The sequence below is a fragment of the Ambystoma mexicanum genome, chromosome 11 (assembly GCF_040938575.1).
Source record: "Ambystoma mexicanum isolate Mex_15411 chromosome 11, UKY_AmexF1_1, whole genome shotgun sequence".
Lineage (NCBI taxonomy): Eukaryota > Metazoa > Chordata > Amphibia > Caudata > Ambystomatidae > Ambystoma > Ambystoma mexicanum.
Window position 1 is genome coordinate 432,838,623 of NC_090934.1, and position 72,089 is coordinate 432,910,711.

Sequence of the window (72,089 nt, forward strand, 5' to 3'; positions counted from 1 at the left end):
ATAGTAACACACAACAAGTGTATTTTGACACACGCACAGCTCAGCAATATGCACCTGTTAGGCACTTGGAAACTATTCTTTTGTCTTGATTGCCCATCCATTATGGCTCCATTTTTTTTCACGTATTATCGTTTCACAAGGATGAAATTTTATTCAATATAAGCTGAGAACTGCTTCTCACACTTACATTTGTTTACACTTAATCACGCATCATGGCCCCATAATTAACTCATTTTATCTAACAGAAGCTGAGAATTACGTCTCACACTTATCTTTGCTTACATTCTCTAACAACGGGCTGCATTTCATGACGCGTTACTTACGTCACTTACGGGCCGTGCGTATGTGACGTCAGCCGCAAAAACGTGCGTGTGACATCACGCGCGCAGGCCCGTCACGTGCTTTTACGCCATTTACACTAGCTATGCCCAACGGCGCTAGTGTGGATTATTTGCTCATGAACTACCATGGGGATTTGACCCCTGAACTCTTATCAGCTACTTCAGCCTCAGGTATAGTACTTATCCTGAATCAAATATTATCTGCAACCTCTTTCAATACACAGCATCACTCATACTTGTGGTACATTATTCTATTTTTTAGATTACCAACTACTCTTTAGGATACATACCCATTGGAGGGTGAGTGAATTTAACTTTTAATTTATACTGACATTGATCTTCTTTAAACCAACCTCGAAACCATCTCCACTTATCAATTTACTTACCCAAACGGGTTATTTTATTACCATTACAGGCCAAAATTTATTGCGCAAATTATCAATCTACACACTCTGAATCACGGTATGTAGCAACTTCCCACATGCTCATTAGTGGCATTAATGTCAAATTTGACACCTTAGCAATGATGCTTAGCCCACATTAATTCAGATTATCTTTTTTTCGGATATTTTATAATTTGCTGCATTTTTACTTTCTTTTCTTGCTATTGGCTTCAACCATACACCTAATGCGGGTATGTCATTTTTCTTTTTCTTTTTTCATGGTCTTGTTGCAATTGGGATGTTCCATTCATCTTTTTGTTCATGATTCTGTATTTTATACTTGTTTCTATTATTTTCTGATTGATGTACAGCCTTGAGAACGACCTGAAAGGTTGAAACATGTGTCGGCTGTCTAGTAACCATTAAATTGGGATTTGAAGCCAGATTCACTTGTCTTATTTACTTTTTACAAGAATTTTGGGGATCTGCGCACTGTACCTATACTTCCAACATTATTTTCCTGCTGCCAGCAAGGCAATGACATGGTACAGCTCATTGTGATGATGATCAAGCAAGTCAGGACTAACCTCCCTAACATCACACATGCCTCTGGTCGACCTCGTCAGGCCCGCTAGCAGGTGTAGCATTTGTTCCGTGATGGACATATCAGCCGGTAATGGGATGCTGGTTTCGGTGTAGGAATCCCGGAAAGAGTGTAGTGCTGCATTGAATGGTCCAGGAACAGGATTTTGCACAGGCCCCTCCACCGTGGCCTGCACATCCTCATGCCCCTGAGACAGGGTTGCAGGATGCACTCCCTCCTTGACACCCCCACCTGAGCCCATGGGTTGTGCTGCCATGGCCACCTACTCTGCCTCTGCTGCCATCAACCTGGATACCTCCAGGGTGTCTTCTGCTGTGGATGGCCACTGTGGAGCCTCAACCTGTCCCACTGCTGCTGAAGAGTCCCCTACCACCTTTACTTCCATGGACTTACCCCCAGCAGCCACGCCCGATGTTGCAGGCGATACCTCAGCCACTTGGGTCCCTGAAGAGGAGCTCTCACAGGGTGTGGATGGGACCTGTACCTTTTCTGGTGGAAGGTTCCACACATCGATGCTGAAGCTGGTGTAGTAGCAACAACATTCACAGGAACATGATTTGTAAAAGGCACAATCAACAACATACCCAACCCCACACAAGGACATGCAATCAACATCCAAATAGACAAGGACAACAACCCTGGCACTATGCAAACCACAGTCATAACACATACACATCTAAAGGTCACAAAATGTGGGCATTGCAGACACAAACCAAGATGAATGACATGTACCAATAGGAATGTGAATGTGAAACAACTGCAACCTGATTCACATCCATGGGAGACTTGCCACAGGGCCACATGGGTAGGTAGGGAGTTAACTGGTAGGATGCACACACACCCAGTGCATGGAAGCACTCAGGTGCCGGCCCACTGGTGTGGACACATTGTGGACGAGAGGATGAATAGCTCAGGGGCAACATGCTTGCCTTGGAAGCAAGACGACATGGAGTGACACAGGTTAGATCCCTGGCTCCGTGCTTAGAAACCTCTGGGTATTAAGCGCGTAATACATATCATATCTTATCATATCATATCATATCAAATCATATCATATCATACTGTGAAATCCTGACCACCAATAGCAAACCATGATTGCAATGCACCCAGCATGGCCATGCAAACACCTGTATGGGCACCTCTCCACACAATCACAACAAACAACATGCTACTGTCACATTCGGTTTGGCGTGCTTGCAATGCATACATGCCTCAAGTACAGCACAGCCACACATCGGCATGCCTTAGCTCCAGGCATATGCATATGGCATGCACACACATTAACTCTGAGTGCACAAGCAACAGCATGACCAATCACATCAGATTGCCGGCAAAACCAACGATGAGACCTAACAAACCAAATGCACGTGTCACCTCCATATGTGCTGGATGCATAGTCACACATTGCCTAAGTTGGCACAGCAACATGGACATCATGCATGCACATGACATAGCCAGCACATACTCATCTGTCACACTTGGCATCCAAGCACATCTCATCCACTAGTGACATGTCATCTGCACGGTTGGCTCACTGTACAAAACACACTCCAAATAGCAGCGCTTGTCCAATCCACAGACGTCACACCTCACACATGGGGGGCATTGTCCAGGGATTGAATGCTGATGTTAAATGCTGATAAACACATGCAGCCAACACAAGGGTCTCAACACAACACACATGCCCCATCGGCCAATGCACCACATGCCTACTCAGTAGCAGACTCCAGGTGATCTTGCAACTCTCAAACCTGGGTATGCAGCTCTGGGTAGGACCTGGACAGGACCTACATGTTGTTGGTAGAGAGCTTGTACCTGCATGCACGGTGCAAATCCACGATTGTACCTAGCTTATTGGTGCGCAGGCCCTTGCTGTGGGTTCTGGAATTTAAGTCCTCCCTCACCAGCACCTCACCCGTGATCTCCCTGAACTGTGCTCGAAAAAAGGGAACACTCTCCACATGGTAAGCAAACCTGTGCCATGCCAATAAAAGCAAATTCAACAGAATTTCCCAAAAATACAAAAAGACATAATTGAAGCAAAAGCAACCTAATTTAATGCCAGGATAGACTCAGCGAATTCCAACACCAAAGAGATTTTCTCCATCTTCACAGAGCAGGAAACACCCTAATTTCCCAAAGTCATTGATGCAGGTCAAGCATGGTCAAGCATCAAATTGTAAAGATGACATTTTCCCAGCCAAACTCAGTAAAGCATGCGCACCCATCCTTGCCCCCTTTCTCACGGCCTTCATCAACGCTTCGTTCTCAACAGGCACAGTTCCAACATCTCTCAAAGAAGCATGGGTCTGCCCCCTTCTTTAGAAACCATTACTAGATCACTCTGCCTCAGGCAATTACAGGCCCATCACCACAGTCCCCTTTCTCCTTAAGCTAATAGACAAAGCAGCCTACCTGCAAGTCCAGCAGTTCATTGACACTAATAACCTTCTTGGCCTCCGGCAGTCGGATTTATGCATCCGTCACGGAACCGAGAAAGCCTTATGAGACCTAAAAAACCAAATAGACGACATCAGAGACGCTGGCAAACCAGCACTGTTACTTCTCCTTGATCTCCCGGCAGCCTTCGATCTCGGGGACCACGAGACTCTATGCAAACACTTGTCTACCGCTGCGCATTTCTCACCCATGGCCACAACATGGATCACCTCATTCCTCAAAGGCAGAGCCATGAGAATGTTCTCCGATCTAGCCTCTGCACACCCCAGCACCATTAAATGTGGAGTCCCTCAAGGCTCATGCATATCGCCTACTCTCTATAACATTTTTACAAAGCCCTTTTCACCATCCTAGATGCGCTAGGCATCAGGTATACCAATTACCCTGATGATACACAGGTCCTTATAACACTCACAGGCAACTACAAATCCGATTCCAAATCACTCAATTCCGCCTACTCTACAATCCAAACCTGGATGGCTCAAAAACTGTCTCTGTCTCAAGGGAGACAAAATGGAACTACTTATAGTTGGTTCACGAGAAACCCTAAAGAAATTTGATAATCAATACACAGCATTTACAATTGATAACATCCTAAACCCAGTCTCACAGGCTGTTAAAACATTGGGAATATACCTAGACTCCAACCTTTCCATGACAAACAAGTCAATTCCATCTCCTCATCCTGCGCCTACTACTCCAAACTCATTACTGCAGCTAGACCCTACCTGACAAAGGAAAACTGCTTTACTGTAGCCATAGCTATAATTGGCTCTCGGCTAGATTGTTGTAACACCCTCCTAGCAGGTACATCTACTAAGAACATAGACAAACTACAAACGGTCCAAAATAAAACACTCCACGCTGCCATTAACATTCCCAGAAGAGACCATATCTCAGCCTCCAGAAGACAAGTCCACTGGCTACCCACAAAATAATGCATTCTCTTCAAAACAATCTTACTCACAAGTGTTTTCGCCACACAGCACCACACTATCTATTATAGAGAATCAGTAAACCCTCCACCGACAGACCTACCAGAACCCCCTATGCCTGCCAACTTCCTCCTTGTTCCCAAGGTCTTTAGAGCTCGGGCTGGAGGCTCAAGCTTCCCATTCATTGCAGCAACTCAATGGAACGCCCTTCCCCCTAGCCTGAGAAACATATAATCTCACCTAGCATTCCGCAAGGAAATCAAAACACGTTAGTTTAATTAAAACGTCTGTCTCACACCCTCTTCATTTACACTTGTAACCCGATCATCACCACAACATCCCTATTGTAACCAATATGCAACTCCATGTCATGTAACTACATTGCTACACCCAATGTAACCAGTAAGCAATGCCATATCATACAACTAACCTACCATGTCGTAACCGTGCCTCGATGCCCCCAGGCTGTAAGTGCGCTACATAAGTTCCAATAAATAAATAAAAAATAAATACAGAGGTAGGAGAGTGGCTGTTCCATATGTCCCTACGAAGGCAGCGTAAAGGCTCTCAGTGCGTAAGTGACGTGACACACGCGGGACACAACATGACTACGTGGCTCAAGGCATTGACAGAGATACATAAGGACGAGTAAACACATCACTGGCTGTGCGTGTGATGGAATAAAGACAGAGTATTGACATTTCTGTGTATTTTGGGGGTCACGCAATCCGTTCCCTTCAGGTAGCATACTATTTTTTCTTTTGGGGGGTTATACCTCTGCACAGATATATTTTCTATTCCCATTTTACAGCCTGCAGTCTGTCACATACACAATTTTTCTGTTTGTGGTCGCCAATGCGAATCGTGTACCTCTTTTTGAATTTTCATGAGCTTTCCGGCTGTCTCTTATGCATTTATTGTGTTATTGGGTGCCGCTGCCTTTCACATACCTCTTTACTCATTTTTGGAAGCTTTCCGGGTGTCTCTTACGCATTTATTGTGTTATTGGGTGCCACTGCCTATTGCATATCTCTTTACTCATTTTCGGAAGCTTTCCTGGTGTCGTGTACACAATTTTTGTGGTTTTAGGTGCCACTGTGTATCATGTACCGCATATTTTCCCGTTTGGGGTACATCTTTCTGGACCACATAGCTGCATTGCACATCACCTAGACTGTTCCCTTACTTATTTGCCCAGGACAATAACTTGGTGTGCCTTCCATTCATCCATTACACCTGTTACATGAGTGGAAAGACCCCAAGAGGGAACAGGGTCAGATGGGGTTGCAGTGGGGGATGTGGTGGTGAAACATCTTCCCTAGCACCAGGGGGTCAGGAATGTGGTGTGGAGACACCTGCCTTAGCCATAGGTGGTCGGGTACCTGGTGTGAAGACATCTGTCCCAGCCCCAGGGTCTCGAGGACATGGTGTGGGGACATCTATCCCAGCCCCAGGGGGACATAGCAGGTTCCAGTCCCCAGCTCGTGGCAGGAAGGGATGCCCTGAACAGCAGGAAGAGGCTCAACCCCAACGCACGGCACTGGACACTGGCCCACAGAGGAAGAACTTTACTGATGAGGAGCTCCAGATCCTCATTGACTACGTGACTGAACACCATCGTGACATGTGCCTGCATGCGGGGAGCACACATACATCCACACAATGTATGGCTCATTGGCAGCATGTCATTGTTAGGCAGAATCACCTGCAGTACTCTTTGGGAACACTACAGGCAATTAAGACTACATGTGTAAGCACAATTTCACCTTTGGTACAAGCCTGTACTACACAGTAAAGTAGTAACGATGGCTGAGCAGCCAGACTTATCTCAAGAGTTTAAGTGAGCAGTTGAACAAGTTACACAAAGGACCAACTGATACAGTGATTCAAGTAAACACTTACTCAAGGTTTCTTTGTAAAAGAATATACATTTATTTACTCAGTCAGTTAGAAAACATTACACTAGCATAAGCAGCTCAACATCACACACTAATACACCACAAACATCCAAATGGTAAGTAACTGAACAAGTTTAGCTCTTTTTAAGTGGGAGCAAAATGGCACTTCAAAAATGTATTCAAGGGATAAAAAGACAAGGTTATAAGAATAGACAGCCCAAATACATTCATAGGCAGGGCAAAGGGTTTCAGTTAAATATAACCAGTAATTCTTCTCATAGGCATATGCCAAAGTCAATGGTTCAGAGTCTTTGTATAGGATAGCACAGTTCTGGTAGATAACGGTTAAGTCTGTGCCACAGAGTTTAGAAGAATTTATCTAGGCAAAAAGTTTGATGAATGTTTAGGGAAGGACATGCCTTCGAAGTTGAGGAAAGTTTCATACACTTTCTCGATGGCCGGAAATAGTTCGGACCGCGTTCGCACAGTACCTTTTTAATGAAGAAAGCTGTAGCTGAGGCAGTTGTTCTTGGCAGTTCGAGCAGATCTCGCTGTTCCTGAGCTTCATTCGTGGGGACAAGAAGGAGGACGTCGGGAGGTTTCTGCACTGCCCAGTGATGAGGCCAAAAGCAGTAGCAAGATGTCGGTTTAAGGTATGAGTGCCTTAAAGTCCATGAGCTGGTTTCCTTCCCTCTGGCTATCCTGTTTTCAACAGCACTCTGATGAAAATTCGACCAGATGGGGACAGTGTCCAGGTGGCTTACGAGTTGGTTGTTACCACCAAACGGAAGGGAAGAAGTTAACCTTGAAGGGCTTCACTGTCGATGGATTTCCAGTCAAGTCGGACCTGCAGCAGGGCTTCACCGGTCATCCAGGAGTTGCAGCAGTCCTCTTCTTTCAGCCTGTCGTTGGTTCTTTCGTTCCAGTGGTTGACTCTGTTTTCTAAGTCCCAGAGACCTGCTTTTAAAGAGTTTTCCACCATTCATTCCAGCCTGGCTGTCACTCACACAGCAGGGTGTCTCTCCTTGCCGGACAGCCAGTCGGCCAATCACTCCAGAGTGCATTCAGGTCTCCTAGGAGACTAAGCACAGGGAGTTTCGGGTACCTCCCTCACATCCTGTCCAACACTCAGGCGCCAGAGGAGGGCTTCAGCCCTGAAGCCCGCCAAAGGCCAATGAACAAAGGGACCAAACCTGGTTTGGCATGCAGAGACAAACACAAGAAGGACTTTTCCTAAAAGAAATGGCGAAAAAAGATGACCAGAGTCTGTTTTTACGGACAGGTTTGGGGCGCCATATTGAAAAACATTCAGTACAAAAAAGAAGGTGGGTGAGGCGCGCACTCCCGGTCCTGGTCAATTAAACCTGTTGCAAAAAATAGGTAGCTGGGTCACATCCCAAAATGGACAAATATTCACAGGGTTAGATCCCTTCTGCTGAAAATCAGGTACTCAGTATTAACAGGGTTAGATCCCTTGCTGCAAATCAGGTAGTCAGTATTAACAGGGTTAGATCCCTTGCTGCAAATCAGGTAGTCAGTATTAACAGGGTTAGATCCCTCAGCTGCAGTTCTGTGGTCTGTGGTTGTTCTCCTCCTAGCGCTTTCTTATCTCAAATAATCATCAGGGAGGCTGTTAAGCAGGTGTGTCTAATTAGACTCAAAGGATTCTGGTAGCTGTAGTGAAAAAAGTTTTTTTCTGTTCAGGTTGCCAGCAACCGACACCCCTCCAAAGCACAAGTCCTTCCCAAATTTGGGGGAGGGGAGAGAACCATCTTTATGATTCTCCAAAGTGGGGCACAGTCACCCCGTGGCGCTGCCTCTGGAGCCCGGGACTCCCATAGCATTCAGTACAAAAAAGAAGGTGGGTGAGGCGCGCACTCCCGGTCCTGGTCAATTAAGCCTGTTGCAAAAAATAGGTAGCTGGGTCACATTCCAAAATGGACAAATATTCACAGGGTTAGATCCCTTCTGCTGAAAATCAGGTACTCAGTATTAACAGGGTTAGATCCCTTGCTGCAAATCAGGTAGTCAGTATTAACAGGGTTAGATCCCTTGCTGCAAATCAGGTAGTCAGTATTAACAGGGTTAGATCCCTCAGCTGCAGTTCTGTGGTCTGTGGTTGTTCTCCTCCTAGCGCTTTCTTATCTCAAATAATCATCAGGGAGGCTGTTAAGCAGGTGTGTCTAATTAGACTCAAAGGATTCTGGTAGCTGTAGTGAAAAAAGTTTTTTTCTGTTCAGGTTGCCAGCAACCGACACCCCTCCAAAGCACAAGTCCTTCCCAAATTTGGGGGAGGGGAGAGAACCATCTTTATGATTCTCCAAAGTGGGGCACAGTCACCCCGTGGCGCTGCCTCTGGAGCCCGGGACTCCCATAGCATTCAGTACAAAAAAGAAGGTGGGTGAGGCGCGCACTCGCGGTCCTGGTCAATTAAACCTGTTGCAAAAAATAGGTAGCTGGGTCACATCCCAAAATGGACAAATATTCACAGGGTTAGATCCCTTCTGCTGAAAATCAGGTACTCAGTATTAACAGGGTTAGATCCCTTGCTGCAAATCAGGTAGTCAGTATTAACAGGGTTAGATCCCTTGCTGCAAATCAGGTAGTCAGTATTAACAGGGTTAGATCCCTCAGCTGCAGTTCTGTGGTCTGTGGTTGTTCTCCTCCTAGCGCTTTCTTATCTCAAATAATCATCAGGGAGGCTGTTAAGCAGGTGTGTCTAATTAGACTCAAAGGATTCTGGTAGCTGTAGTGAAAAAAGTTGTTTTCTGTTCAGGTTGCCAGCAACCGACACCCCTCCAAAGCACAAGTCCTTCCCAAATTTGGGGGAGGGGAGAGAACCATCTTTATGATTCTCCAAAGTGGGGCACAGTCACCCCGTGGCGCTGCCTCTGGAGCCCGGGACTCCCATAGCATTCAGTACAAAAAAGAAGGTGGGTGAGGCGCGCACTCACGGTCCTGGTCAATTAAACCTGTTGCAAAAAATAGGTAGCTGGGTCACATCCCAAAATGGACAAATATTCACAGGGTTAGATCCCTTCTGCTAAAAATCAGGTACTCAGTATTAACAGGGTTAGATCCCTTGCTGCAAATCAGGTAGTCAGTATTAACAGGGTTAGATCCCTTGCTGCAAATCAGGTAGTCAGTATTAACAGGGTTAGATCCCTCAGCTGCAGGTCTGTGGTCTGTGGTTGTTCTCCTCCTAGCGCTTTCTTATCTCAAATAATCATCAGGGAGGCTGTTAAGCAGGTGTGTCTAATTAGACTCAAAGGATTCTGGTAGCTGTAGTGAAAAAAGTTTTTTTCTGTTCAGGTTGCCAGCAACCGACACCCCTCCAAAGCACAAGTCCTTCCCAAATTTGGGGGAGGGGAGAGAACCATCTTTATGATTCTCCAAAGTGGGGCACAGTCACCCCGTGGCGCTGCCTCTGGAGCCCGGGACTCCCATAGCATTCAGTACAAAAAAGAAGGTGGGTGAGGCGCGCACTCCCGGTCCTGGTCAATTAAACCTGTTGCAAAAAATAGGTAGCTGGGTCACATCCCAAAATGGACAAATATTCACAGGGTTAGATCCCTTCTGCTGAAAATCAGGTACTCAGTATTAACAGGGTTAGATCCCTTGCTGCAAATCAGGTAGTCAGTATTAACAGGGTTAGATCCCTTGCTGCAAATCAGGTAGTCAGTATTAACAGGGTTAGATCCCTCAGCTGCAGTTCTGTGGTCTGTGGTTGTTCTCCTCCTAGCGCTTTCTTATCTCAAATAATCATCAGGGAGGCTGTTAAGCAGGTGTGTCTAATTAGACTAACCCTGTGAATTTTTGTCCATTTTGGGATTTGACCCAGCTACTTATATTTTTTACAACAGGTTAAATTGACCAGGCCGGGAGTGCGCGCCTCACCCACCTTCTTTTTTGTACTGAATGCTATGGGAGTCCCGGGCTCCAGAGGCAGCGCCACGGGGTGACTGTGCCCCACTTTGGAGAATCATAAAGATGGTTCTCTCCCCTCCCCCAAATTTGGTAAGGACTTGTGCTTTGGAGGGGTGTCGGTTGCTGGTCACCTGAACAGAGAAAAAAACGTGTTCACTACAGCTATCAGAATCCTTTGAGTCTAATTAGACACACCTGCTCAACAGCCTCCCTGATGATTATTTGAGATAAGAAAGCGCTAGGAGGAGAACAACTACAGACCACAGAAATGCAGCCGAGGGATCTAACCCTGTTATTACTGAGTACCTGATTTGCAGCAAGGGATCTAACCCTGTTATTACTAAGTACCTGATTTGCAGCAGAAGGGATCTAACCCTGTGAATTTTTGTCCATTTTGGGATTTGACCCAGCTACTTATATTTTTTACAACAGGTTAAATTGACCAGGCCGGGAGTGCGCGCCTCACCCACCTTCTTTTTTGTACTGAATGCTATGGGAGTCCCGGGCTCCAGAGGCAGCGCCACGGGGTGACTGTGCCCCACTTTGGAGAATCATAAAGATGGTTCTCTCCCCTCCCCCAAATTTGGGAAGGACTTGTGCTTTGGAGGGGTGTCGGTTGCTGGTCACCTGAACAGAGAAAAAAACGTTTTCACTACAGCTATCAGAATCCTTTGAGTCTAATTAGACACACCTGCTCAACAGCCTCCCTGATGATTATTTGAGATAAGAAAGCGCTAGGAGGAGAACAACTACAGACCACAGAAATGCAGCCGAGGGATCTAACCCTGTTATTACTGAGTACCTGATTTGCAGCAAGGGATCTAACCCTGTTATTACTAAGTACCTGATTTGCAGCAGAAGGGATCTAACCCTGTGAATTTTTGTCCATTTTGGGATTTGACCCAGCTACTTATATTTTTTACAACAGGTTAAATTGACCAGGCCGGGAGTGCGCGCCTCACCCACCTTCTTTTTTGTACTGAATATTGAAAAACATGGCTGACCCGATTTTTAGCTACCGTTGTTAGCGGTCAGGAAAAACCACTGTAGTTGATCTAAACCACTTTCACCAGCCATTTAAAGTAGGAAAAGGTAACATTTTACTGTTACATGAGTGCTTTGATAGTGTGTGCGGGGTCAGTAAATTTAAAAAAACTAGTAAAGCCAATTTAATTTTACATACTCTGGGAGATGGTAGTCAGTCCCAGAGAAGGTATTTAAACCTTGGGAAGTCTGAAAGACATCCCAGAGTCACTGCACTCAAGGTGCTGTGTGACACACAGAAAAAGATCATCCCACTGGAGTTGTTTTAAAACTCCATAACCAAAGAACACAAAAGTAAAACACACACAAAATACATGGAAGAGTGGGAAAAAGGCTCACACTCTTCCCAGGTAAAAAAAATCAAATCCTAGAAATCCAGCAAAGTTGCTGGGGGTCTCAAAAGGTAAGGGAGATTCACACATTTTGAGAATTCTCCCTAAAAATCATGGACGAGATAAACACCTTAGGGGTGGAGGGGTGGAGATGCACACTGCTGAACAGGTTCAGAAGCGCTGGAATGATCTCAACTGTCGCACCAAGTACAAGCTGAGTGTCAACCTGGCCTCCGCAATGGCAACTGGAGGCAGTCAAGCAGAGGAGTAGATGACAGTGTGTGAAGAGGCCACAAGCCAATTCATCCTCCTGGAGCTGGTGCAAGGCGTGGGAGGCTTGGAGAATTATGAGGATACACCCGTGTGGCTGCCATTTGTGGCACGTTTCTGTGTGACAGGACACATCAGTCACAGGGTACTCCCCCGGCACATGTACTGTTCAGTGCTACAATCTTGTTGCATTTCACTCTGCACTGTTAGACAGGTTCAGGCAGACAAAGTTAAACTTTCACTCCATGTTATGCAGTCACCTGTCCCTGATTAAAATCATGTCTTTTAGCCCACTTGTATTCATCAGTCATATCTTGCATTTACCTATATTGTGTAAGGTAGCCTGGCTTAAGCCCATTTGGATTTGTCAGCCATATCTCCAAATTAGCCTAATTGTGCAAGGTAGCCTTAACTTGTTTTAGCCCATTTGTGTTAGTCTTCCATATCTCACATTTAGCCTAATTATGTAATGTAGCCTTACCCTGCTTTTAGCCCATTTGTATTAGCCATATCTCACATTGAGCCTGATTGTGCAAGGTATTAGGCATTAATCTAGCACTGAGATCACCTGTGAAACGTAGCACTGCTCCATCTACATAATTGGAACCCAGGAAGTAGACTGTCATTTTTACAACTAACCCTTTTCTACTCTTGCACACCACACCTTCCCAAATTAGTGGAAGGCACAGACTCACTTACACACACCATGCACTCACATATATCACACACACTATTGCACATCACCTCTACCAGAAGAATGATGCTACTTTTAACGACACAAACTTGAACTGTATCTTCCCATATAAATCTCTAGCTCCTTAAACAAACCCCCTATCCCTCTTTACTCCATAGTATACCTCTGCTGGGCCCATACATATTCCATATAATCATGGGTGACTAGTAGGGTCTTGGCCACTCTCGCATTACTTTAATGGCTGAAATGCACACATGCATAATAGAACCTCTCAAATTCTCCCAAATGTTTAGACACTGGTCTCTCCGAGGGCGAACAACCAAAAGTCGGCATAATTATGCTGAAAGTTTCTATAACAAATGACAAATCGAATGAAGGCATGAATGAATGAATAGCCTTCCCCCAAAGCCTAAAGGAACTCCACGGTTCTTTCTAAGAGAGACACATCATCAGCCTAGCTGAAAACTGAGATTCTTCTACCTAGACATGTATGTACATCTACATCAACAGTTTCTAAATAAGATGGGAGGGAGTTAGTATAATGGTTAAGCAGGATGAGTGAGCATGCACCGCTGCCTGATGCTCTTCGGTACATTAATGTATCTGCTCAGCTCCCCCACTTGTCCATTACATAACAGACACAAATATTAGAACTGGTATGGAGGTCTTGGAACACACATCTCGTCAAGAGTTGTCTAGAAGAAACTCCAGTACACATGGTCAAAGCATAACTGAGGTCCATAAAGGGCACATAGACACGGGTTCTCAAGAGATACATACTTAGACAAAAACAAATATAGGTTGACACATTGGTTGACAGTGCCCAAGCCCGGCCTACAATCTAGCTGGGTGTCAGGCAGGATATTCCTGTCCATCACCCATTCCTCCAATCTATGCATTCGAACTCTCGAAAAGAGATTGGACGCCAAATCTAACAAAGTGATGGGACGATAAGAAGAAGTCAAGACTTTGTGCATTTTTTTGTAAATTGGCACTACTAATCTTCCAGCTCTCAGGAATATCACTTTCAAACAGAAAGACATTGAGCACATTCGCTAGGAGAGGACCCCATAAATCAAAACAAGAATGGAATAAGTCATTCAGTATACCACCCACCACCGGGTGACTTTAAAGGCCTCTGTCATCCAAGGAGCAGCTCTAAATTTAAAGGGCACCAAGGGTCCAGAGTCAGGGAATGTCTGAATTGCATTTGTTCTACTTGCCTCCAAATTTAGTTATACCTCAGGGCTATATAAAGTGCAAAAGTGATTAACCCACTCTTTCTCATCCAAATGAAATTCTTGAACATCGGAGAGGCGCAATCTAACCGATTTGCATGTCTTGCAATAATATTGCAGGAAGATTGAAAATTGCAGCCATGGATAACAGTTCTAAGTTTTTATCAGCTATATCTACCTTTCCTTTAGCTAACTCTTCTTTAGAATCCTTTTTGCCTCTGACTGATATCTGTAGAGAGTCAGGAGGATAGTTCAGGGACAACACATTGCGGAGCAACACAAGTTCAATCCCCGGGTCCGCGCTTAGAAACCTCTGGGTATTAAGCGCGTTATAAATAACCAATTAAAATTACAATTAGCATGGGGGTGGAAGCTGCCTTAAAAGTGGTAAGAAGAGCTCTTTTTTTTCTCTTTGCAACTAGCTGATAACCACATTTTTGTTTTTGTGGGATGAGTAGATTTATTTCTACTGATAAACTCTGCCATTTTTAACACATTTATTAAAGGCCTCAATGATATTCAATGGGGTTGTTTCTATACTGCAAATCAATCAGGTGTCTTTATTTATTACTACCGCTCTATTTAAAGTTTCTAATTCCCTGGCAGCCTTACACGGAAGCACCCACTTTCCTGCTCCTTTTACCAGAGGTTGTAGCTAAGAGCTGCTAAGGACGTGTCCTCTTGCCTTGAACAAGTAAGTAAAAAGCGACATGATCTCTCTCATGTTGGTCAATAATTGCAAATCTATGGATATTCGACCCACCAGTGCAATGGCATTAAAATAAAATCAATGATGCTATGAAAGCGACCATTATACTTAGACTAAAATCTCCCATTTGCAGCTCTGAATCATGTTTCAATCAATAGATCCCAAAAACCAACACCACCATTTGAGGTGGCAGGATCCACCAAGTAAGGGCTTGATATAGACAATCTGAGGTTACAATCTTCTCCAAAAACCAAGCGAATATTCAAGAATTTAATCAGCTTGAAGGACTTTTTCCCATTTTTATTATTGCAAAAAAGAACGAAACCAAGTGGTTTGGAACCTGAAATACATGCCATAATCTACATTATATTGGCATCTAAGAGTGCTGAGTGTTCTATTTCCAAGCCCAGTGTCATAGCTTTGTAGATTGCCAGGAACCCAGCTGGTCTGCCGTTGGTGCCCATTTTAAGCGCTGTTATATAAAACAGGCGGAAACCTTGCAGATTGATGAGGTCAGTGGTCCATGTTTCCTGCAACATAACCTGATGTTTATTTACAAAATCAGGCCCTATCTGGTCATGTAGCTTGCTACGCCGGCCAGCAAGATTCCACATCAGAATATGAATACACACATTACTGACTGGGGAATATTCAAGGGTGGCTTCACCCCTGCTTTTAAAAGCCTATGCAATAGTATACCTGCTCCTCTGTTTTTTTACACTTTAACAGATAGCCCCTGGGCACTAGTAAGTAAACACGCCTGGATCACGAACAATATAGCAGCATCTGATTGTTGGGCGACCGCTTTGAGCCGGCTCAGGCAATCACATCTATTGTTCATTGATATTTCAGCCTTTGAGCTTCGGCCCTGGTCTTGAGCATGGTGTCCCGTGCATAGCAAGACTGTTCTTGGTGCAACGGGTATTTACAAAGCCCCAGTTTGCACGCTGCTTGCTGCCCTTGTTCTGTAGAACAACCCAAGAGGTAAAAAACGAATATCATACCTGACTAAACTGTAATTTGTGCCCCTCCAGAGTAAGTCAGATATCTTTGACGGATAATTTAATGTTATCATTTCACAGTCTCCTTGGATTGTTTTAATGCATTTGCCAACCCAAGTTGAACGTTTTACCATCAAAAGGTGTTTCCCTCTAGTCAAGGCTGTACCACATACATTCTTTACACAACATGTCACCTTGTTCAAGAGCAAAGTAGTATCATCAACAATAGTTGGTTTAAGGTTTAGGGAATTTGAAAATAGAACCACTAGATTGGCAGCCTGGGGGTCTGGCATCCAGAGAGAAAGAAAACGCCCTTCCCCTCTCGGTGCAAACCTAGAACTATCAGTTTGGTATCAAGGTCCCTCAGCCTGAAACATTCCCAAATATCCTGAGTAGTTGAGGTTTAGTTAAAAGTAGTACCTCTTTATTTGTTGCTGTAAAACCAGAAGTAGGTGTGTACCGAGTTTTACAGTCAATCTCGGTTGAGTTATTATTTTCACAGAGGCCAATTGATCCTTATACATAGCTTGCCCTCCTCTTGCAGCAAGGCTCTTACTGAGTTTGCAATGCTCGTTTTTATTGCTCGAGCCATTGTTATTATTACATTTGGGCATATTAGGAGCTTTTGTTACAGAAAAGTGAGTTGACCTATTTATCCAGGAGGGTAACACAGACCCTACCTTTGCTAAAACTCCCCCAATAAGATTAATGTTAGATGAGTTCACCTCTAGTATACTTGAGGTCTCTTCAAATGTAGCTTCTAGAAGCACCAGAACTTTGTGTATGTTTAATACTTGATTCTCCATTATTGCCAAACGTTTGCGCCAGGCGTTTCCTTCACAGCTGAAAATGTAACCTGATTATTGATGCAGCTTTTAGTTGTTTGTTGGGTAGTGCTTATATTTTACGTGACCCCTAACCCACAAACTGTGGGGCCAGCAGATTTACTTATCTCATCTAATTTGCAAAGAAGGGCCATCAAGTCTTTAGGCATAATATTAACAATTTCCATAGAAACAATTAGCTGTTCACCTTGTATCATTTTGGCCTCCAAAACACCCATTGCCTTTTTGAGGAAACACTCCAATGTATCAGGCCTTTCTGATAATTTCACTGCGTCTTCTGTATAATTTATAATTGTAACTGTTCTTTTATAAGGTGCTTACTATCAGCAAGTGTTTTGTAAGCACAGGATCAGGATTCAAACCTGTGTTGCACTGTGTTGGTTTGCTTCCAAGAAAAATGTGTTGCCCCCAGCTATCCTTCCTCAACTTCCTCCTTATAACATTATTTATCGATGGTCCCCCCTCAACCACATTTGGTGCTTTTTAACCTCACATCACTCTTAGTTATTATTATTTTTTTTTCTTAGCTGATAGCCCGTTGGTCACAGGCCTTACATGTACCCTTTCTTAATTGCAGGGGCTGGGTCCTAGCCACACTAGGCGGAAAACTGTATAATTAGCACAAACAGCACAAGGTGTACATTGCTAAAGTGCAAAATGCAAAAAATCAATGAAAAGAGCAGAGAAAAGGCCACTGTGCTTTGCTAGGCAATTGTGTGCTATTATATTCCACCATGCCAATGATGCAAGTGCTAAATGCTAAAGTGCCTGTGCAGTGTATGGAAAGTGCAGAAAGAGTGCAGGAGAGTGCTCATAGAACTGAAATAGAACTCATATAAAATCTTGTATCAGTCCAGAATTTCAGCAGACATAAAATAAATTAAAATAATAATAACATTGGATTAAATAGAATTGAATAAAAATATAAATGCACAGTGAAGGAGAACACGTGATTGGTTTAAGTTGGTCACAGGTCTTACTTTTAGCCATTCTTACTTACAGGGGCTAGGATCCTAGCCACACTAGGTGGAATACTAAATCAATAGCACAACTAGCACAAGGTCTAAAAGTGCAAAATGTAAAAGTGCAGTCCAGGATTTCCACAGACATAATATCAATAAAAATAATAATAACAATGGATTAAATAGAATTGAATAAAAATGGTAAACACGCAGTGAAGGAGAACACTTGATCGGTTTAACAGGCCTGCACACGTATGTCTCCGCCTCCTTCACAGATGTGCAGGAGCTGTGCAGTAACTGTGTTAATAACAGAAATGGAAAACACCTGATTGGTTCAAGAGGCTTAAGTCCAAGTCTGTCTCCTCCCCCTTTCCTCTAACAGTCCATTAATTGCCTGTATAATCTATGAGATTGTAAAACAGGGAGCATCTTATTCCATGCATTAGAGCAACTTCACACACATTTTTGATTTTGTGGACATTTTGTGTTACTCAATGCATGAGTGTTAGTGCGTGGACGTCCCCTTTCTGTGAGATATATTTTAGTCAATAAAGAATTCCTACATGAGGTGGAATCAATGGTGTAATACCCTCCACCCCACAATTCTGGGCAACAAACCGACAGTGTTCTCAAAATTCAAATTGATTTTAATTAAGAGATTAAAGATTGTAAGACAAAGGTTGTTTCCAGCAATGCAGGGCTAGTCATCACAATGTTACTCAATCACAAAAGGATGGTATTGAAAAAACGAAAATAACCTGCCTTTATGATTTTCACTATTTCTCCCATATAAACACTAATTTAATGGTTCAATTATAGATATAATTATTTTGAGACTTTATTTTTACAAAGGAGTTAAGATTAAACCAACACAAACTTAAAATCTACAAACAAAAGTAATCAAAACATTAAGGTAACAACATGAACATATATTATAAATACATTAATAAAATATTATATTTAAATCAAATTGCATGGTAACCTTATCTCACCCATGAACGTAACAAAATCAAATATTATAATATGAGTAAAATGATATGCATACACACAAATCATCTTTTTATAAAGTAAATGTTTTAAACTTGTGTTTACATTAATACCGTTAATACATCAACAAACTATAAAATGTTTTATAACACATAAATAATCCATAAAAAAGGTTAAAAATATAATTCATATACAACGCTTCTATTTAAAAATAAAATGCTCCACACATATACTTTACATGAAAAAGTAACTCTAACATCTCAATATAAAAACAGTGCATAAATAAACATTTAATTTTTATAATTTACATTAAAAAAATACATGCACTTTATTTATGTATAATAGCTTCTAGAAAAATACCAATTAAAGGTTCTTCAAGTTATAATAATAATACATTTATGAACTTGTTCAATTGTTTGGGTGCAGTAGAAAATCACAAGAAAATGAGGAAGTGTGTATACTGTACTTACACGTTAATAATATTTTTAAAAGTATGTGTTTAACCTTTGTTTCATGTTAGTACTTTTAAATGTTTTAAATTATAAAAAACAATTTTAAGTGCAGCAATAAGCAACATTTACAATTATATTACATGTTGTCTGCATTTTTAATTTCAATGGATTGATTATTTTAAATTGGCATAAAATGTATTTGTGTTTGCACTTTTATTTCAAGAAGTTGCACAAACACACGTTTATTGTGACAAGATTCATAACTATTTAAAAAAAATAATAGTTGATTTTACTTTGAAAATATACAAATATATTATTGTAACATATGCATTATTGTTAATATGCTCATATTTTATTGTATACATTGATTGTTAAAAAATGCACACTAAAACACAAATGTAAATGTCAAATTAATCATTTTATATGTATCCTATTTTGTAAAAAAATATGTTTTAATAAATATTTAATTTTTGAAAAAAGTAAATTTATGATATTTACATTTTTGCCGATGAGTAGCTGCATTTGTTTCTCCAACTGCAATTATTGTTCCACATTTTAAGCAGCCATAAAAAGAATAAGCATACTCTGGATCAATAGGTGATACATTTGAAAGTGACACACAATCACCAATTGATATGTTTTAGGAACTTTAGAAGGTAAAGGTTCCTTTTCTTTTTCCACATTTACACTTTCTATATGTAATCTTTGAATATTTTGTTTTTTAGTTGTATCAACCAGCGTGGAACTGTTTTTTTTTAATTGAAATTTGTTCAGAAGTTTGACTTTTATAAACATTTCTGAAATATATTTGCTCATATTTATTTCGCATAGGTGCTAAAATTGCAGAATTTATTAGAGATATTTTTGAGGGTTAGTGCTTTTTACTTTGTATTTACAGATTGTGAAAATTACTTCTGTTACTATTTGCACTTCACCTAGTGCAGGAGTTTCAAAGTAGTGCCAAATCCAAGAACCCAATTTGCCAAAGAGAATTGTATTTTTGGGATGTTGCTTTTCGTTTTTGATAGTAATAAAAGATGAAATGCTTTACTACTGTCAGTAAGACAAACCTTTACTTGTGATATTTGCTCAGTTGTTGAACTTTTGGATTCATAAGTTAAAGAAGTAGTACTGAAGAGAGAGTCCCTGCAAGGCCCCCTTATTCCCCATCAACATGACAGACCACAGAGTCAAGAACACACAAAGCAACTCACTGTTTGGACAGACCCCAGGAGGGACGGTGACATCCACATATGCAAACATATATTCTCTTAGATAGCCATTCAAACCTTATCCAGTCAATGGGCCTCATTACACGGTAGGCGCTAAGGGATTACTGGCACCGATAAGGTCACCGGTGCCGGTAATCCCTTAGCACCCTACTACGAGGTCCCTCAGCGGGTCCCGTCCTTAACGCCTGGTCTGACCAGGCATTAAGGACGGGACCCGCTGAGGGACTTCAGAGCTAATAACGGTACCGCAAATTGCAGTACCGTTATTAGCTCCTTCCCCATTCCCATTGAGCCCTATGGGGGTTCAAATTGGAATGGGGAATGGTATTTGGAATGGGAACTTACCGGGTCCTCCAGGGTCGGAATGACCCGGTAAGTCCCCATACTGCCTACTCGGACCCGGTATGCGGTAAGGGAGTAGCCATGCCGCTAATAGCGGCATGGTAACCTCCTACCATGTAATGAGGCCCAATGTCTTTATGGATACACGTGCCTCAGTACTGAGTATAGAAATGCCTCCATGGATCAGATTGACTAATAATGAGAATTCAGTTGTGCTGATGTTACTAGTGACGCCACGACATAGCAATGTTAGCCATGCACGAAGTTGCACAAATACACACACACATACTCACATGAAGAACATGCTTACACAGTTCTGCAGCCGAGCTAGACAATGGTCATTCACCCGCGGTAGGAAGATGAATGGTCTCAGCAACACAGACATGAAGCCCAGCAGACCGGGATGGTGACGTAGCAGCTTTGGCTAAGTATTAACTCAGCCACATGGCAACTGAAGGTGGTGGCAAAGTAATGTCGGGTGTGGGGTGGTGACAAGTACTGTTGAATATTGGTGAAGTATTGTTTAGTTTACTTTACTTTTTTTTTGTATTTCTACCACGCAGACCGATTACCCATAGGCTTAAGGGTGCAAAGAGTAACAGAACATAAAAAACAGATAGAGTCCCTGTGCCACACTGTTTTATGGGCACATCAGACTGTGTTCAGCAAAACAGTAATGTTTTTGGTTTCTCTTTGAATGCATGTGTTGCTTGGGTTTCTCTGATCCCACAAGGGAGTTTATTCCAGGTTAGTGGGGTGGCAATGCTGAAGGCTCCTTTGAAGGGTTTGTTATTTTTGCATTTGCTTTAAGCTGTGCCATGTTGGTGGATCTGAACTGTCTCTGTTTTGTTCTTTTCCATAATACAGTACTTCAAGTAATCTGGCATTTTGCCAGTGTACATTTGTGAGTAATCATCATCAACCGGAAGGTGATACTTGCCTTCACAGGTAGCCAATGTAGATTACATGTGGCCTCTGATAAGTGATCCCTCCATTTTAATTTGTTTATCACTCTTACTGCGCTATTTTGAATCACCTGAAGTAGTTGGATTTCATATTGTGCAATACCGCTTAGTAGGCTACAGCAGTAGTCGATTTTTGAGCCTAAAATGGCTTGAGCGATCATCTCTGCATTATCTTGGGTGATAAATGGTCGCAGATGTGTAAGTAAATTTACATAGTATGATGATGCCGACACCAAGCTACTGACTTGAGCTTTCAAATTTAGATTTATGTCCTAGTGTTTTTACTTTACTCAGGATGTCCCACTTGTGGTTTGAAAAAAAAAAGATACTTATCAAAGGACTCAATTTAGCCAATTTCTGATTTGCGCTGACTAACATCAGTTCAATTTTTCCATTGCTTAATGCCAGGTGATTTTGAACCATCCACTTCTGTATGACATTATAGATGCCGTTGATATCTAGCTCGTCATCTCTATGTGATCCTGTTACAGGGATGACACATTGCGTGTCATCTGCATAGTTTGTGAATATAATATTATTTTGTTCCAGAAGGTCGAAGAAAGGAATGATGAATATATTATAGAGAATAGGTGAGACATATGCCCCCTGTGGTTTGCCAAATGTTAAGGTGACTGGTTTAGCTTCCGCTTCACCACTTGCCACCATGCATTGTCTCCTGCTCAGGAATGATATCATCCACTGAGTCGCCTCAATGGAGAAACCGGCGACGTCCTTCCACCTGGTGGCCAATATATTGAGGTGCACCAGTTTGAACGCTGCAGAAAGATCTAGAATCATGAGCAGTGATATATGCCCACTATCCGTTCTTTCTAGCAGCTTGGACTTTAGGTACAGGAGGGCCATTTCGGTACCGTGACCCTGTCGTAACCCTGATTGAAATGTATTCAAAATAGGGTGATTATGAATATGATGTGAGGTCTGGCCAGAGGCCACTCTATCCAGGATTTTGAGGAGGAAGGGTGTGTTTGTGATTGGTCTGTAGTTGGTTGGGGTTGCTGGGAAAAAATGTGGCTTTTTTAGCAATGATCAACGAGCATCAATTCATGAACACAGAGGATTGGTGGAAGGCACTTTTTGAGGGGAACAACAGAGCAGTTCTATTTGCTCTAACAAATTTCCTTCGATTGCTGAAAAGTATTTTAGACATGGAGAATGAGAAACTGGGTTTACGTAATTAAGAAAACTGTTACGGAGTAGGAACCTGGCTTACGTGTGTGAAATTAAAATGTTTCAAATTGATGAAGGAAACTAGTAATTGAAAGGAGAAACTGGAAGATTGCAATGTGCTGTTATTTTAAAGGTTTGAATAAACCAAATAAAAAAAAAAAAAAAAAATGGTCTGACCCATGCTTGTTTAAGACCAGGGGACAAGATTTTCTTCAAATGAGGCATTGACACATTTTGGAAGTGCAGATATTAGGATGTCAGGACATTCCTTAATAATCATGGCCGTGCAAGGGTATCCCTTGCAACTGGTGGGTTTCAGTTTTCTAATAACATTGCCTAGCTCCTCCTCAGATATAGGAGTAACATGAAATTGCCATTGTGGTCCTGATGTAGTGGGAGACTGGGTCTGCATGGAGTACATCTGAGTACAGTTTATTGGACATTGCTTCTTGGATTGTAGTGCACCAATCCTCATGTTTTATCAGTGGTTCTTTATTGGGGCCTCTGGGAGTTTCCTGTTCTCTGAGAATTTTAAAGATTTCTTTCATATCTGATGTGGAGTTTATGGTTTTATTGTTGTGTCTTTTTTTGCAAGTATTATTGCTGTCTTGAGAGTCTTAACTGATTTTTTGTAACGTATAAGGTCCAATGGCTTCTGGCTTTTTCTCCAGGAATAGAAAGCCTTTATTTTCTCCATTTTGAGTTTATTGATTTCTGCCGATAACCACTCATTGTCTTTATGTCCTTCTTGGCATAACTTCCTCTTAACTGGGGCTAATGACTCTTATATGTTATAAAAGTGTTAATAAATGATTGAGTCATCCCATGTAGTGTCTCTGTGTTCAAAATCTCAGATGACAGGGTTGTCAACAAAGGTTTGAATACTGCCCGTGTTAAATTCTTGTGATTTCTGGACAGCTTAGAAACCCTGGCCTTATCGATTCTCTTAGAGAACAATTTGTTAGTAATATTAAAATAGATGCCAAAATGGTCTGACCAGGGGCATGGTGATATTTCCATTGGTGAGACCATGACATTGTGGGCCACCACTGTTGTGCAAACAAAATGATACTCACACAGTGGAGTGAAAGGATAAGATTTTTTTATTTAGGAGAAGCAGAATAATGACCCCCAGCCAGGGAATCAGCACACAACGGACAGCTCATGGGACTTAGAACAGTAAATGACTCACATTCCACAAGATTGAACCTTTGTATGAAATGCATATGGCAACAGTTGCTAAGTCAACATTCTTAAAACTATATACATGTCAGTTCTCTGCAATAAACCAAGTACATGCTTCTAACACCTCCCTTCCTTCATGCTCTTCATCAGTCAACATTCTTAAAACTATATACATGTCAAGTCTCTGCAATAGAAATAAACTAAGTACATGCAATAAAATGAGTACATGCTTCTAACAACCACCCAATCAAAGATGTGACCTTTTGTATGAGTAGGTTTGTTAACTAAGTTACAACATTCAAAAGAGCATAATGCCTCCCCTAAAATCCATGCAGTGGCGTCAGCCTTATTCCCAAGCCATAGGTTTAAGTCCCTCATTATTATTATTTTTGTGTTGGGTTAGAGCATCGGTAAGACCCGATTACAGAATTGCTCAAGGACATCTGGGTCGATCCTGGGAGCTCTGTAGGTTAAGAGTAGTTTCAGGACTAATCTCTGTTTTAACAACCAGAAGATTTGATCCTGGTATGTCTTCTAGTTTGGTTTCCCATATGTTTAGTTCTGATCTAAATATAAACCACCACCCCGACCCTCTTTTCTATCCATCCTTAGTATGCTATATCCAATAGGAATTGCTAACTTGAAGGACGGTCCAGCTGCCTCATTGCTCCAGGTTTCTGTTATAGTGCAGATATCAATGTGACTTTCCACAATATGTGTGACTACTTCGACCGCATGCTTGATTAAAGACCTATTGTTCAGAAGCATAATTTTTAGGGTAGTATTTGGAGAATTGCCCAGTGTTTTACTATTCTTCACCTTAATGCTACTCGTTTGTATCTTCTTGGTGGACCCATTACATTTATTTAACAATGAATCAAGTGTTGTCAATTTGGAATGTATAGAAGAGAGTTCTCCTGTTATCGTGGTCTTACTACTTATTTTCAGTGCATCTATATTCTCAACGGTCAGAACTCCCCTCCCATGGGCCTTGAAAGAAATCTCATGGGTGGGGATAGTTCCAGCGGTTGCATAGTGCAGAGGGAAGGTGCTGTGGCTTAAAGTATCTTGAAGGATTTGGCTGGAGTTGGTTAATCCAACAGAATCCCCTTTCTCATCACAGAGTTGTGTCTCTTTCATCAATGCTAAGAGGGTTTCCTCCCCATGGTCCTTAATAGCACCCTCAAGGGGAGGAATGGCCCTGATAGTAGGAGACGAGCGGGCTGGCGAAAGGATCTTTGGGATAGTCTCTGGGCTGAGGGCGGGAGTGATCAAAGACAAGTACTTGTCTTGTTTCACTATGTTAGGCCTACCTTTAAGGGGGTTCAAAAGGCATTTAGCCTCCAGTATGATCCTTGCAGCATTGATGGCGTCTAGCACTTCCACAAGACCCATTGGGCTGGAGCTGCAGGAAGACGTCCCAGGCAAGGACCGGCACAGACCGGCTTGTTCGCGCCAGGCGCGTTCGTGCCTGAGTCCTAAAAGTAATAGACATGAGGATTACCATTTTAGCTGGGAAATGTAGTCAGGAAGAGCTAGGTGTGTACAGAGCCTCTGTTTCAAATCACAACAACTAAAGTATTATCAAGGAAGGAAAGGGAGCACAGTAATCAGGTAAGAATAATTTAAAAAATCACAGAAAAGCAATATGAGGTGCACAATGTTAGAAATTAAACGTGGCAGATATAAGTATGTTAAAGCAACTAAACTAAAACATTGTGGAGCAGCAGGAGAGCATAACAAGGTAAAACAGTCTAAGAATGGAAGCCGGGTGCCCTTAAATACCAGTACAAACCAGCTTTAACGGGACGCGAGGACTACATGTTTAGTGGAGAAATGTAGTCAGGAAGAGCTAGGTGTGTGCAGAGCCTGGCAGCAGCCTCTGTTTCAAATCACGCTGACTAAAGTATTTAGTAGTGTCGAGTAGTGCAAAGTATACCAGGGAAAGGGGCGGAGGTAGATGCCATTTTTCTGTGGTCAGGGAGCATTCGGTTTTGAGGTAAAAGGTTCTGGTGAATATCCTAGTCTATTGATTTAAGGGTACAGATGATACAAGGTTGTATAGATATTGTATTTGCTGTGGATTGGGTGGTTTAGCTCGGGTCATGGATGATGGTATCCCTGTGTAAGGGCTTAGCAAAAGGGAGCTGCTCAGATTGCAGAAGGTGTTCTTCTGGTTAAGTCTCACTGAGGCATTGTATCTACAAGACGACAATGTAGGTACAAATTGAGCACAAGAAATATTGGTATACCCTGTTAGGAGGAAGGAAGACAGCTCTGGGCATATGTCGGGTTTGTAAAAATGTGTCTGTGTGATGGAACAATAGTGTGTGAGCTCTGTTAGTAATTTCTATTTTCCCCTATTTAATGAAGTATTGATGTCACCAATAGGGCATGTGCATAGGACTAGGACAGCACGAGGAGGTACAGAATTGGTGGTCCCAATTTGTAATTGACAGAGTCAGCGGTTCAGTGGCAGTGCGTGGAAGAAGCATGCGCAAGATTGGCAGCTGTGTCTAAGGTGGCAGAGAGTTGTACAAGGGCGGTGCACAGAGCATGTCTGAAAGGATGGTTGGAAGCCAGAGAGGCTTGGGAGAATTGACAAGAACTGGTATTCGTGAAATTGAGAAAAACAGAATTTAAAATATTTTTTATTGTACAGTAAAGAAAGTATTGAACACCGCAACTTGAGGTCAAGTAAGTATAAAGCAATGTATCATGGGAAGTGCAGGGGCATACCCCACCTACAGCACCTACGTAAGGCCTTTCCTCGATATAAGGACACGATTTGTAAATAAAGCATGGAATGGACGAAAAACACAGTAGGCAATTTGACTAAGCCATTGACACAATGCAGATGTTTCTCCAAAGGCGTGCAGCAGTCATTACACACAAAATTAAGCAGACGTATGGCAATATTGAAACTCTGAAAAAATGTTTCAAGAGGACGAGGGGGAAGCAGCGTGGTGCCAGTGGATGCTTAGCCAGCAGGAGACTCTGGGCGCAGCACCCTCGCCCCACTCCTCCACCTCCTCCTCACCATGAGACCAAACAGGCTACCACAGAAGCACATGGATTATAAGCACATTCAAATCTCCACCAAATAGCAAGGAGGAGGGGCAGAAAGGAGGAGGGGCAGAAGGAGGTTGCCAGCGAGAGCTGGAAAAGCACCCAGGAGGGGCTGGGAGGAATAGGATCAAATGAGTGGGTAGAAGTGCAAATATTATTGAAATTAGATGGGAACACAGCAGGAGAAAAAGAAGGGGAGAGTAAGCAGGGGAAAGTACAGAAGTAGCTGGGTGTAAGGGAAGCATTGACGCAGTGAAGCACAGGAGTGGGCAGAGATAATGCAAGAGGTGGAAAGGAAAGAAATGGAAGAGAGGTAGGAATGAAAAGTGAGGGTGTGAAAGAAAAAGCAAAGAGAAGAAGAGAAGGACCGGGAGCAGCAAGAGATGAGAAGAAAGAGTGAGCTTGAAGAGTTAGAGAGACGAAGAGAGGAACACGAGAAGAAAAAGCATATTTTAGTAAGAAGGGAAAGGAAGAAGTGGGAAATAGAGCAGCTCGCAAGAGAGCGCAAAAAAGAGGAGGAGGAGTACGCAGTGAGGGACTTAAGACTGAAATGGGGATTAACCATGTCCGACGATAACGCAGGAAGAGATAGGCACGTGCAGCAGGATCGCAGTAAAAACATATGAAAGGGCAGACGCGCTGCCAGACAGAACTGACGCAGGGCCACCCAGAGAGGGGACAGTGTGAATCTGATGGACTTAGAAGGGGAACCAAAGGGATGCAAGGTACTGAGGAGAATAAGCTTCCTATGACAACTTCGACAGTGATCTGGGAGACACTGAGTCAGAAGATGACTTGGAAGACACTGAGGATGAGGGGATGGGACAACTTGCTCATCAGTTAACAGGGAATAAGACTGATCAAAGCTCGGTATGGGGAGCAGACAGAGACACCAGGGAATTGCAGGGTGACAAAGACGAGAGACCACAAGGGTCCAGATATGCATCACGCAGGCTGGCTAGAGAAAACCCATATTCACAGAGGCTTCGAGACCACCAAGCATGAAGGAGGGGGGGAATGGTGAGGGCATTCACCACCAACAAAGATGCTGGGAGGTCAGAGGGAGAAATAAAGTTGACAAGAGGACAGGAGAGGAAGGTTAGGTACACACAAATGTCCTTACTAGAAAAAGGAGGGGGGCAGACTGAGTACATACCATAACAACGTATAGTCAAGGAAAATTTGAGGTGTAGGCTACCCTCATTGACCCTGGGTGCATGGAAATAGATATACGAAATGGAAAGAATGACGGCAGGATAGAAATTAGCGATAGGGGATGTAAAATTGTTACTAGTGGTGACCTTCTGGGAGGCCGCAGATGATTATGGCAAAGGGTGGGGTACCCGGGAATAACTACCCAGAACACGGCACACAATGGTTTGCCATTTGCTAACTGCCAAGCAGCTGTATGGCAAGCTCTGCGGATGCAGTACCAAGACGCGTTAGACAAAAGTGCGATTATGGCATGCAGAATGGGGGAAGATGAAGACTCACTACACTATATTCAGGCTATTCAAGAGCTTTTGTGCCTTAAAACATGAGAACCGTGGGATAAAACAATGTCCTTATTCCATACCATATAATATGACAAGGGTTGCCAGAACAAGTGCAAAGGCAACTGAAAAAGCTAGTGGGGATGGAAGCAAAATCATGGTCAGAGATACAACTTAAAATAGTACACTACTGTAGGTTGATGCAAGAAACATTGCGAGGAAAGAAAGGAGGAGGCAAAGTTAGCACAGAAGAAGCCATGGAAGGGGCAGTATTAACAAGCACGGTAGGACAAGGGGCACCGGAGACAGAGTATGCACCACCACCCACGGGAAGGGGATTTATGGGGTGGAGGGATGCACATCATGGGTTTTGAGGAAGAGGGGGGCCACTACAGGGACATGAGTATGGCAACAAATGCAACAGAACCCAGGGGTAGTTCCGGGAGGGTATCAGGGATACAGACAACAAATGCAGCAGGGTCCAGATGGTTTCCCTGGAGGATATCAGAGGCAAGTGAGAGAACCACCCCAGTGCTGGGTGTATGGGCAGATATGACATATCTCAAGGGTATGTAGGAACACAGGAGGGATGCAGCAGAATGGGGGAATGCAATACCAGCCATCCCTTCCAGGGGAACAGGAGGAGTTCTATGCCCAGGACCAGACGCAACAACAGGCACCAACCGCATACCTGCACACACACAAGCCAATGACACACATACAACAAAAGCAGGCGCCCATGCAGCCCTATTTGCAGGCACCGCAGATGCAGGGCAGCACACAGCAATTAAACATGGCACAACAATACCCCAGATGCAGTAAAGCACACAACCAAATGACAGAGCACTGGCAACAACAAGGACAGGCTCTGAACACATATCGGCAGAAACGCCAGCCTATGACACACATACAACACACATGCAGTGGTATTTGCAGGCACCGCAGACATAGAGCAACACACAGAAATTATATGCGGCACAGCAAATACCGCAGATGCAGAACAGCACACAACCAAACAACGGGAAAGTGGCATGTACAGACTCCATGGCAATGACTCCCATTAGGCATCGAGGGGAGGTTACTGTAGTGGGGGGCCACCCATTCATGTGGTATCGAATGTTATTATACCATGAATAGGACAGCCCACAAATGGATTTGATGTGTTCCATCCTATCGATTACACCCAAATCAGCGAAGGAACATGCATAGGGCTGACGATAGGTGACAAGACTTTTTCCTTTCTTGTAGACACAGGGCCGACTAAATTCTGCACCCAGAAGGGTAATTATAGTAAGTCAGAGGATGCCATGAATGTTCAAGAGTTATCTGGGGTGACGGAAGTGGTCCCTTTGACAGAATATATTACACTTTCCATAGGAGTACACAACTTTGCTTTTCTCCTACTTTATTCTCAACAGACCCCGTAAACATACTGGGGAGAGATATCATGAGCAGACTTAACATGACCATTTTTATTCACCGACAATGGGATAGTGTGTGCTACACCCGGGATACACCTTCTAAACATGAGGGAGAGCAATGGAGCATATTGTGGACAGAAGGTACAGAGGGTGGGTGACAGTAGATGAGGAACTGTTTCAGTATGGGACTGAAATAATAATAGCATGGCTCCCAGGGATTAAGGGGGAAATGTGGCACCTCCCATATGAGTACTTATTCAGTCCAAAAATGTCATTAGATGAGAATGAATGAACAATAGTGCCACTATAATTAGAAACAGTAACAGTGGGAGACAACTGTATAGCAGTGCATGCGACAGACAACGCAGGGCGACCATGGTGATCATTGATCGCTGTGGCAGAAGGGTACATGTTGACCAGAGGTACAGTCAAAGAACTATTCAAGGGCAACAGAACAGATCACGAGATGCTGTTCAAAATCAGCATCACATATTGGGTGAAAATACATTACAGAGAGGTACCACAGAGAATGGCAATGGTGCTGAAAGCACTGCCAACCTTTCTCAAAGATGATTTGGCAAAGGTCCCCAGCACCTTATGGACCACATACCATAAAAATGTATAGTCAAGGAAAGTTTGAGGTGTAGGCTACCCTCATTGACCCTGGGTGCATGGAAATAGATATACGAAATGGAAAGAATGACGGCAGGACAGAAATTAGCGATAGGGGATGTAAAATTGTTACTAGTGGTGACCCTCTGGGAGGCCGCAGATGATTATGGCAAAGGGTGGGGTACCCGGGAATAACTACCCAGAACACGGCGCACAATGGTTTGCCATTTGCTAACTGCCAAGCAGCTGTATGGCAAGCTCTGCGGATGCAGTAGCAAGAAGCGTTAGACAAAAGTGCGATTATGGCATGCAGAATGGGGGAAGATGTAGACTCACTACAATGTATTCAGGCTATTCAAGAGCTTTTGTGCCTTAAAACGTGAGAACCGTGGGATAAAACAATGTCCTTATTCTATACCATATAATATGCCAAGGGTTGCCAGAACAAGTGCAAAGGCAACAGAAGAAGCTGGTGGGGTTGGAAGCAAAATCATGGTCAGAGATAGAACTTAAAATAGTACACTACTGTAGTTTGATGCAAGAAACATTACGAGGAAAGAAAGGAGGAGGCAAAGTTAGTACAGAAGAAGCCATGGACGGGGCAGTATTAACAAGCACGGTAGGACAAGGGGCACCGGAGACAGAGTATGCACCACCACCCATGGGAAGGGGATTCATGGGGTGGAGGGATGCACATCATGGGTTTTGAGGAAGAGGGGGGCCACTACGGGGACATGAGTATGGCCAACAAATGCAACAGAACCCAGGGGGAGTTCCGGGAGGGTATCAGGGATACGGACAACAAATGCAGCAGGGTCCAGATGGTTTCCCTGGAGGATATCAGAGGCAAGTGAGAGAACCACCCCAGTGCTGGGTGTATGGGCAGATATGACATATCTCAAGGATATGTAGGAGCACAGGAGGGATGCAACAGAATGGGGGAATGCAATACCAGCCATCACTTCCAGGGGAACAGGAGGAGTTCTATGCCCAGGACCAGACGCAACAACAGGCACCAACCGCCTACCTGCACACACACAAGCAAATGACACACATACAACAAAAGCAGGCACCCATGCAGCCCTATTTGCAGGCACCGCAGATGCAGGGCAGCACACAGCAATTATACACGGCACAAACAATACCCCAGATGCAGAACAGCACACAACCAAATGACAGGGCAGTGGCAACAACAAGGACAGGCTCTGAACACATATCTGCAGAAACACCAGCCTATGACACACATACAACACACATGCAGCGGTATTTGCAGGCACCGCAGACATAGAGCAACACACAGAAATTATATGCGGCACAGCAAATACCGCAGATGCAGAACAGCACACAACCAATCAACGGGACAGTGGCATGTACAGACTCCATGGCAATGACTCCCATTAGGCATCAAGGGGAGGTTACTGTAGTGGGGGGCCACCCATTCATGTGGTATGGAATGTTATTATACCATGAATAGGACAGCCCACAAATGGATTTGATGTGTTCCATCCTATCGATTACACCTGACTCAGCGAAGGAACCATGCATAGGGCTGACGATAGGTGACAAGACTTTTTCCTTTCTTGTAGACACAGGGCCGACTAAATTCTGCATCCAGAAGGGTAATTATAGTAAGTCAGATGATGCCATGAATGTTCAAGGGTTATCTGGGGTGACGGAAGTGGTCCCTTTGACAGAAGATATTACACTTTCCATAGGAGTACACAATTTTTGCTTTTCTCCTACTTTATTCTCAACAGACCCCGTAAACATACTGGGGAGAGATATCATGAGCAGACTTAACATGACCATTTTTATTCACCGACAATGGGATAGTGTGTGCTACACCAGGGATACACCTTCTAAACATGAGGGAGAACAATGGAGCATATTATGGGCAGAAGGTACAGAGGGTGGGTAACAGTAGATGAGGAACCATTTCAGTATGGGACTGAAATAATAATAGCATGGCTCCTAGGGATTAAGGGGGAAATGTGGCACCTCCCATATGAGTACTTATCCAGTCCAAACATGTCATTAGATGAGAATGAATGAACAATAGGGCCACTATAATTAGAAACAGTAACAGTGGGAGATGACTGTATAGCAGTGCATGGGACAGACAACGCAGGGCGACCATGGTGATCATTGATCGCTGTGGCAGAAGGGTACATTTTGACCAGAGGTACAGTCAAAGAACTATTCAAGGGCAACAGAACAGATCACGAGATGCTGTTCAAAATGAGCATCACATATTGGGTGAAAATACATTACAGAGAGGTACCACAGAGAATGGCAATGGTGCTGAAAGCACTGCCAACCTTTCTCAAAGATGATTGGGCAAAGGTCCCCAGCACGGGGACTGAAATGAATAGGAGCAGCGAAGATAAAACTGAATCAGGAGCCATTCTACTACGAGTTAAGCAGTACCCACTATCAAGAGAAGCAGACAAAGGTATGTCTGGGACCATTGCAGTACTGGTCAAGCAGGGAATCTGAGTGCCATCAGAATCACCATGTAACACGGCTGTGTACACTGTCACAAAGGAGACAGTTAGGATCATGGTGTTTTATACAGGACTTGCGCCCTCTTAAGCACATTGTAGAAGCAGAATTTCATTTAGTTCCAAAATCAATGGCAATTTTGTGCAGCATGCCCACAGAAGCTGTCTACTTCACAGTCACAGGGCCTCATTACACGGTAGACGGTAAGGGTTTACTGGTACCGGTAAGGGCACCGGTACCGGTAAACCCATACCGCCTTACTACGAGGTCCCTTTGCGGGACCCGACCATAACGGCTGGTGTAGACCAGCCGTTAAAGTTGGGACTCGCAAAGGGACCTTGGTGCTAATTACGGTACCGCAATTTGTGGTACCGTAATTAGCTCCTTCCCTTTCCCATTATGCCCTATGGGGCAAAAATGGGAATGGGGAAGGGCCATGGAGGAAGGGGGAATTACCGCCCCGCCAACCTTGGAATGGGGTGGTAACTCCCCTTTCCTCCATGGTGGTACCGGTATGGTACCAGCGGCAACCATGGTGCTAATAGCACCATGGTTTACCGCCTTCTGTGTAATGAGGCCCATAGATTTGAAGAATGCATTCTTCTATATACCACTACACTCAGACTTACAGAACTTGACTTCATTTCTATATAGAAATAAGAAGTGGAAACATACAAGAAATCTTCAAGGGTACTGTGAATTACATTCCATATTCATTAGGGTACTCCAAATGGACCTCTGCAATGTACAGATGGAGAGCACGGTTATACAGTATGTAGATGGCATATTGATTTGCAGCAAGACAGAAGAACAGTGTCAAAATTACTCAGTACACATGTTGACAGTACTAGCAGAAAAAGGGTTCAAGGTATACAAAGCCAAGTTATAGTATTGCCAGATAGAAGTGTTGTACATTGGACAGATGATATCACAAAATACAGAAGAGTAATGCCAGAAAGACCAAAAAGGGCATATGCAATAGGAAGGACAGCAAAACCCACAATTGTAAGACAGATGCAGCAGTTGCTAGGACTCTGTAACTACTGAAGGGCATGGGTGAAGGAAACACTAAGAGGGGAGAAAACATTACAATGGACAACAGAAATGACTGAGGCATTTGAGGAGCTGAAAGAGGCAATATGCACAGCGCCAGTGTTAGGGATGCCATATTATCAAATGAATTCTCACACTCCGATGGAGTGGTTATCACCACAGTCCTGACACAGAAGACAAGCATGGGGTACAAGCCTCTAGCCTACTTCAGTGGGAAATTAGACCCAGTCATTAGAGGTCACTATCCATGTGAACAGGCATTGGCTGCAGCTACATTCACAGTGGACAAATCAGTAGGTATTGCCATGGAATGCAGCACCACTCTATTCGTGGAGCATGCTTTCTTTGTAATACAGGAAAGCACATTGAAAACACAAAGAGTTTCAGGTTACGAGTTGTTACTGTCAAACCCAGCTCTCAAGATAGTATGATGCAGACTTCCGCCAACGTCTTAGAGAAGGGGAACTATGCACACGACTGCACAGCAAACAAAGAATAATGTAGTGTCACTCGCGAGATACAGAAGGACGCACTTGTGGGGGAAGAAGTACTTTACACTAATGGGTCATCTGCAATTGACCAAATGACTGGGGAAAGGCATACTGGGACAGCAGTTGTGAGACTGAGAGAGGACAGACAAGCAAGGTAGTGACAAGTGCACTGTTGTAATATTCAGCACAAGCAGCATAAATAGTGGCCTTAATATTAGTATTGGAGCACAGCAGAGCAAAGGAAGTGACGATTTGTTTAGATTCAGCCTACATGACATCCACAGTGAATTCTGGGCTGTCACATTGGCTGAGTAGGGGCTTCAGGCTTGCTGATGGGTCACCGTTGCAGCACACACTCCTTTTGGGCAGATTGCTAGAAGCAATAGATCTCCCATAGAGATTAGTATTAGCAAAGTGCCAGGCACACACGAGGGGTTAGGATCCCATCTCCAGGGGCAACGAAGCAGCAGGCAGGGACATGTTAGAAATGAGACTTCCCCCTATGCGCGCATTATGCGCGTACAATGGTACTGAAGGAAGGCTATAACACATCACCAGTGACACAGATTATGGAGCTGCAGAGAGCTGCACCCAGGGAAGAAAAAAGTTGTGGACAAAGAGAGGATGTACAGTATCTCTGACAGATGCCTTAGGGTGACAAAACAACACAAGGAAATTGGTAATGCCATTCTCATTATTGCACACTGCACTAACACAATTACACCATCCGACCCATACAGGGAAAGAGGTGTTTGCTGCTCATATTGGAGAAACATGGTTCTGTCCCAACCTGGCACAATGTGTGGCTGAATTCATGACTGATTGTCTAGTGTGTAAACAATATACTGCAGGTCATACATTGAGAGTAGTGAGAGGAGCTATACCTCGCCCAGTGGGTCCATTCCAACACCTGCCACTCAACTACGTCGACCGGCCCTTTTCCTGTTGGATCAAGGAAGGTCCTTGTTTCCATCTTGATGCCCTTAGAGCAGTGAAATTCCTGGGTCAGGAGATGTTCCCATGATGGGACTTTGGGGTGTGTGTTTGGTCCTGCAGTCTGACAGTGGCCCTCACTTCACCAATGAGGTTTTCCAACACATAACAACCCTGTTAGGAATCCAACACAAATTCTCTTGTGCCTATCATCCACAAGCAAAAGGGTGTGTGTGTGAGCACCTCAACGACTTGCACAAGCAAATTATTGCCAAGACTAAAAAGACGATTAAAATAATTGCCTCCATTGCCTTCCCTTAGCCTTGTTCGCACTGCGCAATGAGCCCGGGTGTGACCACAATTTAACCCCACATCCCCACATTAGGTGGTAACAGGACGGTGCATGCACCTTCCCCTGGCTCCTCCCACTAGGGCAATCAAAGATGCTGAAAATGCATCTGATGTATTGGGTCAAGAAATGTATGAGTGTGCTGCTTCCTTAATTTCAAGTGCCTCTTTTATTTCTTGGCTGCTGCAGAGACAACAAGAGAGGCCTGAAGCCAGAGAAGAGAGTGACAGCCCCAAAGCCAGTGAGGACATACTTAAGCAGCCACTTGTATCTTGTATCCAGGGGGCCAAGTACTCTTGTGCAACTTCTCCAGAAAGTGGGATGCCCCGCAGTTCACAGGACCGCATGTTGTAGAACTGATTACTGAGCGAGCAGTCAAACATGTCAGGAAGAACACCTGGAACCACCTCAGTGACATCAAGCACTGCAATGTGGTGGCCTCTCCTTGCACCTATATCGACTGGGTCAATGATCTTCAAACAGAAAAGCAAAACAACAATTTGGAATCAGCACCACCCAACTGAGGACATCCTATGGTTACCCGCTCAATTGCAGGAGAGATAGGGCAAGTACTTCCTACACATCCAGAATGAGGGCAACCTGTCTGTTATTTTTCTTTCCACACACATCATCATGAAAGTACAACCGTTTATATTGCATTTGTTCCATGATTATCCTTGATCCCCATCCTGAAAATGTGTCTAATTTGTTAGTAGATCCAACAGTACCAGAAGAAGCCACCCTAATGTGTATTTCCATGTCTTCATAGCATATCTGTCCCAAGTATATCCTTACCTGGAAAGGGGAATTCCATCCGTACTTTCAGTAGTAAGTGACCGCAGAATAAAAGCTGTGTGGGAAAAGCTTTTCCTTCTTGCTATGGCCGACTATTTCGTTTGCAGGCCTTGAACTAACACAATTCTAACCCAATAACACGTACCTTCATCTACACAAAGAGCCAAAAGGAGTGTAAGTTATGGAAATGGTTATTAAAACAATGGTTATTCTGTCTTGTCTCTTATTTCTAAGTTGTGATTTTGCTTTTCTTTTTTGGTGAATATCCCATGTTGCTAGCAATACTGCTGCATCATCTACAAACACAATCCCAACCCTCGCAAGTGGAATTACCATGTTAGGTGGACCAGTAAGCACTGTATGTACACTAAGGAGTGGTAGTTGCAGTGCAGATGCGACATGGGGGTGGAACTCTATCTTCCTGATACTACTCAATTATCTAACAACATGTGGTACAAGCACATCATCAAAGTAGTTAAAGAAACCACTGGGGAGAGCTGCTATGTCTTCTCACTAATCTCCTATGCCATGAGTGCCTCCAGAACATGTATAGAAACTGAAATACTAGCAGCAAGAGCAAAATGCCATATGCACCTATCCATGGTTACAACCCGAAGAAGATTCCAGGGAAAAACAGCAACACTGAGATGGATGTTCAAGGCGACGTTTCCCTATGAAGACAGTTATATAAAGACACTTGATATGATGAACAATTACTGGCAGCTAGATGAAACCATACAATACATAACTGACGGCCCACAGAAAGGAGAAACAAAAACAATAACACTCAAAGAATGGTCATGCCCCAAGAAAGGACCCAAAGCCAAGTATACAAAGCTGAAGAAAGGAAGGAGGGAGAAGTAGGTAGCCAAGCACACACCCTAGTACAAGCACCGGTAAACACAGAACAAGGAGAAAACAACCAAGTGCCTTAAGGATTGGGATGCAAGCACCAGGTTACTGTCCTGGGTGGACAATGAAGCTGGACCAATGCCCATAATACCACTGAAGAAACCAGCATTGTGTTTCCAGAACGATGGAGCAATAAGCATTATAGAAAACACAGATTGCAGGTACACAGAATAACATCCATCAATGAAGACTGGGGCAGCAGTACTAATGGATCACTATTGGGCTTGCAGATCGCGGTACGAGAAGCTTCCACCCAACTGAGGAGGAGTACACATCAATATGTCAGCACTCGTAGTACCACAGAAAGACATCAAGATAGATGAATTCCCCAAAATGGACAACATGAAAAGAAAGAAAATGTCAGTAGTAATGAGTAGACTAAAAAGAGAAAACTATTTCTAATCAGCATCAGAAGCATCACTGAATGGTGTGCCCCCTGAACACTGGCTGTTCAGTAGTACAGAAATGTTTTTCACGTCAGTAGTTCCAGCTGTGCAGACATACATAAACGCAAAATGTTGCAGATAACATGATGGGAGCTGATGCAGACAATAAGTTTAACAGTAAATGGCTTCAACGCCATAAAAGAAGAGCACCGAGCAGTAAGGTTGATGGTACTTCAGAACAGATATGTTCTAGACCTTCTCACAACAATGGAAGGAGGAGTTTTCACCAAAATCAGGAGTTCCTGTTGCACATTCATGCCCACAAATGATAGAGAGAGTGGCACACTGACAGAAGCGGTGACAAGATTGTTGAAAATGCATGCCAAAAATGGAGGAGGAAACCAAAGGAACAGGAAAAGACCAGAGCTGGCTCTCATATATGTGGTCATGGATGCCAACATGGTTGGTGGATGGACAAAAAGCATTAATAGGAGCACTAATATTATAACTAATAGGTCTGTGTGTGATTAAGATCTGTATTAGACAATGGGCCTCATTACAAGTTTGCCGGTCCGGTAACAACGGTACCGGTAAGCTTGCTGGTACCCTTGTTACCGGACCAGCAAACCACGAGTTCTGCAAGCCAGTGCCTTCCCACCCACCAGGTCTGAACTGGTGGGCGTAAAGGTACCACGAGCAGTCAATGGGAATGAGGAGGTGCTACCGGCCTCCCCATTCCCATTGAGCCCTCTCTGGCTCAATGGGAATGGGGAGTAAATATGTCCAGCCCCTGGCAATGGGGAAATACAGGGTCCAGTAGGGTTGGGATGGCCCTGTATTTCCCCATTGCCAGGGGCTGGAAACATTTTAAAGTTTGGCGGCAGCCTACCGGTTTTACCAGCAAGGCTGTCGCCAAACTTGTAATGAGGCCCAAAGTTGCAAAACCACTGAGAAAACGATAGGGATGAAAGTGCTAGTGGATATATATTTTTGGAGAAGAAAAGGACAAAATAGTGGAAGAAAGTAATAACCTGAGGGCAAAGATAAAGGAGTGCCCACTGTTCCCAACCGAGATTCATACATTTGATGAACCCTCTGACAACAACAAGTATTGGGCGAAATGGGTATGGTGGAACCCGGAAGGAGACTGCAGTTACATGACATGGAGTTTTGATGACCATGCAAATTACTACCAAAAGCTTGGAGGAATAACAAAGATATGGTTGCCAAAATCCAGAGTAACAAGGTTTTACCAGCCACCCTTAGTGGGAGCCGCTAAGGGACCAGGGAGATAAAAACGTGCCTGCTATTTGCGGGCCCGTTATTAGCTTCTTCCCCATTCCCATTGAGCCCTATGAAGGCTCGAATGGGAATGGGGAATGGATTTCAGAATGGAGACTTACCGGGTCCTCCAAGGTTGGAATGACCCGGTAAGTCCCCATTCTGATTACCCGGACCCGGACACACCTTTGGATGCAGCCATGGTGCTTGTTAGCGCCATGGTTAACGCCGGTAATTTACCGGATCCGCCATGGGGACATGGGGAATTACCGCCCCATTCCAAGGTTGGCGGGGCGGTAATTCCCCATTTACCATTGGCCCTTCCCCATTCCCATTTTTGCCCCATAGGGCTCAATGGGAATGGGAAAGGCAGTAATTATGGTAGCGCAAAATGCGGTACCGTAATCACTTTCAAGGTCCCTTTGCAGGTCCTTGCCTTAACGGCGGATACAGACCAGCCGATAAGGTCGGGACCCACAAAGGGACCTCGTAATTAGGCGTTAAGGGATTACCGGTACCCTTACCGGTACTGGTAATCCCTTAACGCCTGGGTCATAATGAGGGCCATAGTCTTTCTCATCACCTTGAGAATGTGCACCTAGTGCTGAGAGCAGAGCTAGGTCCCAGGTCTGGGGAGATCAGTTCTAGCTAATAAGAGGACAGAAATCCAGTGGTGGATGGCAGAAGGCAAGGGCCAATGGTAATCCTGCGACCCTGCAACAATGTAATAAATAGTTTATTGGGGAAGGGACAGGCAAACACCTCACATGTGAGGACCAACAAAGTAAAATCTATATTTTCCAGCCATAGGTGATACCACCCAAGTCTCCCAATCAGACAGGCTATTAGGTTTTTGGGGAAGGGTCCCATGTTGTGATGCAAAAATGAAACAAAATGGTCTGTCTGGCACAGGCTTGAAAGCCGTGAGACTGGGATATTTTGTATGTCCTGTATGGTCCCTGTCTGTTTGTGTAATAAACAACAGTTCTAACTTGCCCTTGGCTGAGTTCTCTGTCTGTGCACTGTGGGGGGTTTGCTGGGCCCTGGGAACTGAAACAGAGAGCTTGTGGTGTGACCCCCAGTCCCTCTGGCATACCTAAGCCAACCGTACTAATAGGTAAATTATCTTCTTTTGTTTTGTGAGCTCTGCTAGTTTTATGTTTTTTAAAACTACTACCTATAAGTGAAGGCATTTTAAGTTGTAAGCCTTTTTGCTGATATTATAGGATTTGCTATTGGGACATTCATTGTTTTACTTTATGTTATATCAGACATTTTTATTTTTTTAATGGAAGTAGTCAAAGTGCTATGATTTACTTTTTTATTGGTTCAATAAAAGTACTTTACAATGTTGCAATCGTACTAGCAGTACTGCTAGCAGTAGTAATAAGGAATGTATTTCTGTTATTCGTTTTGGATTTGTAGACTGTGAGGCGTTGGAATAGTAGTATGTTTATTATTAGGTGAGGCATGTTTTGTTTTTGTGGTGTAACAGCACTTTCAATTCTTAAAGCAGTGCTAGAAATATTAATTGGCACTGAAGGTTGTATGTCTTTTTCTGAAGGTACAGTTTGTACTGTAGAAATGCATTTTAATTTATTTTGAGTGTTTGTTAGTCATTTTAATGTGTGGACTTTAGGTGTTTTGAATGACGAACACAGCGGTTGCTACATTCAGGAGACACAATTAGGCCTACCGTGGTTTCTGAGCAAGCTCTTTACCCTTCTCACACTCTGCCAATTTAATTCATCACAAGACAGAGGTGTGTCTTCGCATGTGCTTTTTTGATTTTCTGTGTCTCTTTTAACCTGAGTCCACCAGGGTTAAACAGACAATCTAAGGGTCATTAAATCACTAAATAATTTCTTGATGTCTGGATCTTTGACCTTGTGTGTTCTTTTTTGACATTTTTCCTCTTCCAAATATATTTGCATCGAATGGAAGAGTGTGGTTCAGGATGAACAAGGATGAATGTGTTATAAACATAATTTTACAGACAACCTTTTTGATCTCTTATACTGTCTCTACTCGATAGGCAGCACCCCAGCACTACCTAGCATTAACTTTAGACCAGGCAGGGATAGTAAGAAAATTGCTCTATCCTTTTCTGTCCTTCGTCACAGCCTTGTTCACCATCCCTGACCACAGAGGTCTTTGGATTTATCATGGTGCTGTAACAAAATTGCGATAGTCTCACCTAAGTCTGCAACATACAGATTATAAACAAGGGGCGCAAGTGCACAGACCTGTTTCAATCCATGATTTGGGTTATACTCTCACTAAGAATTCCATCCTGATTTATAAATATGTTCACGGTTGCATCTGAATTTAGTTCTTTTAAAAAGTAAATAATTCAAAAATCAAGGCCCCAACTTTCCAGTTTCTGCCACAAACGAGTTCTAATAACTGTGTCAAATGCTGCCTTGGAATCAATAAAGCAGACAAATAACGGTTTATTCCCACACATGTTAGCCCTTCTCTCTGGATATTTTAATACCCACAAATTTGATAGGGTGTCGAAGCCCCTTCTGAAGCAGGCCTGGTAGTTCTTAAAAATGTGCTGTTCCTTAATCCATTGATTAATACTATACATAAAGGTTTGTGCAAAAAGCTTAGAGCAAGAATCTACCATTGCTATTCGTCTGTAATTCGATCATTCTTCTCTATTACCTTTTTAATATATAGGAATCAAAATTGACAATTTCCAACTTTGAGGTATGCTCTCATTAATAATATTGTCTTGTATAAATGGTGTAATATTTTATACCACAAATCGGGGTTGTCCTTTAGTACTATATTTGGTATCCCGTCTCACCCAGGAGCTTTAGATGCCTTAAGCTTAATTATTAATTGTGTGATGTTCTCAATGGAATAATCAAAGATGCTGCTCTTTATATTAACATAGCCAGCTGCGGAAAGTTCCTCGCCCTTTGTGGAAGAAAAATATAATGATGTGATATACTCCAGGTGGCAAATGATATGGAGTTAATTTCATTCCCATCATCTATCCAATCTACCTACATATTATACATCCGTCAAAAATACATTCTTTTTCCATGAAGAGTTCTATAAAGGTTAAACCATTGTGAAGTAGCTGCAGTGGTTTTATACTCCTTAATCATGTTTTTATATTTCATGTGTTTACTTTTTTAAAATTCCTCTGCCATCATTCTAACTATCATAGGGTCATAAGAAACAAGCTTATTATCTTTCCTCAAGTATCTTACTTTTTTCTGAAGAGCCTGCATAACATCCAGCCTTTCTTTCATTACACTATTTAAGGAGCTGTTGCTCTCACAAATTTCACTACTGCCGCGTAGAAGTTCGGTCACTCATATAGCATTGAACAACTTTATATTCTTGGTTGACCAAGAGATTTTATTACCTACCATGTTCACCTTAATTAACCCGTGTACTCTACAATTCTCATTTTGTTTATATTCCAGAATTAGTTTAGTAATGACATGGTCACTACACTCCATTGGTATCAGCTCAAACTCTGAAACCTTTGGAAAGATTGCCAAAGGTACTAGAAAATAGTCTAACCATGAAAATGTGTAAGGAATGTTACAATTTTTACTCTTAGATTTACAGAGTTTTGATTATCATCCAGAGTTACGACCTTAACTTTAAAGCTGTTTATGTAGGTCTTATCTGGAAGGGAGGGTCTTCGATAAATCAAATGCTCCATGGAAATATATGTACCTTCTCTATTTCAACTCAGCCAATCATTTATAATATTAGCACTCAATTTGATAATTTCTGTCATCGTGACACATGCGTAGCGGATAATAGATATTTATTAAAAGCAACTGCACATCGACACCCTTCAACTTAATTTCGATTGTCCCCTCCAGGATATGAGGATTTGCTATTCCACGGACTTCTTTCAACATTATATGGTTTGTAGCTCCTATAATCAGTCCCCCAAAAGGTCTCCCCATTAGATTTCACATGGCAGGTCTATATATCATATGGTATCCAACCACGTTTCTTGTAAGGCAAACATTTCAGTGTTCAGAAGGTTTTGTAGGCCCTTCCCTACCTTCAGAAATGAGTTTTAACCCCCTGATGTTCCAGGAAAGCAAAAGCAAATATATAAATCTTCATCAATCAACTTCCTCCAAATCATCTGCCCATTGATTTCCATAGTTTTCATAAGTGGGTTTGTAAGCTTTACATATAACCCCAGCCATCCTTCTAGCATTTTATTCTATGTCTAACTTTGTAAGTGTCATTCCCTTTTCAATGTTTTTGTTTCTTTGCCATTTCTTTCCGCACACCAATGGTTCCTCAAATTTCATGAACTCAGCCAAGCACCAATTCATAATCAGTTCATTGATAATCATGGAGGCAATATGAATCCATGCCCGATTAGCATCACCTGCCGATGAGGGAATTTCTAGCAGCACAATGTCACTTGAGCAGATGGCTCTGAGTTGCGGTAGTTGATGTATGAGTTCTAACATGTTTGCTCGATTCAGAAAAGGGCCATTACTAGTCGCCTATAAGTCCATGACTTTGATCTTCATGACCTTACTTTTCTCAATTTCCATACGTTCTAGAAATTATTCTGTGCTAGATATTGTCGCCTGGAGCACGCCTTGTTCAAGACAGTTTTATTTTAAAATCACAGCCGATGAGTACAATCTGGATTAGTGTCTTCTTCTCTTGTTTCACTATTTCTTAACCCAGTTGAAGTACACTCTCCAGGGGGAGCACACATGTTTTGTTGGATCTCATTCCACTTATTCAGTGGCCCTTTTGGGTTCTGGGTTCTTGTATCCCTCCAAGAGAGCCTTTGGTGCCGTGAAGAGACCAATACAAACATGTTTTCTGTCTCCACACATCCCATTTCTTCGGAAGTTGTTGATGTTAATGTCTGTGTTACCGTAGCAGCTTTTTTCTTTCTTAACATTCTGTTCACTCCAATTTTTTTGACCAAACCACTTTCCTGCTGCTTTTTAATATTGGCTTCTGTTAATTATTTGGTGCCTTTTTCAAAGGTTGGTTTTCAGTAATTTCTGCCACAACCTCTTCAATTAAGTTCACCTCTTGTGGAGCAGGTGTGTCTGCAGCATTTATTACAGACAATTAAAGTGTTGATTTCACCTTAAGTTCACCCAGGGAACCACAGGCTTTCCTGTCAGCAGCATGGGCCAGCAATACATCTACTAACATGACCAAACCTTCCTTTTTGTCTGTTGGTCTCTTGCCAGTTTAGCATATATTTTATTTAAGACTTTCAGTTTAGTAGTGTTTTCCGATTCTCTTCGGTCCTATTCTGAGGAGTTCAGTAATTAAGAGGTTTCATTGAAGTCGGGTGGCCTGGAGACATGAACGGCTGATGCTATACTCTCCAAGTTCGGTGTAGATGAGAGATTATTGGAGGGGCACAATATCACATCTAATGATGGTGCCAGCTCTATGACACATTCATTGCTCAGCAGTAACTTTGAGGGAACAGAGGCCTCCTCTTGTAAACAAGGATCCAGGTTCAACAATGAGTTATTGTCATTTGGGGATAGCCCCAATTAATGTGCAATATCCGGTGCCATTGAGAGTAGTGCAGTGCCACTCGAGGTAGCTCAATTTCGAGATGATTTAAGGTATTCAGTGATTTTACTCTGCCATGTGGTAGTCTTATCTTGAGCTTTGCTAGTACACTCAATCAGCCCCACTACTCCCACCTTCTCTCTGAGGTTTTTTACAATCTTTTTGTTTGGCTTGCTAATAGCTGCTTGGCATTTAAGCATTGTGTGTTCCCCACTATGCAGTTGTTTTTGCTTCGAGCATGCTGGCATATCAATTAACTCAGCGTAAGCTGCTCAAAGCAAGCTTACTTGTGTGGTGGTTCTCTTAGTTCAAATCACAGCAAACCACCAATTTTCACCACTTCTCCTCTTTAATGATTTTGACCAGGGTTCACCAACTGCCACAGCCCAACCACCCAAAACACCTTGGTCCGCAGCCTCTCAGCAAAATGACACCGATAGTATGCTAATATATTTATATCAAAAATCAAAAAGGCCTATTCAGCCGGCTTGTGCTACAATTGCAGACAGTTTACAAGGTTACAAAGCCCCTTTTCCCACGGTGTCAGTAGGGAAAAAATACTGTCAGTGCTCAGCGGCTCTCTGATCAATGCTTGGTACACCCAGTCTAAGCAGTAACAATGTCTTGAGCGCTGTTGTCACAGACTGACTAATAGTGGTCTAGTGACAACAGTATCTTAGCAGTCTCTCTCCAGGCTCAGCATTGGGAGATGAATAAACAAATGAAATGATCAAAAGAAAGCTGAGCATCAACAATCTCTCTAGCTCCGCATTGGGATATATGTATCATGACTGGAAGGCACCAAACAGAAACTGCATCTCAAACGTACCACAATCTCAGCTTTGGGTGTATAAATTAAACAAAAGAAGCCGAGCAGCAACTGTATCTCAATCTCAACTGTTTGCAGTTTTACTCATCAGTCCTTGCTGAGCCCCTTAGTACACAGCCCTGCACATGGCCCAGCAGGGCAGGAAAGGCATAGATTGGAGAAAACATTCCCCTGCACACTTCGTCTGCGGGAACTGCAGGAACTGCCTTTTCGCTGCCGCCTCCTCTACGCTGATGCTTGGGGTAATTAACGTTTAGCCTTTCACATTAGCAGCACATTAGCAGTGCTCTGCCTTCACAGGTTTCACTAATTTCACTGGTATCAATCTCAGAAATCACTGCAGGAACTGCCTTTCCGCTGCCGCCTCTGCTGCCTTTGTTCTTTTCGATTACTTCTTTGATATTACTGTGAGAAACCAGAGGGTGTCTCATCATCTAGTCCCTGGGGTCTCTTGCTGATGTGGCCAGTGCTAGGCCATCACCATTGGTTCCAGACCGTGGGGGTGGACCAGTGTGGGAGGATCACTTGTGTGAGGGGTCCTCTGGGAGTGAGGGTGAGGCATCTAATGGTGAGACACAGTATGCCTCCCTTTCCAATAACCCAATCCCATCCTATGTTTTAGGTTATTCCAACATCACATTCCCCCCCACCCCCTTTCCTACACAAATACTTAGTGGAGGGAGAGGAGGTCTAAGAGGAAATAGATTGACACTCACACATTACATTCAACATGGAACTTTGAGCAAGGTGAGACACGGAATGAAGCAGTACTTCCAGGGCCACTGCAAACCAGGTGGAGCAGGAAGGCAGACTGAGAAAGGGAAGCAAGGGGGAGAGAAATCCTGAACCTCCCTGTGAGAGGTTGTTACATCCACTGGATCCTGAAGGTTGCTGGTGAAAGGCTGGTTGAAAGGGAAAATAAAGCTTGCATAGTGTTTCCACGTTATCAGCCAACCCTCCCAAGTGAACGACAGAGTTGGGGAGGCGAGACACCAGCTGTGAACAGCAGATCTTGACTCCAGGAACAGAGCCGCTAGCAAACGCAAGGAGTTCAAAGAGCCGGTGAGTGAAGTGAATGCCCTGAAATACTGGTCTGTGTGAACCGAAGATTGTAGCTGCAACAAAGTGGTATACGAAGGTTGCGCATGAAGCAGCAACTTTGAGGAAAGCATCTTAGGACTCTTGTTCATGGTTAAAAGCGCATTGCGATACCAAGTAGAAAAGTGATCATACTATGAGAAGCGGTACAATCAAAGGTCTTTGTGATATCATGCAGACAAGAAATACACGGGGAAAGTAGGAAACAAGTCATGCGTCTGACTGAGAGGAGCCCACATGTGAGAACTGCAAGTGCCAGAAGGTATTGCATTGTGATTTGGTGAATTTTCTTTTTAACTTTCTTTTTGTATGTTTGTGAAGCTATAAGGTATCAAGGAACTTTTGTGTTATAAGCAAATGAGAAGAAAGGTCGAAGTGGTCATGCAGAGGTTTTAGAAAAGTCTTGCACATTCGAAAGTCTTCGACAGTTGGAAAAGTAAAAGAGAGGCTTGAGCCCGACAGAGGGGGCCTAGTGAATGTGACTCAGCTTGGGGAAGGGAACCCCATGAACTCTGATATAAAGGTCTGAGCCCAGCGGAGGGAGACATGGGTGAGATTGTACTTCTGGATAAGAATCAAAACTGTGATAAGGTAGCAATCATTATATTACTATCTAAAATTGCAAGATTATAAATTGTGTACTTCTACGGTGCATGCTTCCGTCATTGCCTATGTTTATGTGTGATTCGGTTCCTGTATTAAGAACAACACTCCAATATCATGTTTTGTTTAGATGAGTACATTCTTTAATAGATTAAGTAGTTCATGATAGGTCTTCTGATCACCCCTGACATCTTGTTACCAACATTATAAACACAACCAATTGTAGGGACTGTTCATCAAAATTAATTTTGTATGTGATATCAGTGATGTTATCAATGACATTTGTCATGTCATCGTTGATGTTCTGGGTGTTAGTCTTAGCGGTGCATGGTTGCTGCAAGTTATCGGTTTCTTAGTTTACCATAACTTGCACATTTCTGAAGTTTTATAATGTTCTTTTAACAATGTTTCTTCATTGAATTTCATAGGTTTTTATTAGTGCAACTTACCCATAACATCCCTTTACAGTGAATTACATGGGTATTCACCAGTGCATGCTAATTTCCTAGTATCCTACCTACAACTTACTAGCAAACCGCAAGGAGTTCAAAGAGCCGGTGAGTGAAGTGAATGCCCTGAAATACTCCCCAATATAGCACCATTTCTGTCTAATTTACTAAGTTTCTCCTTAAAACTTGGCCTTTTCCCACCTTCTAGCATATTTTATAACACTTGTAACACTCCTATGTTGAGGTTGCTGCTTCCTCGGCATTAGATCGGGACAACAATAACATTGCTGCTCAATCTCAACACACCAACTCAAAGTAGCTGGAACCTGTATACAGGTGTCATGCTTTTCTCATGATCACCTTTATGTGGCTTTCTCCAGAGCAGGAAACAAAGACAATTTGTTCACACTAACTCCTAGAGGAAAGACTAGCAATATTGTCTACAAAGAGGCATTTGTTTAGTTAATTAAATTAACTTCAAGCTATGACTGAAGTGGGAATTACAGTGCAAAGCATGGGTACACCTACTTGTGTATTATATGTGTTTTTAAGTATTATGTTGTGGAAGTTTTATAAGAAAATATATTATACATCCACAATGTAAGTGTATTTGGCATTATGCATGTGTGCATATTTGTAGTGTTGCAGCGTTATTCCAGTCACGTGAGTATATGTATATGTGCAGCGTTATTACAGTATACATGCACGCAATGTTTTTGTATGAAATTGACAAATTTGACAAATGAGGGGAATAGTTTTTTTAGGCAATATTCTTGAAGGCCTATCTTATGTTTTACAGTAATGTGCTTCTTTAGTTTACTTTTTTCTGTAGCATATAGTTTTTTGTTCATATATTTTGTATTTCTTTCCTTTTGTAACATGTATTTTCTCGCTTAAGTGTATCTTGTGATGCATACACAGTGGGGAGTTAGTGGGAATGCAATGGGGGTGAGTGTGTGTGCTGTGTTTGTGGTATGTTTTAATGTCTATGCAGTGGGGTTGACTAAGTATGTTGGGTGTGTTTATGATAGTTTGATGAGTGCCTATCGTGATGATAATAGGGTGAGTGTGTGTGTTATGGTGTGAGTGTGCCTCATGATAATGGAGTGAATCTGTAGGTTAAGTGGTGGGTGTGTCTCTTGTGTGGGTGAGTGTGTATGTTGTGTGTGGTCATGGCAATAGGGCAAGTGTGTATGTTATAGGATGAGTTTGTATGTTATGGGGCGAGTGTGTATGTTGTGTGTGGTCATGAAAATGGGGTGATTGTGTATGGTCATAATACTGGATGTACATTGTTGCTGGTATTATGTATTTTTTTGATTCAGTGTATGTTGGAATGTGTGTGCAGAGGGGGTGAGTGTGTATGCTCGGTGTGGGTATAGCTGCTGTGCATATGGGTGGTGTGGTTGCTGAGTGTACAGTTGCCATGTATGTTTAACTTATTGAGTGTATGTTTGTAATGCGTACATAGTGGGGGTTGGTACATAGGTTTTGTGTGGTCATGATAATGTTGGTTGCATATTGTTGCTTGAATTATATTTTATTGCTTGAGTTTATGTTTGTAATGTGTATGCAGTGGTATTTCCTGAACCGACTATGCTGATGATACACAAATTCTCATCCCCCTCTCCGGTGACTATCTGAAAGACACTTCTTTTATCATCGTTGGCCACAAAATTGCAGTAGCTCCCACTGTCAAGACTTTGGCGGGTCTACCTCAATTCTTCACTCTACATGACTCGCCATATCAACCACATTGCCTTGACCTCAAGCTATGCAATCAAACCAATTAATGCCAGCAAACCCTTCCTCACCACCACAAACCATCTGGAAGTTGCACAAGCTCTTCTTTGCTCTAAACTTGAGTACTGCAAATCCTTACTCTGCTGCACCTCAGAATAAGACCTCCACAAACAAAACCACCCATAACAATGCCCTCAGAGGTGCCAAACACATCACATATCAGAGGGTAGGAGAGCGGCTCACTGGTTCCCAGTTAAGGACAGATTCACCTTCAAAATCCTATCCCTCACCCACCAATGTCTCTCGAACAACGTCCTCAGCTACTTGACGTCCAGCCTCAGAAAACACACCTCAGCAAGACCCACCAGGCAGGCCTATAGTCACTGCCTTGTCACCCCTACATTCAGTCGGGCCAAGGCTGGGGGCTCCAGCTTCCCAGTTCGAGCACCTTCCCTCTGGAACAAGCTACCCCTGCAACTGTGGAATGAACCATTTTACAATGTTTTCAGTTTGGAACTCAAAACTCTGCTGCTTAACTGATTTGTCTCTGCTCCCAAACGTTTTCCTTTCTTTCTCATCCTGTAACTTGCTCCTAAATGCTTACAGGCTGCGAATAAATAAATAAATACATTTACTTCTAGAAGTAATATATTACCAACATTTATAGTCATTACACTATGCATATAAATGCGAACATGTGATGTGTGCTAAATTAAATGCAGTAAATAATGCAAGCTGCAAATACTAACACACGCAGCACACGTGTACAAATAAAAAAATAAAAAAAATAAAATGGTTTAATTTGTTTATTAAAAACACATATTCACACAATATTGCAAAACAAAAACAGGGTTTGTTAAGATCACCATGATTTATGTTGCTAACTTAACATTATTATTTCTGTGGTTTGTAGACTTTAAGATTTTGTTGGTTTACAATTAACATTGTTGTAAAACGATTGTTTTAAAATTATATATATATGTATATTCTATCTTGCACACACAACTCAGTTCTGCCTTCCTGAAGATTGCATAGGCATGAACGCGCACATTACCACTGGACTGTGAGCTGATTGCACCTGGGACCAAGAGTTGCGCCGCTACCATCCCTATTCGTCTTCAAATGCTACTGGAGTCTGGGTCTCCAGAGGGGCTGCACCCAGGTTACCTATGGCTTTCTCTCGAGTGCCACAATGTTGGTAACATTCCCCCTCCCCATGGACGGCAAATATTGAATAACTGGGAAGAGTTGGATCCCAGTTGGCTCTGAACTACAGAAGCCAGAATTATTTGCTGCAACATCCTGGTACTAACCAGTAGGATTCACACCTGAATCAGATCTGCATTGATGAAGATTGCTGAGGCTTGAAAGCACACGTTAGGAGGATAACTCCATTGGACTGTGAGATGATTAAAGCTGGGACCTAGAGTTGCGCCCCTATCATCCCTCCTTTGTCTACAAATATATGTATATATATCTACATTTATATTCATTTCACATTTTGAATGGTCATGGCCTCTGACAAATGCCTTGCCTTTTGTGAAGAGTGTATACAAATGATGATGTAGAACACATCCATTTTAGGGGACGAATCCAGCTCCAATTTAAATATGATAGCAATAACTGATATGTTATAACTGATATGCAATCACTGAATTATAAACAAAAAAACAGAATTACAGGGGGCTATTATGCTCGAATATCGGAAAGACATGGCATTAACTCAGGGGCTAATAGTCCATAATGAGCCCAGGTTAGCTCTAGTAAACAAAACGTTCAAAATAGAATTGCGCTACATAGGGAACACTTTTGAATTTTAATAATTGATAAAGCCAAAGAGGTTGCACACAATATAGAAATAGACTTGGGAAAATTAGAGAATAATATTAAAAAACAGTATTAATTGATAGTTATGAACAGAGATTGGAGAAAATCAATGATGAAATGCTTGACTTTAAAACTCTCACAACTAATGATTGCATAACAATGTTAAAAGACGATCTCCTGAATTTCTTTCATGAAAAAAAGTTTCCAATATGCTCAATCAGATTATAACATTGGAAGTAATTTCAATGTGTAGACTAACAATAAAAGAGACAGAAGAGTTTGATTCATGGACACTTTTTACAGCTCTAGCGATGACAACACGCACACAGAAAAAGGAGAGAATGAACCGACATCTAGCCACAAAACAAATAATATTACTGAAAATTATGATCAACCAAACAATAAAAGAGAAATCAGGGAACACAGACAACAAATACATAGGAGTTATTTTTTGAGCAGAGACATTATGAGACAAGATTGGCGGAAAATACTTGTTGTGAATCTGAAAAAAGAGGATGAAGATTAATTAAACAAAGGCCGAACTTTTTTACTTAAGAATACAATATGATACTTTAGAATTTAGAACAGACTCTCATAATTTCCTAAGGACATTCAGACTAAAATAATGCTTTGTGGACTTGGAATATGCTGGTGAAAGGAATAAAACATGAATTGAGAATCCCTCCAAAAGTACCTCAGGATAAGAAAAAAAGACTTGTTTTTGTCAACATTTTTTCCAATTTGCCTTTTAAGAGCAAGACAAACAAGAAAATAAATCATAAATTTAAAAAAAAATAATAATATTGCCAATTGGAATTTCTTATTTTTGCTTACAAGAGAAGTACTATGTTGAAAAATCTTGTGATGAAAAATTACAGCCAGATTCATCTTACAAACAAAATTGCATTATCGGAAAAGTGGAGTTTTAAACTGTTAATATGTCATTTCCTGTGTAGCAAATGTGGCGGTTGCAGGAACAATACATTTGCTATCTGATTCATGGAATTTGTGCGCCGAAAAACGAGGATTTGTGCGCCATTCTGCCCGCAAATCCCTGTTTAACAAATGGGGATTTGCTGGCAGATTGGCGCACAAATCCCTGTTTTCCGGTGCACAAATTCCATGAATCAGCCACTAAATATACAATTAGATTAAGCATCAATAAAATGTTGATATTAAACAATGTTCCCAATTGTGAAAGTACTCGTGTTGTATGCATGATTACTTGTCCATGTAATAAAAAATACATAAGCACAACTATAAGAAAATATGAACCCAGAATCATTAAACATAGAAGTTGTTTAACAAATAAGGTTGAATTGGTACCTATGGCGAAACATTACGATAAATTGGGACATAGTTTGAATGGACAATATTCATGGAGATTAGAGAAAAATCTGGATATGAAATGAAAAACAGATTATCAGAACAAGAACACAGATTGAGTGTCCTCACGTAAAGCCATCTGAGGGGTCCAATGACAATATTGAGTGGCATAGATGTGTGAAATAAACACAGAAGGTAATTCATGTTAATAGTAACATTTATAACCTTTTATTTAGCTAAACAAATATATCCCTCATTGAAATTTAAAATATAGGGGCTGCATTATAAAACATTCTTTGTATTTCAATACCATAACATGATCATCAATGTGTTTCATATACTAGTTTTCAATTTGTTTGTGAATGAATGTAATCTTAATAGGACTATATGGCGACTTTGAATGAATTGCCTATCCCCACCCTGTTTTCGGGCAGGCTGATCTATGGCATTGTGTTTCCTTTATACAGCAAGATCTAGTAACCATGATGGAACAATTATTTGTCACTTATTGAAAAAAGTCCTTTCAAACATGCTGCTTCCCATGCAACAAGCCGATGAGGCTATTAACAAAAAGGTGGGACAGGCTGGTATGGTAATGTATGGTAATGTTTATTTGTATAGTGCCTATACAAAAGGCACGTTTTTCAAAGTGGTCAACAATAACATTACGTGGCTGTGATGTAAGGTTGCTGTGTCATTACTATATGCCAAGTTTCTCTACATGGTTTGCGGGGTAATGCAAAGATAAAATGGAGAGGCTAAAATGAAAGAAACCACACAATGCCAGGCAGGGTGTTGACGTTAAACACTACATTTCTTTACATTGTTCAAGTGGGTACGGTAATGTGAAATGGCACCCTCCTCATCTTGCTGAATGTGTCCAATAAGCATGAGGGCAGACACCATGCTGGAAAGTGGCAAGACAGAGTTGGGCTAGTAGCTACATCAGGTATTTTCTAATTCCTTATATTAATTTTTTACAACCAGATATTCATTATGAGAATAAAGTGTGTTATGTAGTGACGGTTAGTGAACAACGAAAATGTGGGTATTCACTTGTAGAATATTCATTGAGAGTCTGTGGTTTTCTCAAGTAGCTATAATTAAAAAAAATAAAAGCTTCAGAAAGAACTAATAAAGAAGATTAAACTTGTACATTTAATTACGAAGACTGTGTATAGAAGCTGATCTTCTGTGGGTAGCTCCAATAGTAAATTGCACATTCTTCATAGTAGTTTCAAGAGGACTACAACATACATGGTGTGTTTGGAATAGTGAGAGAAGGGTGGGCTAATATTAAAGAGCTCTACTTTCAATGTAACATTATTATTTGTTTACTTTGGTTGGTTCACAAAATTGAACCTTTCAAAAATAGAGTAAAACTTTTACATTCCTTCTTAATTACATTGTTACATTTCAAAAAATCAAATTTTAAAGTTAAAGTTAGTTCTTTACAAATCAAAGCAAAAAAACAGTATCCAACTAATACAGAACTAATACAAAAAAACAAAGTCTAACAGGATAGGTTATTTCCCAATATTACAATGTCTTTATTATACTACAAACATTAATTGACTTTCAATGAATGGCTACATTACAGACAGGAGTTATGATCTTTCTTACAATTCGGCTCTCTTATTTTCCACTTTGAATAATTCATCTAAATACTGGATGATTGCAATTCGTACATTCAATTTGTTGTTGATAAAAACCCATTGCCATGCTTGTGCTTGATCGATTGGAGTTAATGAGGCCGTAACTCTCCCAAAATACTTTTTGCGTTTCCCTGCTAAATGTGTAAACCCTATTAAGCAATGCTAGAGGGTTTCTTTTTGAGATTTATTGTTGCACCATCGACAGTAGTTTTGTTCTTGGGGTATTAGTTTGCTTCTGGCCAATATGTCTTGTGTGTGCCATAAATGTAATCTGAAACGTAGATATTGCATACGTATGTGTGGCGAGGGACATTTTTGTAGGTAATCCGCTAATACCCCCACTTTTTTGTGCCCAAAAAGATTAATGTCGAAATCTTTCAATGATGAACATTTGTCTATTGTGAGGATCCAATCATGTTGGGATAGCTTAATTTTGGCTCGCGTGGTATTATACATTAGCATTTCAAAGGGTATGGCAGCATCAGCAAGAATGTTCAAAGTATCTTGATACCATTCTTTTGGAAGTGTGTCTTTTACTGAGAGTAAGTAGCTCGCTAGGACTTCCAAGATGTTTGTTGACGTTAGACCCAATAGACATTTCCTCAGCATAGCGCACATTTTCCATTGTACTTGTGAGTATAGTGATGGTAGACCTAACTCAAATCGAATTACTACAAGAGGAGTGCTGCCTGGGAGTTGTAAGAGCTGTTTCCAAAACTTGGCTTTGAGCATGTTCCAGTATTTACGACTGTATGGTAGGGAAGCTTCTGCACCATATGTTAAAACTGACATTGCTTTTTGTTTGTAGAACATGATAATATGTTTATAAGAGTATTTTGCAAACCTATAAGACACTATTTGGCTTGTAATATAAGGGTTTGCAATTTACCCTTTCAATTCAATTCATGTTAATAATCTTTCAGTGGGCCTCATTATAACAATTGCGGAATAGGTTAACGGGTGCCGCTAATGGTGGCGGACCCGTTAAACCCATTCCGCTATATTACGAGGTTCCCTCGCGGGACCCGATGTGGACATCTGGTTTTACCAGACGTCCTTACCGGGTCCCGCGAGGGGACCAGGGAGCTAACAACGGGCTGGTCGAAATCAGCCCGTTGTTAGCTCCTGTGCCCATTGCCATTGAGCCCTATGGGGGCTCAAATGGGAATGGGGAAGGTCCGGGCCCGGGTTCCCTCAGGGAGGAATTACCGGGCCCTTCAAACTCAGAATGGCCCAGTAATTCACCATTCAGGGAACCCGGACAAGTCGTAATAAAGCCCAGTGTGTTTGTTATTATAACTCCCAAGTACTTATATGACTGAACTCTCTTGAGGATTACCTTGTCTAAGTGCCACTGATAGCCGTTTATTCTGGAATTTGCATTGTTCTTGCAAACCAGGATTTGGGTTTTGGCTGTATTGATTATCAGATTATTCTTGTAGTCATACTCATTTAGAGTGTTTAGTAAGTTCTGTAATCCAAGTGGGGTCTGAGATATGAGAACAAGATTGTCTGCATATACAAGATAACTTATGTGGTGATTACCTAATTTCGGGGCATCACTCTTTGTCTGTAGAAATACATTTCTTAAATCAAGGATAAACATATTAAATAATGTTGAGGCTAAAATGCACCCTTGTTTAAGGCCTTTTGTGTTGGTATGCTGGGAGAGAGAGTTCCTTCAAGTGTGAGTCTGACCTGCATTGAAGTGTTAGTATATAATAGCATGATCAGAGCTAATAATGATGGCAGACAGTTGTTGCTTTAATTTCTGATATAGTAAGACCCTGTCGATTGAATCAAACGTGACACTAAATATGTAAATATTGTCTTTGAGCTGCATATTAGACTTTATCATGTTAAGCACCATGATATTTGGGGTTGTTCCTAGCCCTAGCACAAAACCTGCTAGGTAAGGGTCCCTTAAATGCATGTGCATTGTCCATCAATTAAATTCTTTTAAGAGGATACGAGAGAACATTTTTCCGGATGCGTCCAGCAACGCAATCGGTCTGTAGCTGTTTGGCATTTGACAGTCTCCCTTTTTATATATGTTAACATATTGACAGTTAAAGAATGGCTCCACAATGGTGGAATTGTCTGAGAGTCATTTACCAGAGTAAAAAGGTTGAAAAGAATTCTTGTCCAAGTATTAGGATGTTGTTTGAAAAGATAGATAAGCCATCAGGGCCACAGGCTCTTGAGCGACTAATAGTTCTTATACATGTTAATATATCCAGATGGTCAAAATTTAGATAACATTTTCTTGGCAATGTAAGAGCATCAAACTCGAGCATTTGTCAGAGGTGGCATATAAGTCGGTAAAGTACTTTACCCATTTGCCTTCAGTAACACAGTTTGCTTGGATTATGTTTTGATTGCCTTGGGACATTGAATTCAGAATTGTCCAAATAGTTGCTGTATTTTTCGATTGTAGCGCATTTAACATATTGGTGCCATCATTTTGATATAGTACGGCCCTTTTTGTGCATAACCAATTTTTGTACTGTGTTTTGATTTTAGCGAGCACAGCATTTTTAGGCTGTTTTAATGCCTCCCGTTTGTCTGCTCTGAATTTGGATTTTCTAGCTTGTAATTCCTTGTCAAAGCAATGTAATGGTAATTTCTTTCTTGTGATCTTTGCTGGATTGTGCTGTAAAAATTGCAGCATGCTACTATAGATAGTATCATCAGATGTTCGCCCTTTTGCTATTTGACTTATGTTATTTTTCAAAGAATTATTATACTGCCATAGATCTTGTTCCGAACATCCTAGTCTGTTTTCCCCGGGATTAATGATTAAACTGGAAGGATGGTCACACTTGTGTTTAGCAGCATTCAGGTCAGAAATAGTCAATTTAGTGACTAATTGCTCATGATCACTTTCATCCACTTTTCTTACTCGAAAGTCTACTACTGCAGGAAAAAGGGTGTCACTCACAAACATATAATCAATTGTTGTACAACAGTTACCTCTACGCCACGTTTGCTGGGGGGCGTGTCGGACTCAAAGGATCCATTGAGCATTATCAAGTAACAGGCGCTCCTCATCAGAAAGAACATGGCATGATAACCTGTTGTGAGATGAGAGTTTGCGGCACACGCTTTTTGCTCACTGTACCTTTCAAAGATGGGAAATCTCGATTTGCATATCAGTCTTTGTCCCGCCCACATGGGCATTCCAGCACCAAAATGCTATGGCAATTCCTCTATGAACAAGAGTACCAACAGCAAACCCATACACGTGTTTCAGCCTTGTTGGGCCTCAACAGTGAGGTGAAGCTGTGCCTCTCTGAGCACAGTGAGCAGAGAGTCCACGTCTAGTTGCCCCCAGGTAACTCAGGGTGACCAACCCCAAGTTCCTTGCAAATATTTCAAAAAGGTAGCAGGCGCTCCTCTGCAGAAAGAACATGGCATGATAAAATGTTCTGAGATGAGAGTTTGCAGCACACACTTTTTGCTCACTGTACTTTTCATAGATGGGAAATATCCATTTGCATATCAGTCTTTGTCCCGCCAACATGGCCAGTTCAGCACCGAAATGCTATGGCAATTCCTCTCTGAACAAGAGTACCAACAGCAGCCCCATACACCTGTTCAGCCTTGTTGGGCCTCATCAGTGAGGTGAAGCTGTGCTTCTCTGAGCACAGTGAGCAGGGAGTCCAAGTCTGGTTGCCCCCAGTTAACTCAGGGTGACCAACCCCAAGTTCCTTGCGAATATTTCAAAAAAGGTAGCAGGTGCTCTTCTCCAGAAAAAACATGGGGCCTCATTACACGGTAAGCGGTGAGCCATGGCGCTATTAGCGCCATGGCTCATGTCGGTAAAATACCGGCACCGCCTTGGTGGAAAGGGGATTTACCGCCCCATTCCAAGGTTGGAGGGGCGGTAAATTCCCCTTCCACCATTGCCCTTGCCCATTCCCATTTCTGCCCCATAGGGCTCTATGGGAATGGGGAAGGCGCTAATTACGGCACCGCAATTTTGCGGTGCCGTAATTAGCTCCGAGGTCCCTTTGCAGGTTGGATTTTAATGCCTGCAAAAAGCAGGCGTTCAATCCCCCAACCTGCAAAGGGACCTCGTAGTAAGGCGGTAAGGATTTACCGGTACCGGTATTTTACCGGTACCGGTAAATCCTTACCGTCATCCGTGTAATGAGGCCCATGACATGATAACCTGTTCTGAGATGAGAGTTTGCAGCACACGCTTTTTGCTCACTGTGCCTTTCACAGACGGGAAATATCCATTTGCATATCAGTCTTTGTCCCTCCCACATGGCCAGTCCAGCACTGAAATACAATGGCAATGCCTCTCTGAACAAAAGTACCAACAGCAACCCCATACACGTGTTTCAGCCTTGTTGGGCCTCATCAGTGAGGTGAAGTTGTGCCTCTCTGAGCACAGTGAGCAGGGACCCCACGTCTGGTTGCCCCCAGGTACCTCAGGGTGACCAACCCCAAGTTCCTTGCAAATATTTCAAAAACGGTAGCAGGCGCTCCTCTCCAGAAAGAACATGGAATGATAACCTGTTCTGAGATGAGAGTTTGCAGCACAGGTATTTGCTCGCTGTACCTTTCACAGATGGGAAATTCCCATTTGATTATCAGTCTTTGTCCCGCCCATATGGGCAGTCAGCACCGAAATGCTATGGCAATTCCTCTCTGAACAAGAGTACCAACAGCAACCCCATACACATGTTTCAGCCTTGTTGGGCCTCATCAGTGAGGTGAAGCTGTGCCTCTTTGACCACAGTGAGCAGGCAGTCCACGTCTGGTTGCCCCAGGTAACTCAGGGTGACCAACCCCAAGTTCCTTGCAAATATTTCAAAAAAGATAGCAGGCGCTCCTCTCCAGAAAGAACATGGAATGATAACCTGTTCTGAGATGAGAGTTTGCAGCACAAGCTTTTTGCTCACTGTGCCTTTCACAGATGGGAAATATTCATTTGCATATCAGGCTTTGTCCCACCCACATGGCCAGTCCAGCACCGAAATACAATGGCAATTCCTCTCTGAACAAGAGTACCAACTGCAACCCCACACACGTGTTTCAGCCTTGTTGGGCCTCATCAGTGAGGTGAAGTTGTGCCTCTCTGAGCACAGTGACCAGGGACCCCACGTCTGGTTGCCCCCAGGTACCTCAGGTTGACCAACCCCAAGTTCCGTGCTAATATTTCAAAAACGGTAGCAGGCGCTCCTCTCCAGAAAGAACATGGAATGATAACCTGTTCTGAGATGAGAGTTTACAGCACAGGTATTTGCTCGCTGTACCTCTCACAGATGGGAAATACCCATTTGCATATCAGTCTTTGTCCCGCCCACATGGGCAGTCCAGCACCGAAATGCTATGGCAATTCCTCTCTGAACAAGAGTACCAACCAGGGCCGGTCTTTGCGTCAGGCAGCCCAGGCAGCTGCCTGATGTAAATCAGCCTCTAGGGGGCGCTGCACCAGCAGTCCACAGTGCTAGAATACACGTGTAACACGTTTGTTTCCTAACACTATAAAATTAATGTGCCTGTTCATTTTTATAATGTTAGGAAACAAACGTGTTACACGTGTATTCTACCACTGGCACTGCTGCAAGATGCGTCCTCGGCCCTCAGACAGGGCAGTGCTAGAATCCACGTGTAACACGTTCATTTCCTAACATTATGAAAGTGAATGTGCCTGTTCATTTTTATAATGTTAGGAAACGAAAGTGTTACACGTGTATTCTACCACTGGAACTGCTGCAGGCTGTGGCCTCGGCCAGGGCAGTTTCTAGTCCATTTGGTGCCCATGGCGAAACACTAGGAATGCACCCTCCCTGCACCCCAACCCATGCGCCACTCCCACCACACCCCATGCACCACTCCCACCGCACACTGCGCTCCACTCCCGCCGCACCCCGCGCACCACTCCCACTGCACCATGTGCGCCATTCCCAAACTACACCGTTAAGGAACTCCTACCCAAAGTCAAACAGTCTGTCACACAAAGAATGAATTGCCATTTGCAACGGTGGGCCACTTTTTCACTGGTGCCCAAGACAATTTTATGCCCCAGTCCCACTTAGGCGGCAGATAATGAGGACTCGGCACACCAACCAAGAGACCATGAATATGGCACAGGATGCAGTATATACAACCAAAAAAGAACACAAGATGCTGAAGGGGGTTTGGAGGCAACCTAAGCCAAAAGGGCAATGACAAGGAGACACCTGAACCCAATAAACAATCACATTAACATTCTTTGAATGGGAATCAAGGGTTATGCTTTCATACAGTAAAGTCTTGACTGTTGTAAGGATACATGGACCAGGATTAATTTATTCATGCAATGTTTGTCGGGTACCTGCATATTATTTATGTATGCAATGTGTGTCGGATACAGGTATCCGACAAACATTGCATAAATAAATAAATTATCCGTTTCCATGTACCCGACAAACATTGCATAAATAAATAAATAAATAAATAAACCGGTTCGTAGCTTAAAGAATATTTACTCAGCAACACTGGTCAAAACTATTATCCACATAGTGAAGTAACTCATCACCAGTGCCATGTAGGTGGTTTAAAGTGTAATTGATATATAGTTTGGAAAAGAAACAGCATGAAAGAAATAGCGCTGCTTTAAACTATTATTTTGCCCATTTTCTGGGCTTGCAGGGACACACCATGGGCACAAACGGGTCGGGGCTCACGGTGCATCCCTGCAAGGCACGCACACTCCCTACAGCCCACTGCACCTCCCCTCCCATCTCAATGCCAGCACGAAACCATTTAGTGACTAATGGGCCACCATTAGCAGTTTCCTGCCGGCATTGTGAAGAAAGGGGCTGGTCTTAGCTGCAGTGGGACCTAAGGTGTTTTTATTGGTGTGCTTATGCCCACACCCCAAGTGCGCAAAAGTGGTCAGAGGGAGCCTCTGACTTCTGTAATGTCATGTAGTACTTTTGTACTACGTGACATTACAGTCGGAAGGGGCAGCGCCAGCACCTGACCTGTGGAACTTTCCCCATGTCAGTGCGCCGCCTCACAAACTGGGGAATTCCATCCCCTCCAGAGGCTCCTGGGAGCGGGGCAATTGCGTCCCCTGGGGGTATTGCACCCCATGCAGTTGCCCACCTCGTCCAGGCCAAGAAACAGGCCTGGCCTTGGCCCTCAGGCAGGGCAGGCCAATTGGCAAATAAATTAGCAACATTTGTTGCTTTATTACCTTCCCCCCGGCCCCGGGTGGCGCCAGCACTGCTGGCGCCAGCCAGGCCCACGGGCGAACATGCAGTGTGCCCTCCTCCAGGCTATGGGCGCGCACTTACAGTGAAGTGTGGATCGATTGGGGCTGGCTGGTGTTGTCGGCCCCGGCCATTGCAGAAAAGAGGAGCAAGTGGGTCACTAAATCCTGAAGTTGTTCCCATCACAAGCACACATTGCCAAGCAGCAGCAGAATCAGCAAATATAAACAGTTTCTGCATCCTGCCCTCACTGATTGGCCTTGTTTCAGGAAACCTGGCAGTAACTACAGCCTGCCGAGGCAAGCACACTTCTTTCCTCCTGCTCCCGTCCTCGTAGGTGAGGCCTATTGCTGCATAGGCGTTTTATTTATTTTAAATGGTATTGCGGAGATGACTGGGCCATCCATGAACAGCCTCTGGAGGCCACAAAGCTAGACACTTTTGTCAAGGCTCAAGTAGTCATGAAAAAGGAAGCGAGCACTGGTGGACTCTCCTCAGGAGATCAAAAGGCCGGTTCTCGGAAGACCTGGGCAGAGTGTCACCGTCAGCAGATCTTAGACAGTTGCACGTTCCAGCAGGGTTGGATTGGTCGGTCTGTTGGCCGGGCCAAAATCACTTCCAGGGCGAGGCCCTGGGGGCCGGTACCACGCTTGGGCCGGTTTCGGGGTTACTATGCCCCCCTAGTTCCCGCTCCTGAGCATATTGTTCGTCGTTCCCTCTTTCCTGGGCATGCACTGCTGACTTTGTTAGTGCAAGAGTTTAATACATTTCACTGTTCGCTCAGACTTGTTTTATACTCTTCTTTGTCGTTGTGCTTCTTTTGTTTGGAATAGTAATCACGCTAGTCTAACGAGATAAACACCTACACTAACGCGCCTTGTGAATGATGGTGTGAAGGATGGATGCAGGCGCTGGACCAAAAGCTGAGCGAAGTCTGCACAGCAGCTGGTTTGGGAAAGCGACTCAGCAACTACAGTAGATACCGTCTCCGTGGACGGTTGGCCCGTCTTCCGTATAATGCAAATACCCAGACCTGTAGGACACATGCTTCACTTTCTTTGTTCCTTTGGCGCGACATGCTGTAGCATCAATTCATGGCCTTTAAAATACCCTGCATGGTGCAGCTTCCGATCTCTTTAACACAAACGCTGGGATATGGCCATGACTAGCTAAAGCCACATAATCAAAGCCAGGTCTCTAAAGAATGGTTCAAGTGTTGGGGAATAACCTGCTCACACTTTCTGTCGTGTGACCAACCAGTGCCAAAAAGATGTTTCAGAGCGTGGGGCTCTTGATGCCACCCATTTCTGCATTTGATACACCAGAAGCTAAACGCACCCTGGGGAGGCAGCTCCTTCTGCATAGTCCATTTCTAACCCAAGCTCGGGACAATGTTCTTTACCATAATGGAGAATGTGAAAAAGCGCAGGGCCGCAAGGCTGGGGGGTGAGGGTGGAGGGCAAAGCGCACTAGGCTTGGGGTACACTGGAGATGCTTCCACTGATACCTGCAGTACTCCAAGTCCCTTGAAATGAAATTCGTCTATACACTGCACAATGTGCAAGGGCCGCTGTTATTCAAGCAGCACATGACTAGTAATTTGCAAAAAGTAAACTTAAAGAGTCCCAAGAAAAGGTCATCTTCCACCCTTTAAGAATTTGATTGTTTTTTTATGTTGGGATGGTAGACATCGTTTTTCTTTGCGATCTTACAGTTTCATGGTGCTGTCGGGAGCTAAAATTAGTGATCACAAAGGAAACATTTAAGAATTTGGAGAGTTCACAAGCATGAGCAAAACAAACCCCAATACTCGAACTGCCATTTCTCTTCCATGGTAATGCACTGCAGTGTGTTTCAATGTAAAGTCCACATTGTAATGTCATAATTTTAGAACGCCACCTCTCCAAAATTAACATTGGGAGCTATGTTGAATTGTACATGCATGTTAACTCTCTGCATATGTTTAAAGTAGATTTTTACCACTCACATGGAGTAGTGATATTGTTTACGTGTGTCCCTCCTAAATATATTTAACTTCCCGTGAAATATTTGATGCAATACATATTGCATAAATGCATGTATTTTAATGCTGAGATAGATGGGCTTGTACAGCTATCGGTGGGTATGTTGCTGGTGCTTGTGCTTGGAGGTTTGAGTAACACTGTTCAAGACTAGTTCATCACCTTTTAAGTGTGGCTAAAAGTTTGAGGTCATACGAATGACATTAGTGTAGATCTGAAATTGTCGATTCTCTGACCTGAGTCACAGCAGCAAACTGGTCATTGTTACAAAAAATTAAGAGCAAAAGCAGACTAACATAACCAGGCCTGTACGGGTTTGACCCTCTTATTGCTGTTTTCTTAGGTTCATGAAATTCAGCAGATGCCAGCATTGACAATTTTGTTAACTCATAGTCCCCACTCCCACTGCTCAGCCCATGACACATGCATGAGATCACAGGTCGGGAGACTGGGGCACCAACAATGCTTCCCGCCTGGGGTGCAATATGTTGTAAGACCGGCACTGGTACCAACAGCAACCCCATACACATGTTTCAGCCTTGTTGGGCCTCATCAGTGAGGTGAAGCTGTGCCTCTTTGACCACAGTGAGCAGGGAGTCCACGTCTGGTTGCCCCCAGGTAACTCAGGGAGACCAACCCCAAGTTCCTTGCAAATATTTCAAAAAAGGTAGCAGGCGCTCCTCTCCAGAAAGAACATGGCATGATAACCTGTTCTGAGATTAGAGTTTGCAGCCCACGCTTTATTCTCACTGTACCTTTCACAGATGGGAAATATCTATTTGCATATCAGTCTTTGTACCGCCCACATGGGCAGTCAAGCACCGAAATACAATGGCAATTCCTCTCTGAACAAGAATAAAAACAGTGACCCCATGCACGTGTTTCAGCCTTGTTGGGCCTCATCAGTGAGTTGAAGCTGTTCCTCTCTGACCACAGTGAGAAGGGAGTCTACGTCTGGTTGCCCCCAGGTAACTCAGGGTGACCAACCCCAAGTTCCTTGCAAATATTTCAAAAAGGTAGCAGGCGCTCCTCTCCAGAAAGAACATGGCATGATAACCTGTTCTGAGATGAGAGTTTGCAGCACACGCTTTTTGCTCACTGTATCTTTCACAGATTGGAAATATCCATTTGCATACCAGTCTTTGTCACGCCCACATGGTCAATTCCTCTATGAAAAAGAGTACCAACAGCAACCCCATACACGTGTTTCAGCCTTGTTGGGCCTCATCAGTGAGTTGAAGCTGTGCCTCTCTGAGCTCAGTGAGCAGGGAGTCCACGTCTGATTGCCTCCAGGTAACTCAGGGTGACGAACCACAAGTTCCTTGCAAATATTTCAAAAAAGGTAGCAGGCGCTCATCTCCAGAAAGAGCATGGTATGATAACCTGTTCTGAGATGAGAGTTTGCAGCACACGCTTTTTACTCACTGTACCTTTCACAGATGGGAATTATCCATTTGCATATCAGTCTTTGTCCCGCCCACATGGACATCCTAGCACCAAAAGGCTATAGCAATTCCTCTCTGAACAAGAGTACCAACAGCAACCCCATACACATGTTTCAGCCTTGTTGGGCCTCATCAGTGAGGTGAAGCTGTGCCTCTCTGAGCACAGTGAGCAGGAAGTCCACGTCTGGTTGCCTCCAGGTAACTCAGGGTGACCAACCCCAAGTTCCTTGCAAATATTTCAAAAAAGGTAGCAGGGCTCATCTCCAGAAAGAGCATGGTATGATAACCTGTACTGAGATGAGAGTTTGCAGCACACACTTTTTACTCACTGTACCTGTCACAGATGGGAATTATCCATTTGCATATCAGTCTTTGTCCCGCCCACATGGACATCCTAGCACCAAAAGGCTATAGCAATTCCTCTCTGAACAAGAGTACCAACAGCAACCCCATACACATGTTTCAGCCTTGTTGAGCCTCATCAGTGAGGTGAAGCTGTGCCTCTCTGAGCACAGTGAGCAGGAAGTCCATGTCTGATTGCCTCCAGGTAACTCAGGGTGACCAACCCCAAGTTCCTTGCAAATATTTCAAAAAAGGTAGCAGGGCTCATCTCCAGAAAGAGCATGATATGTTAACCTGTTCTTAGATGAGAGTTTGCAGCACACATTTTTTGCTCACTGTATCTTTCACAGATGAGAAATATGCATTTTCATCTTAGTCTTTGTCCTGCCCACATGGGCAGTCCAGCACCAAAATGCTATGGCAATTCTTCTCTGAACAAGAGTACCAACAGCAACCCCATACACATGTTTCAGCCTTGTTGGGCCTCATCAGTGAGGTGAAGCTGTGCCTCTCTGAGCACAGTGAGCAGGGAGTCCACGTCTGGTTGCCTCCAGGTAACTCAGGGTAAACGACCCCAAGTTCCTTGCAAATATTTCAAAAAAGGTAGCAGGCGCTCCTCTCCAGAAAGTACATGGCATGATAACCTGTTCTGAGTTGAATGTTTGCAGCACACGCTTTTTGCTCACTGTATCTTTCACAGATGGGAAATATCCATTTGCATATCAGTCTTTGTCACACCCACATGGTCAATTCCTCTATGAACAAGAGTACCAACAGCAACCCCATACACATGTTTCAGCCTTGTTGGACCTCATCATTGAGGTGAAGCTGTGCCTCTCTGAGCTCAGTGAGCAGGGAGTCCACGTCTGATTGCCTCCAGGTAACTCAGGGTGACCAACCCCAAGTTCCTTGCAAATATTTCAAAAAAGGTAGCAGGCGCTCATCTCCAGAAAGAGCATGATATGTTAACCTGTTCTTAGATGAGAGTTTGCAGCACACAAGTTTTGCTCAATGTACCTTTCACAGATGGGAAATATCCATTTTCATATTAGTCTTTGTCCTGCCCACATGGACATCCTAGCACCGAAATGGTATAGCAATTCCTCTCTGAGCAAGAGTACCAACAGCAACCCCATACACATGTTTCAGCCTTGTTGGGCCTCATCAGTGAGGTGAAGCTGTGCCTCTCTGAGCACAGTGAGAAGTTCTCTGAGCACAGTGAGAAGTGAGTCCATGTCTGGTGTCCTCCAGGTAACTCAGGGTGACCAACCCCAAGTTCCTTGCAAATATTTCAAAAAAGGTAGCAGGGCTCATCCCCAGAAAGAGCATGGTATGATAACCTGTTCTGAGATGAGAGTTTGCAGCACACAAGTTTTGCTCAATGTACCTTTCACAGATGGGAAATATCCATTTTCATATTAGTCTTTGTCCTGCCCACATGGGCAGTCCAGCACCAAAATGCTATGGCAATTCCTCTCTGAACAAGAGTACCAACAGCAACCCCATACACATGTTTCAGCCTTGTTGGACCTCATCAGTGAGGTGAAGCTGTCCCTCTCTGAGCACAGTGAGCAGGGAGTCCACGTCTGGTTGCTCCCAGGTAACTCAGGGTGACCAAGCCCAAGTTCCTTGCAAATATTTCAAAAAAGGTAGCAGGCTCTCATCTCCAGAAAGAGCATGGTATGATAACCTGTTCTGAGATGAGAGTTTGCAGCACACGCTTTTTACTCACTGTACCTTTCACAGATGGGAAATATCCATTTGCATACCAGTCTTTGTCACGCCCAAATGGTCAATTCCTCTCTGAACAAGAGTACCAACAGCAACCCCATACACATGTTTCAGGATTGTTGGGCCTCATCAGTGAGGTGAAGCTGTGCCTCTCTGAGCACAGTGAGCAGGGAGTCCACGTCTGGTTGCCTCCAGGTAACTCAGGGTGACCAACCCCAAGTTCCTTGAAAATATTTCAAAAAAGGTAGCAGGTGCTCCTCTCCAGAAAGAACATGGCATGATAAAATGTTCTGAGATGAGAGTTTGCAGCACACGCTTTTTACTCACTGTACCTTTCACAGATGGGAAATACCCATTTGCATATCAGTCTTTGTCCCGCCCACATGGACATCCTGGCACCGAAATGCTATAGCAATTCCTCTCTGAACAAGAGTACCAACAGCAACCCCATACACATGTTTCAGGATTGTTGGGCCTCATCAGTGAGGTGAAGCTGTGCCTCTCTGAGCACAGTGAGCAGGGAGTCCACGTCTGGTTGCCTCCAGGTAACTCAGGGTGACCAACCCCAAGTTCCTTGCAAATATTTCAAAAAAGGTAGCAGGCGCTCCTCTCCAGAAAGAACATGGCATGATAACCTGTTCTGAGATTAGAGTTTGCAGCCCACGCTTTATGCTCACTGTACCTTTCACAGATGGGAAATATCCATTTGCATATCAGTCTTTGTCCCGCCCACATGGGCAATTCCTCTATGAACAAGGGTACCAACAGCAACCCCATACACGTGTTTCAGCCTTGTTGGGCCTCATCAGTGAGGTGAAGTTGTCCCTCTCTGAGCACAGTGAGCAGGGAGTCCACGTCTGGTTGCCCCCAGGTAACTCAGGGTGACCAACCCCAGGTTCCTTGCAAATATTTCAAAAAAGGTAGCAGGCGCTCCTCTCCAGAAAGAGCATGGCATGATAACCTGTTCTGAGATGCGAGCTTGCATAATACGCTTCTTGCTCACTGTACCTTTCACAGATAGGAAATATCCATTTGCATATCAGTCTTTGTCCCGCCCACATGGGGCAGTCCTGCACTGAAATGCTACGCCAATTCCTCTCTGAACAAGATTACCAACAGCAACCCCATACACGTGTTTCAGCCTTGTTGGGCCTCAGCAGTGATATCAAGCTGTGTCTCTCTGAGCACAGTGAGCAGGGAGTCCACGTCCCATCTGTGAAAGGTACAGTGAGCAAAAAGTGTGTGCTGCAAACTTTCATCTCAGAACAGGTTATCATGCCATGTTCTTTCTAGAGAGGACCGCCTGCTACATTTTTTTAAATATTTGCACGGAACTTGGGGTTGGTCACCCTGAGTTACCAGTGGGCAACCAGATGTGGAGTCCCTGCTCACTGTGCTCAGAGAGGCACAGCTTCACCTCACTGATGAGGCCCAACAAGGCTTAAACACATGTATGGGGTTGCTGTTGGTACTCTTGTTCAGGGAGGAATTGCCATAGCATTTTGGTGCTGGACTGCCCATGTGGGCGGGACAAAGACTGATATGCAAATGGCTATTTCCCATTTGTTAAAGGTACAGTCAGCAAAAAGCGTGTTCTGCAAACTCTCATCTCAGAACAGGTTATCACGCCATGTTCTTTCTAGAGAGGAGCACCTGCTACCTTTTTTGAAATACTACAAATATGTTTGCATTTATTACAGACTTTTAAATGATGACTGACTGAGAGGCTCATGAGTTTCATTTAATTAAGTCCACAGTAAGAATGAGACATTCTGAGCCATGGTGTTCCCTTGAAGAAGGTCTAGTGGTGGAACGATAAGAAGACTGAAACATGTGCATGCAGGATTTGGTGACTACTGCTTAAGCATAGGAAGTGTCAATGGTTTTGAAAAAAATATATAGTAATGTTGGTATTATGTGAATGATATTTATATGGAGGAAAGTATCCTTAAGATGATATATGTAGGTTTACACCTCATGAATTGTTTTGTGACAATCAATAATCTGGTGTGCTGATTCATATATATTAAATGTTACAATTCCTAGGGTGTTATGTCTAATCTGTGGGTTTACCCCTAATTAAATACATTGGAATTTCCATTTCCTTGACATTATTATTATTATTATTATTATTTTATTATTCATAACATGTCAAAAACCCACTGGCATCAGGGTGCACAGAGAGATTCAAGACAAAACATTAAATAAAGGATGGATGGGCAGAGAAGAAAACCATTGGCAACGACCTATTAAAACAAGAAATAGGAGCAAGTTACTTTCCTGACGTAAATTCAGAGGCATGGAATTCCAAGCCATAGGAGCCAGAGTTGAAAATGATCAGCAATTGCCATTGGTTCAACATATTCTTGGGCATTAAAGAAGACTCTGTTACAGACACCATCCTGTTGTTGGTTATAAACGAGGTCAAAATCCAGACCGCCCTGCTAGTTGACCAGGTTGTTAATGATTAATTGAAGACTGCTCTGATTCCAGCATCTCTTAAGCACAATTTGGTGATTCCTCTATTGAAAAAACCCACACTTAATTCGTTGGTGCCCACTTAATTTCTCTCTCCCCTTTTTGATGAAATTGCTTGAATCTTTGGTATGTCCTCTTCTTACCTCTTTCTTGGGGAATTCTTCTTTTTTTTCACCCATCTCAGTGTTTTGGTCAGGGCATGGCACAGGAGTGGTACTGCTCTCAGTTGTGGACAATGTTGCTCGACTGCATGATCAAGGCGGCGCAGTGGCATTCATATTTCTTGACATATCCGCCGCCTTTAACATCAACAAACAATCTGGCCCAATGAGTCACCTCGCTGAGGCCGGCCTCTCTTTTGCAATGTTGTCCTGGTTCACTTCCTTTCTATCTGATCACTTTCACTCTCTTTCTCCTTCACCTTTCTGTTCTGCCCCCACTGCACTTTCTTGTGGTGTCCCTCAAGGCTCTGCCATTTCCCCAGTTATGTTCAATGTCTATGTTCAGCCACTTAAAAAGCTCATCGACTCCCACTTTTTCACCTGCTATGCCTATGCTGATGATACGCAGATCCTGGTTCACCTAGATATGGCATTACCGGAGACTACTGCCAGAGTTAGGGCATGCTATGAGGACGTGTGAGAGTGGATGTGTACCAACTTGCTTACATTAAATTGGGGAAAGACAGAGTTATAGGTGGTGCTTTCTTCTGAGGTTACTGCCCTTTGGTCACCTCTCTTCTGGCCGTCTTTGCTGGGTCCTTACCCACCCCAGTGCCGTTGGTGAAAGACATTGTGGTAAAATTACATCATCTTTATCTATGGCTGCTCGGATCAATGCATCGCGGGGTCTCCACCCTGGCGATATCTTCCTTAGATTACTATAATATGCAGTTTATTTGGCAACCGGCTTACCTTATTTGGCACCAGCAAATTCTACAGAATTCTGCGGCCCTTGTGGCCAGATCTACTTTTTGCCATGCCCATATCTCTCCGGTCTTATGTAGCCTGCATTGGCTCCTGGTGGTGAAATGAGTTACATTTCTAGCACATTGTCTGGCCTTTTGTGCCCTTCATGGGACTGGAGTGGCTAATTTTCAGGTGAAGATCAGGTTCTATATGCTTTGCTGATCCTTGGGCTCTGCTGAGGACTATCTGGTAGAGATGTCTTGCTATAGGCGGACCGAGGTTGGTAGCCAGTGTTTCTCAGTTGCTAAGTCTTCTTTGTGGAACTCTCTCCATCTAGCCCATCAAAGCTGGATGACTATATGTCGTTTAAAGGATCCCTGAAGACCTTTCTTTTTTAATTCTATTTAATAATGAAGATGAGATAAGCGAGGCACCAGCAAACCTTCAAACTCTTTCAGGCTTGTGTTTGTTCAACCTATTCTTGAGACAGGTCGGGGGCATTGATGTTTATACATTTGTAAGTCAGAACACGTATTTTAAACTGCACCTGTGTAGCCACAGGAATCCAATATAGTTCTTTTCTCATTTCTTACATATGAAAGTTTTGAGGAGGGGTTTTAACAATGTGGATGACTTCATTTTGAATAACTTGTCGCTTATGAATGCAACTTTTGTTTGCGTCTCCCACAAGAGCATTACAAAAGTCAATTCTGGGGAGTATTGTGGCACGTGCAAGAATAATATGATTTTGCTCTGAAAGAAATGCTTTCATTTGCCTAAGGAGCTTTAGATGGTAGTAGGATTTTTTAGAAATGTAAATAACATGATTCCACACCCAGTGATGCTTCCAGTCAAACCCCTAGTGTTTTCACTTTATTTAGCGGAGGAATGGCACAATTCTTGATAATAAAGCTTGAGTAGCTGGAAGGAGGTTTGGTCCTAGATTGAGGGGACCCAATTATCAGAAGCTCGGTTTTAGAGCTTTTAAGGCACATCCAACGGAATTACGTCCAATACTTGATGGTTTGGTAAATAAGACTGAGGGTATCAGTGTCTGTCTTTTATGTGCCATCCAACTCACACAGCAATTGTGTATTGTCTGCGTAGTTGCTGAAATGCACACCATTATTAGAAAGAGTGTTGCAGAGTGGTTTAATGTAGATGTTGAACTGTGCTAACGACAGACATGCACCCTGGGTGACTCCAGAAAATATGAGGAGGGCCGAAGCAGATGCAGTGTCAGCCCAGTGCACAGAGGACTTCATGTAACTTAACAATGACTGGACCCAATGAATAGCATTTTTAGAGCAATTTCCTACTTTGAAGAGGGTAGTCAAAAGGTGGTTGTGATCAAGGAGTTAAAAAGCCACTGAATGATCAAGCAAGATCAGTAGTCCTGATTTGGCTCTGTCAACAGGTTGGTCTGTAAGTCCAAAAAGGCGCACTCTGTGCTGTAGTGAGGGCGCAAGCTAGATTGATTGGGATGTAAGATTGATGCAGTATCCATATATGCTTGAATTATATGGAGGCTATCTTATTAATCACTTTAAGTAAAATATGAGAGTTAGTGAAT